Source organism: Chenopodium quinoa, unplaced genomic scaffold (genome assembly GCF_001683475.1).
Source record: "Chenopodium quinoa cultivar QQ74 unplaced genomic scaffold, ASM168347v1, whole genome shotgun sequence".
NCBI lineage: Eukaryota > Viridiplantae > Streptophyta > Magnoliopsida > Caryophyllales > Amaranthaceae > Chenopodium > Chenopodium quinoa.
This window is the reverse complement of record NW_018742616.1, coordinates 2,147,698-2,211,484: the sequence shown is the minus strand read 5'-3', so window position 1 is coordinate 2,211,484 and position 63,787 is coordinate 2,147,698. Positions and strand designations below refer to the sequence as shown.

Sequence of the window (63,787 nt, the reverse complement as noted above, 5' to 3'; positions counted from 1 at the left end):
GTGGGTGGTGGTGTGGTCGCGACTTATGCAATGGTTAAATGGTGGCGGTTTGGTGGTGAAAAGGGCAGCTAGGTTTCGGTGGTGGAATGATCGTCGGATGGTGGTAGGACATGGCTAAATGTGGTGGACGTGTTGGCTAGGAAAGAAAGGGGGGGGGGGGGAATTAATTCGAAGTCACATGACACTCATGTGATGGTTTTGGCTAGAGGTATCAATTCAGATGATCGTATTGGGCCTGATGAGGTCGGGTCGGGTCAATTTTTAAAGTTAAGTCATGGTAAATTATTATGTCCACGTGAGTTCAAATCTGAATTATCAGATATTTTCCGGGTCGCTTTCGGATCGAGTCGGGTCGAATCGGGTGTGGTTTTGACACCTCTAATTTTTGTTGGCCAGTTAATGACTAAAATATGGGTAAGGATCTTGGTCATTATTATTAATTAAAAAAAAATAATAATCATAAATGCGCCAACATAAAAGGTCATTTATTTGAGAATTAGTGTTTTGATTTGGAGAATTGCCATGAAAAAGTAGGTACATTAACTTCCACATTATTATATATATGGATACAAAATTGATTTGTAGTCTCTATTTACATTAGCCAACCATTAGATATTATTATTACAGTGTGAAGAATATAAAAACTTACAATGTACTTATGTAGGCGGTTAATCTTTTAATCCAAATCAATATATATCGAGTAATAAAGAAGACGACCTCTTCTTCTTCCTTAGCTTACATGGGTGACAATTCAAACATTCCCACATCATTTTCCAGTCCCCCCCCCTCTTAATCTTATATGATGGAGATTATTTTATGGGGTTTATGACAAGCATTATAGTTTTTTAATTTAGTTGTTTTTTTTTAACGGTTTTTTCACCAAATACCACTGAGTTTTAACATAATTCACTAAAAATTACCAACATTTTTCAAATTCACCATATACTCTTCAGTTTTATGAAAATGTCTCAACATGCCATTAATGACTAAGGACGTTAACACCGTTAGTCATTAAGGCTAATAATGTCACGTGACAACATATAATTGGTTCCCCTTTAAATTATTTCATTATAGAATAATTATTCAATTAACTATAAAAAATTAAAAAAAAAACCAACCAGCCACCCATGTCCTCCCAGCCACCCACCACCTGCCGGCTCGGAATCCAACCAGAACCCCACACCGATCCGAAATTCGGCCAATACCCCTCGCGCCACCATAATTCAACTAGATTCCCTCGCTAGTGCTGCTCCACTTCCCTTGAACCACCGTGTTCGCACCTTAAAAACCCCTTATCTCCCTCGAAAAACACTATCTAACCGCCGGCTGGCACCCAAATCCCCCTTCCCCGCGTCGGAGAACTTAATTCGTCTCTCCCGGTGCAGTCTCCACCTCACCGAACCACCACGTACGCCAAAACCCTAAAACCAAAATCTAGGGTTTCGATTTTGGTGTTTTATGTTTTCGGGTGGTGGTTTTTGGCAAGTTGGGCGGCGGTGACGTGTGGGAGAGGGTTTGGACTGACGGCGAAGGTGGCTGGAGAATTCTGCTATGGTGGTGGCTCGGGAATTGGGCTAAGGTGGTGGCTGGGGAAATTGGGAGGGAGAAGGGAATTGCTAAGGTGGTGGTTGGGATTTCGAAAGGGAGAGGTGTGGCTGAAGTCGAGATCGTCGTCGGTGAAGGAAGGGGATGGTCGCCGCTAGCTGGGAAGTGGACCAGGCGGTCAGCTGGGGTGGGGGTCGGGGCTGGGCTTGGGGCTACAGTGGTTCAGTTGGTGGTGTTTTATTTTTTATTTTTTTTTTATTTTTTTAATAATTTTTCTAAAGTTAATTAATTAAATGAATAATATTAATAAGAACCAATTACAAGCTGTCACGTGGCACAATTAACGTTAATGACTAACTAAGTTAATGAAAAGGGCATGTTGTGACATTTTCATAAAACTGAATGTTATATGGTGAATTTGAAAAATGTTGGTGGTATTTGGTGAATTATGTTAAAACTTAGTGGTATTTGATGAAAAAACTGGTTTTTTTTTTTTAAAAGATACATTAAAAAAAAAAGAAAAGAAAATATATATACTACTATATACATAAATAACCAATGGTTTCCTAAAAAAAAAATAAAAAAAAAAAATAAAAAAACAATGGTGATGAAAAAATCCATACAACTTTTTTCTAAAAAAAATTAATATTAAGATGGTAAAAAGTAGACAATAGAGACATTAAATAAAAATCACAAATACTTATTAACCCATCAAATGACTAGCTCATTTAGGGCGTGTTTGGCGCCAGCTTTTAGTGGTTTGACCTACTTAACAAAAAATGTAAGTGTTTAGCAAAGTAGTGGTTAGGGTAACTTTTAGTGGTGGAGGTAGCTTTTATGAAAAGTTAGAAATATTGGCTTTTGAAGTTAGAGGTAGCTGTTAAAAATGTAATCTATAGTTTTTTTTTTAAGAAAAAATGAATTTTATATGTAACAATTAGTTAACCGTTACTTTACCAAACACTCATACCTAAATTATCTATCTTCACAGCTAACAGCTTGTGACAACTAACAATTACCTACATAGCTAACAACTATCTTCATAGCTAACGGCTACCTTTACAGCTATATTTTGCCGAACATACTCTTAATTTTAATCATTTATACTGTATATCCTTGTTAAATTCCATGATACCTCCGTACATACTACGTATGTGCTCTTAATAACTCATCAACACAATGCCATTGCAAAGCCAAGTTCAAATTCATTACATACGGAATAGATAAAATATCTTACATTCTAGCAATAATTTTATTCCCCTTTTTTCATGCAAGAATACAAACCCTAATTAATAGGACCATTTAAGATTTATAATTTAATGGCTGAACTACCTTTTTCTGTTGCTGATGTTTGTCACATTATAACTACACATAAAGATGGTGCCATTGGGATGCATAATATCACTATATATAGATGAGTTTTTGGAGTGGGACCATTTACTTATGTTCATTTTGGAATTTTTGTAATAAAAAACATTCCAGAACTATTGTTTAATTAATTATTTTACATGGCACAACTAATTAATCACTTGAAATCAGTTAAACATTTATATTTCTAGTTCTTAAGATATTCTTTTTAATTTAAACTTCTAAATTAAAATCCCTTTAATTCTTGTCAAAAAAAAAAAAAATCCCTTTAATTATGTTTGGGGGTTCAATTATTTTAACTTCTATTACTACATACTCACTTTATTATTAAACATATATACCTCCTAGTGTTTTTTATAGTTAAATAATAATGTTGAATTCTTGATTATAGGGGCCTCTAACACCAATTTTGGACGGTGGGAGTAGAATATAATAAAATACCATTACTTACATATCATCATCATAAAAGTATGATCGAGTTTTCAAATTGTGTACACTTTATATTTAATGTTTAGCAACTAGGTTAATGAATTTTATTTTGCTAAAATGCATTTTGGAAATAACTATCCGCACATGTACGTGTGGGCTTACCTTTCACGACATTCGAATTATAATTAGTCGGTAAGTTTAGGTTCGGGTCATCATCAAATAATACTTCATAACATGTCCTAGTAATATCATTGCTGCGCTTCCAAATTCCACACTCCATCAAATATCAAATTGTACAACTATTAAGAGGGTGTATGAGTCTAGTCACAAGTACATGGGTTGTTGAGAAGAATTAATTGGCCTGAGAAAAGAATTTGTTTATCTGAATTTAGGTAAAAAACCCCACCTTAGCAGGTTGCAATTCTTAGCCTAGTTCATCAAAATCACGCACATATTTGGTGTTGCCCATTGAATGTGCTGAACATGACGGGTAAGTGGATCCGTGTACCACTACCCAATGAAGAACCGACACGTCGAAATTCTAACAGTTGAGTACGTTTTAAACATATATTGTGTATGATTGCACATATAGTTTAATAAGTTTTGTTTATATGTATATATATGTAGTCTAACTGTGCATAAATATAGACGCAATTTGTGGTATTTGAGGAAGGGTTTGTTGTGCTATTTTGTTACAAAATAATTGTTTGCGTTGCTAAGCGAAAGGAATGGCGTCTACTCCTGGTATTCTAACACATTGGCCATGGGAGCCTCTTGGAAACTTTAAGGTTCTTCTATCCTTCTCTCTTAGCTCCTCTTTCGTCATTTTTCGATCTATGATATGATGCCATGTTTAGCTTTGTAAGGTTATATAAGCGCGTTGTTATGGTATGTAGTTCATGTATATATGGGTGCTAGGCCACCACTTTTGAGACCACATTAGCCATGGTGGTTCACTTTGTATTTGGGCTACGACCTTTAAAGGTTAAACTATATGTTTCTCACGGTTTAAGTATTTAATCTAGTTCAACTTTTACCAAGAAAAAGTTCATGTGTATATAGTAAGCATGTTTGTTAATAGAAAGTACGCGTTCTCCTTTAGCTAGGGCACCTAACTAAGATATACCTCGACCCTTTCTCATCCAATAGTTCGATCAACTTTAAACCTCCTCATGCTAAGGATTAGGGTTAGTGCTAGATAGTCACCTGATTGAGCCTTAATAGTTTGATAGTACTTTTGTATTGCATGAGTATCATTACGTCCTTTGGATAATACTTTTTGTAAAAGATTGTTGAGTAATTTACCACGTTGTTTGCTGTATCTAAGGTGGTGAAGCCGTGAATTGAAGTAGATCAAATAATAACGGCTCTCTCTTATTATGTGGATTTTAAGATTTTATGTCTTAATTAATAAGAAAAAACAAATAGACCATTTTTCGTTGGAATGTGTTCATCGTAAGCCATTATTATTTTCTTTTCAAAAAACTGATATGTTTGAAACTTACTACTTGTTTTAGATAAAGCATAAGTAGTACTTGTTATGTTGTATATCAAATTAAAGCTAAAATTAACTAACTCTTGGATTTAGTTGGGATTTCTTCTCTCTCACAATTTTAACTTGATTTAAAACTTTATACAAATTTCAATTCATTTTTTCCATATAAATTTTTACTCGTATCTCTTAGATATGAAAAATTGCTATTATTTTTTTGGTTAAAGGAAGCTTAAAACTTCTCGCATGAGATTGAGAAAATCTTGTACACAAACCTTTCCCTTTAGGGTAAGAAATTAAAGCTCTACCCAAGGCTTTGAGAAACTCCAAAACCGTCACCTTCAAGAAGCGTGAAATGAATTTATCGATGATCATTACAAATTAATTTTATGCATTTGTACTTCGATATTTAAAAGCTGTAATCCTTGCTTAGTTGCTTACATAATTAAGTCACTCCATATTATATGGAGTAATATGTGAAGGAAATAATAATGGAGATGTAACATGGATGTACAAATATGAAATGGACGTTAATTTTGTTCTATATTAAGCTTTTTCTTAGTTACCCATATCACATGAAATGAACATATAATTATCAATTATTCAAGAGGACAAAATAATAGGGGCCGGTTTATTTTTTGGAATTAATTTTAAAAAATAAAAATCAATTTGCAGTTTAATTGGTTGAAAGGGAGGGCGTTGTATCATATGCTTGTACTATACAATGGTTTTAGGTAATTTTTTCGTAGAAGTAAATATTGGCCTTTAAATATTTTCAGAGCCAACGAACAATTACAGACTTACAGTGCATGTGCATGTACATGTATGACCAATGTAACATGAATAACAAGCGTAATTAATTACGAGCTCTAAAATGGAAAGGTTGGCATAGTCTACTTAGGTTATCTGCAATCTGCATATGCTGCAGGACCAAATTTGGATGTAATAATTCTCATTAAAGATGTTAAAACTGACTCGTACTTTCTATAAATACACAATTATACTCTGTACTAAAAATAAAAGAAATCAGATCTAGTGATGAGTAGTCTAGTACTGGCATAATTGATTTCTTCACAACCAATTCAACTAGGTAAACTAGTAATAATGGATCATATATATGTCAAGTTATTATTATACTATTTTGGTGAATACAGTTGCTACTAATTTTTAAACACCGAAATTTCCATTTTTTTAAAAACATATGGATTGCGTTAAAGGCAAACCCACTCGATATTTTGACTGCTTATGTTGCATATCATGTGTTGAGTAAATGCGTTAGTTGTTTCTTTATCTGAGTAACATGTTAACTACGTATAGTAATACATATGTAGAAATTAAATGAAAGAAAATTCGCAAAAACTTCCCGTGAGACATGTAAAATATTGATGTAATTTGTTTTATCACTTTCCTAATGACACATTATATTGATGTTCACACATTAAGACCCTGTTTACTTCACTTTAAAATGATAATATTCAGCAAAAATACTCTCAGTTTAGTTTTAGTTGAAATAATTTCAGTTTAGTAAAAATAATTTCAATTCAGCAAAAATAAGGTGAAATGAACCGGGCCTAATACAGTATAAATATTAATGTGATATTATTTCAGTTTTATGTTGTATGTTACACTAAGTTAATTAATAACTAATTTGTGCATTTTTTTTTATGTTGTTTGGGTGCAGTATATTTTAGTAGCACCTTTTGCAGTCCACAGCTTATACTTGTTTGCTGTTGGAGCTGAGGACTGGAATCTTACCTATCTATTGATATTCCCATTTATGCTATGGAGGATGCTTCACAACCAACTATGGATCAGTTTTTCTCGGTATCGAACCGCCAAAGGCAACAATCTCATTGTTGATAAAAGTATCGATTTTGAGCAAGTTGATAGGGAAAGAAATTGGTATATATACATCCTAACCCTTGTTTCTTGATCATTTTTTTTTTTCCAACTTTTGTCAATTAGTTGTGTCGTGTGATCGTGTCTAATTATTAGTTAGTATGCAACATATATACACATACTAGTATTTTAATTTCTTCAAAACGCCTTGCTTGTAGAATATGTAAGGGCTTGTTCGTGATGGTTTTAAAATAACGTGGATATTCTATGTTTGAATTATGTAGGGATGATCAGATAATGTTAATGGGTATCTTATTCTATGCTGTCTATTGGGGGGTAGACATCGTAGCTAAGATCCCCTTCTGGAGAGCTGATGGTTTGCTCTTGACATTCCTAATTCACAGTGGTCCTGTGGAGTTTCTCTACTACTGGTTCCATCGCGCTTTGCATCATCACTACCTCTACTCGCGTTACCACTCTCATCACCATTCTTCGATTGTGACCGAGCCAATTACTTGTAAGTCATCACTACATGTACCACATTCTTATATTAGTATGTACATATTTGTGATTTTTCTCAAATTTTGTGTTCATTGATAATTGTTGTGTGTAGCGGTGATTCATCCATTTGGTGAGCACATTGTATACTTCATTCTCTTTGCCATACCAATGGTAACAACTGCTCTAATTACTCGAACGGGCTCTATAGTTTCCGTGTCCATCTATATCTCCTACATTGACTTGATGAACAACATGGGTCACTGCAATTTCGAGGTCATTCCTAAATGGGCGTTCACCATATTTCCTCCACTCAAGTATCTCATGTACACTCCTTCGTAAGTCTTTCTCAACTCTAATACTAATCTATAAATCTATAATCTATAAATAATACTAAAGGAACAACCGCTGATGTTCATCATTGTCTCCGTGTCACTTTTTTATCAAATTTTTTCCTGCCTAAATGCAAAGATAATGTAATATTTTTTTCCCCTTTTTTGATCTACTCTATTTAACATGGCTTTGAAAATTATATTCCAAGCTTCTATAGTACGAATACACCTTATCATCTTATCCTAGGAAATTGAAACAATTTTGACTGTTACATTAACAAATGACCTCCTACTCCCATCTCTTTAATTTTTACTCTGTATTTTTTTTCTTTTTTATTTTTTTTACAGGATTTTACTCTGTATTTCAAATCTACTCAATTTCTCAATTCTTAGCCATAATTTTGTTTTTTCATTTTCCTTTAACGTACTGTATTTTGATTATGATTTTATAATTTAAGTTTTAATTGTTTAATATTTCTCTTGCACTGGTATATCTTCTTCTTTCTTTATCTTCTTTATAATTATTCTTAGATTGTTTATTGTGATGTCATTTTAGAATTAAATGTAACAATGGTTTTCAATTATTTGGGTTTTGTGTGTGAAATTTGTTTGGTTTTTCCCCTTTAATCAAGTGTGTTAAAATTTGATTTGATTATATTTCTCCATTTTTTTTATCGATTTCGTCTTTTTTAATTTATTTATTGAAAGATGATTTCTTCTTCTTTTCTAGATATTTTTTCTTCTTCTTATACTATTTTAAAAATGTTACACAACTTTTTTTATTTCACTATACGATCGTCGATTGAGTGTGATATGGTAATTTGATTGTGTTCTTATGTATTTTTTTACAAAAGTGTTTTAATGTAATTTGATTGTTTGTTGATTGCTTAATTTTGTGGGAATTTATTTGATTTTTCCTTTTTTAACAGGGTTTTAAATAGTGGGTTTTCTATGCATATTATAATTTTTGCGAGTAGTTGTTAAAAGCAGTTAATAACTAGATTAATCTCGTGCGATGCACAATTTCGACAACTAAATTTGTTATATTGTCACACTTACAAAGTTATTAGACTAAATTTGGATATTACTTAATCAACTAAATTTTCAAACATTGAAATAGATGACCAAAAATTTTAACTAAAAAAATATAAAATAAAGTGATGACATCACATATATATTTTAGTCGGAAAAATTTTCTACCGCAACTTGACATGTGTACAGTTAGGAGAAGGGATGATGTCAGTGGTTGCTATTTTAGCAATAGTTATAGATATATTTTGATTGATTTTTCCTAATTAAATATGAAAATGATGGATTTGGAAATTTTGTTTTCATATTTAATTATTAAGTAATTAGGAAAACGGAGGAAGTAGTTGTTTTATTTCAATATATGCTAAAAAGCTATAATTCATTTTTTATGTTAAAACCGTGCATCGAACGGGATTAAACTATTACTAAAATAACAACCGCTAACATCATCACTTTTTTCAAATTGTACACTACGTGTCAGCTTCTCCTTCATTCTTTTCCCGCCTAAACTTTTTTTCCCCTTTCATATTATTTTTAAAAAATCTAAATACTAATTCTAAAGTAGTTTAATACAGTACATTAAACTTTTTAGTTTTCATTACTTTTTTTTTTTAAAAAAATCTTAAAGAAAACAAATATCAACCTTTTATATATGTGATTACTCCATCTAATTACAAAGTTCTCTAAATTTAATTATAGACGTGAATTTTCTTTTGTTTATATTATTTTAATTTTGTAGTTTGGTTAGTTTATGTTAATAATATCATATGTAATACGTACAAAGATTTTATATATTTTGACTGATATGTCTTTAAAGTTTACACAATTATAAATTCTTTTATTATATCCGTACATCGATAATTATAAATTCTTTTATTATATTCGTGCATCGCACGGGAATTAATCTAGTAATACTAATAATAAACATATTTCCTCCACTCAAATATCTCATGTACACTCCTTCGTAAGTCTTTCTCAACTCTAATACTAATAATAATACGAATTCAGTACGCCTTAGACATTTTTCATTCTAGTTGTCACATTCCTAATTAAGCTATTACATTACTAGTTTAAAATTTAAATTGCACTATTAACGTGACAAATTGACAATTATTTAAGTGTCATTTTACTTCTATCAACAGCCTCATACTAGAATCAGTTTGATCATAGCCTTTTTGTGTGGGGACAGGTTTCATTCTCTGCATCACACTCAATTTAGGACAAACTACTCACTCTTCATGCCATTCTATGACTACATTTATGGAACTATGGACAAGTCGACGGATACTCTGTACGAAACTTCTCTTAAGAAGCCAGAGGATGTGCCAGAAGCTGTTCATCTTACTCATCTGACAACACCAGAATCAGTCTACCACCTTAGGCTAGGATTTGCTGGTCTTGCCTCGAACCCCCTGACATCCAAATGGTATCTGTGGCTCATGTGGCCTGTTACATTATGCTCCATGATATCGGCATGGATATATGGTCGTACATTCATCATCGAAAGAAATACCTTTAAGAAGATCAAGGCACAATCATGGGCTGTACCTCGATACAGGATACATGTAAGTAGTTTTATGTATTCATAGAAATTAAGTTCTTGTCAAAAAAAAAAATTCATTTTTGTCAAAGATGAAAAAGGTTGAAATTGGTTGTATTTGTTGGGCTGTAGTATCGTTTACAATGGCAGCGGGAGGCTATCAACAAGTTGATCGAAGAAGCCATACTCGAGGCAGAGGAGAAAGGGATCAAAGTAGTGAGCTTAGGACTTTTGAATCAGGCAAGTTAACATATGATTCTTTTATCTTCTGTTATGTTAAACAGTGCATATATAGCTAATAAATACTTATCTTCTGATCACTGTTATTTCAGGGGGAGCATTTCAATAGAAACGGCGAAATCTACTTGGAAAGGCACCCTAAGCTCAAAGTGAAAGTGGTAGATGGTAGTAGCTTAGCAGTCACGGTAGTGCTTAATAGTATCCCAGTGGGAACTTCTCAGGTTCTGTTTAGAGGTCGTCTCTCAAAGGTTGCTTATTCAGTTGTCTCCGCGCTTTGTCACAAGGGCATCCAGGTAACTACACTGATCTTACATGATAAATTCCAGTGAAAATGTATCATATTACTGTATAACATATGCTTTTCATTTCATACTCAGGTTACTACCATCAAAAAGGCTGAATTTGAAAAACTTAAAAAGGCTCTGAATACTGAAGATGGCAATAATCTGGCCCTTTCAACAAAAGGCTACAATCAGAAGGTAGTTTTTTTTAAAGCTTATTTAGTAATCAGTAACATATTAGATTGATTTTTTCATAATATAGCGAAAAACAACAACTTCTAAAGATAAATTAGCTAGCCAATTGATATGGTTTAAAGCTCTTGTAATGGGCTAAAGGGGTTGAATTCTGTTTTTCTTATTAAGAGATGAAGGGAGTAATTTTTTTGGTGAATGCAGGTATGGTTAGTAGGAGAAGATTTGACAGAAATCGAGCAGTCTAAGGCGTCGAAGGGAACTATAATAATCCCTTTCTCTCAATTCCCTCCCAAGAAAACAAGGAAAGACTGCTTCTATCTCAACACACCATCATTAGTTGCTCCTAAATCTTTTGGAAACTTGCATTCTTGTGAGGTTTGTACATTATTTTCACATCTCCTCCAATTGAATTTGACATACTAATTGAAGTCCATTTTAATCAAAATTAGTCCATGTTTTTACTTGTGTAAGCAGAATTGGCTGCCAAGAAGGGTGATTAGCGCGTGGCGTGTGGCCGGAATTGTACATGCCCTAGAAGGATGGAATGTACATGAATGTGGTGATAGGGTCTTCGACGTTGACAAAATATGGGAAGCTTCCCTTCAACATGGATTTCGCCCTTCCAGCTTGATCCCTGCTTAGTGCTTAGTTGGTTTAGTTGTGATAAAATGCAACTAGTGTTTTATGCATATGAATTTTAATTAAGATGAACAAGCTCAGGAGGTCCATTTCCTGTCTTTCAATTCAGATCGAACTTGTCAAGGTTTGATATGTATCTATGTTGCGAGTTGTGATGAATTTTAATTACTAGTAAGATCTTTGCTAGGGTAATTTAATTTCTCTATGGTTGATCGTAGTAAGTAGTAATTAAGAAGGGTTTTATGTTCCTAGTTGTGTTGGTTGTGCAATCGATCAACTAGGAAAATCGTCAACGTGTAAGGCTTTGTTTGGTTGGACAGAAAATGTGTTTTTTTAGAGAATGCAATTTATGATTAATTGTTCTTTGTTTTGTTCAGTAGAATTCACATGTCAAAAAAAGTGATTTAAATTTTATACAAAGGATGGTCTCCTTGTAGTTTTCATACTTCACATTATTGGTCCTGTCGAGTTCCTCTACTATTGGTTGCATCGCGTTCTACACCATCACTTCCTTTACTCTCGCTACCACTCTCATCACCATTCTTCTATTGTGTCTCAACCCCATACTGGTAAGTCAAAGGCAATTATAATGATCAAACATCTTGGAATATATGAATCAAAATAACATTACACAATCACACAAGTTAATCATCATATCGTCCTCCTCATGTTATTTAATCTAGGACAATATTTTTTGGTTGCAGCTGTGGTTCATCCATTTGCTGAACTCATAGCATATCATGTTATCCTTGCATTACCATTGCTGGTAACAACATTCACGCGAACTATCTCTATAGCTACTTTGGCTTTGTATGTCACTTACATCGACTTGATGAACAGCATGGGTCATTGCTACTTTGAGGTCATTCCGAAATGGGTGTTTGATATGATTCCTCCTCTCAAATATCTCATGTACACTCCCTCGTAAGTAACTTACATGTACAATACAGTTCGTTCTCTATTTTAAAATGCACAAAACTAATAAGGCTCTAGCTATTTTGTTCAGCTTATTTTTAGACTAAATAAGTACAATTAAGTTCAGACAAATAAGTCGAATATAACAAATCTGTTTCAGGACAAATTACTGTTTACTATTTTTTGCTTTGACAGGTATCACTCTATGCATCACACCCGTTTCAGGACAAATTACTCTCTTTTCATGCCATTCTATGATTACATCTATGGAACAATGGATGATACCACAGATATAGTATATGAAACTTCTCTGAAAAAACCGGAAGATGTTTCGGATGTGGCTCACCTTACGCATTTGACAACTCTGCAGTCTGTCTACCATCTCCGGCTTGGGTTTGCCTCCCTCGCCTCGAATCCCCTCAACTCCAAATGGTACATGTGGCTCATCTGGCCTCTCTCATGTTGGTCCGCGTTCATAACTTGGGCCTGTGGTAGGACATTCATCGTCGAAAGAAACACATTAAGAAGCTTAAGGCACAATTATGGGTTGTACCACGCTTTAAGAATGAAGTAACTTTCACTAAGCCATATTACATAACTTTCACTGAGCCATATTACATATCTATATATGATCGAGTATATATGACATATTTATAATATTGGAACTTACATATTTTTTGCAAATTTTGGTGTAGTATCTCTTACAAACGAAGCGAGAGGCAATAAACAAGTTGATTGAAGAAGCCATAGTAGAGGCAGCGGAGAAAGGAATCAAAGTAGTGAGCCTAGGACTTTTTATTCAGGCAAGTTACGTTATGATTCTTTTATTTTATGCTATGTTATTAAACCAATGAAATATAGCTAACATTTATCTTCTGGTCACTAACTTTTCAGGGGGAAGATTTCAATAGAAACGGCGAAATTTACTTGGAAAGGCACCCTAAGTTCAATGTGAAAGTGGTAGATGGTAGTAGCTTAGCAGTCGCGGTGGTGCTTAATAGCATTCCAGTGGGAACTTCCGAGGTTATGTTTAGGGGTAGGCTGTCGAAGGTTGCTTATTCCATTGTTTCGGCGCTATGTCACATGGGCATCCAGGTAGTAAATGTGTGCTTTTTATGGCATGTAGTACTATAGTAAAACTCCAATAATATCCACATTGATGTGATGAATTTATTTAGTAAATATGTACAATTAGTTAAGTACGTTACATGATATTAACCTATGCTTTTATATCATATTTCGGTTACTACCATAAGAAAAGTTGAGTATGAGAAGCTTAAAAAGTCTTTGACAAAAGAAGATGGCTCCAATCTTGCTCTTATAACAAATGGCTTTAATCAAAAGGTATGCTTTTGCTCTTTTAATTTTCTAATGTGTAATCATAAGGTAGCATGCAGCCTCCAAATATGTTACCGAACACATATGCAATAGCTACGAACCAATAAATATATACGAAGTAAAACTTATGGCCCGACCTGATTAAAAAATTATAGTGGCTACTAAATTCTTGTAACCATTGTACCTAAAATTATTGTATTCTAGTAGTCTCGGAGATGATATTTTTTCTCTTCGATGCAGGTATGGTTAGTCGGAGATGATTTAACTAAAGACGAGCAGTCTATGGCATCGAAGGGAACTATATTCGTTCCTTTCTCTCAGTTCCCTCCCAAGAAAACAAGAAATGACTGCTTCTATCTCAACACACCATCATTGGTGGCTCCTAAATCATTCGGAAACTTGCAATCTTGTGAGGTTTGTCCATTGTTTTCCCACTTCTTACAATACATTATTTAATCACCCTAATCGATTATAATTTCCTCAATCGAAGCTCTTAAATGCTTGTTTTTGGGTGTGTACATAAGCAGAATTGGCTGCCAAGAAGTGTGATTAGCGTGTGGCGTGTGGCAGGAATTGTACATGCTTTAGAAGGATGGAATGTGATTGAATGCGGTGATGAGCTTTTCGACGTTGAAAAGATATGGGAAGCTTCCCTTCAACATGGATTTCTTCCATCCAAGACATTTGCTTAATTAGCCATATTGGCTACAACATCAAATAATAGTTAAAAAAAAAAAAAGAATCTATATATATATATATATATATATATATATATATATATATATATATATATATATATATATATATATATATATATATATATATATATATATATATATATATATATATATATATATATATATATATACACTTCGTATGTTGTATGCAAATGAATAAGAGTTACTTGAATTGTACTCCGTATAACATAAGCAAGCTCAGGAGTTTAGTATATTGATGTATATGGTGACTTATTAGTCCGTGAATTGAATATTTGGTATGTATGGTGCAAACTTCAAATGTCTTTGTAGAAATTTGAGGGATGGAGATGGAGTTGTAATAACTCATGATATTAAATTTATAACATACTTTGTATTTATATATTCGTTAGTTGCTAAGAGAGCAGTCCTCGTCTTAAGAATATACAGTAGAAGATGAAATTCTTGTGGGACAAAAACATATTGAGTGAACGAAAAAACTTAGTAGCTAATAGATTGGGTAGGGTAGCCCAATAATAATAGGGTTAGGGTTAAGCTTAAAAGATCCTTAATGGACAAGGCCCTTATTGGGTAGGGTCGATATAGGGCCAAAGTGTTTATCCAATTTAATATATAAAGAAAATAGATAAGGTAAAAAAATTACATAGATATTTTTGTATTCATATATATATATATAATAATGATTTTGTCCAATATAAACGAAGTATTTATCAAAACTAGTTTATTGGCCTGCCCATTATCAACCCACTATTAACCCACGACTCACATTGACCCGACCCGCAATTAACCCGCACTAACCCTGACCCGACCCATAACTTGATCGACTTGATGAACGTACATCAGATCACGGGCCTAAAACTTTCATAGAAATTCCTTACTATTAGTAGTCACCTGCATTGATAGTATATTGCCATCTAGTTAAACGCAATCCATGTGTCCAAATTACTTGCTATTAGTAGGGATGTCAATTCGGGTAAACAATTCAGGTTTGGGTTGGGATTATCAGTTTCGGGTTATAACAAGTTGAAATGATTAGCGGATCAATTTGGGTCGGTTTTGAAAATCATCGGGTCAGTTCGGTTTGGTTTCTTTTTTATTGCGGTTTCTATTTGGGTCGGGTCCTAATCGGGTCGTGTTATAGTTGATTCGGGTCATAATCAGTTTGGGTTGAACCAAGTCGGTTTGAAAACGGGTTTAGTCAGTTTAAAGTGGGTTTCGGTTTAAAATAGTTCGGGTTCTAATCGGGTCGGGTTCTAATCGGTTCGGGTCATAATCAGTTTGGGTTAAGCCGGGTCGGTTTGAAAATGGGTTTTGATTCAAAACAGATCGGGTGAAATCGGGAATCCGGTCATTATCGGTTCAGGTCATAATCGGTTTGGATTGAACTTGGTCGGTTTGAAAACGGGTTTACCCAATTTAAAGCGGGTTTCAGTCCAAATTATATTGGGTTAAAATCGAGTCGGATCATTGTCGAGTCGAGTTAGTCAGATATTGGGTAGGAACGAGTCTGTTATAATCAAGTTAAGTCATAAATAAGTTGTGTTTATCGAGCAGTGGGTTGAAACGCATCAGATCATAGACATATTGGGTTACGCGTTGTAAATGACTCAGTTATAACGGGTTACCGGTTGTAAACGGTTCGATCTCAACGGGTTACGGGTCGTAAACAGTTCGGTCTCAACGGGTTACTGGTTTGAGACGATTCGGTCATAATGGGTTACGGGTTATAAATGGTTCGGTCACAACGGATCGGATTACGGGTTGGACCGGTTCAGGTTTATCGGATTTTTGCCGGGTTTAAACGGTTTTTGGTTTAAAATGGGCCGGGTTACTATCGGGTTTAGACGTAATCGGTTCAGGTTGTTTTCAGTTTCGGGTTGTTACGGTTTGGTTTGATAACGGGTCGGGTTAGTAAAGGTTCACACAAATTTTGTTTAGTTCAGTTTCGGATTAGGAAAAATTGGGTTGAGTCGGTTTTCGGTTTCCAAAAAACGGGTTTTTTACGATTCAGTTCCTTTTCGGATCGGTTCAAAACAGTCGGGTTTAACGGTTCGGGTTAGAAACTGACAGTTCTAACTATTAGTAGTCACGTTGATAGTATAATCTAAAAGTAATAACTTGAACAGAGGTAGTATTGACGACTGTTGTTGGTCTTATTAGACATTCTAATTAACCTTAACTATGTACTAATCCGATCTATGCTCTTAACCTATAGGTTTTTACCATAGAGAAGGATGAACATGAGAAGCTTAAGAAAAAACGTGCGAACGAAGATAGCATCAATTTGATCCATTCAGAAATGAGTTACAATCATTATATGGTAATTTGTTCGGAATTAGATTAAATCGATTGCTAGCTAGCTAGTGATCAAATGGAAGAACTAATATAACCAAGAACAACATTGCACCTTTTATACAGGTATGGTTAGTTGGGGAAGATTTGACGAAAGGTGAGCAATCCATGGCATCGAAAGGAACACTATTTATTCTCATTTCGCAGTTCCCTCCAAAGAAAACTAGGAAGGATTGTTTCTATCTGACTGCTCCAGCTATGCTAGCTCCTAAATCTTTTGAGAACTTGCATTCTTGTGAGGTTTGTTACTCAACATCTATCGCGAATTTTGTTTAATTATTATTGAAGTACGCCCTCTGCTAGCTACTTTCTTTAACTAATTTAACCCTTTCTTTGTATGTATCAGAATTGGTTGACAAGAAGGGTGATGAGTGCTCCACGGGTGGCCGGAATTGTGCACGCCTTGGAAGGGTGGAACGCCAATGATTGTGGAGATAAGACCTTCGACATAGACAAAGTTTGGGAAGCTTCCCTTCGACATGGATTTCGCCCATTCTTGACACTTTCCTAATAGATTAATTAGCTTAAAATTTGATTATGTCGTGTTTTAATCATTTAATTTATGCCTACTCATCTTAGTTAATTATATGTAGTTATGTAGAATATGTACTCTTATAGTCTTATGTCGTGTTTTAAAATTTGAATATGTCAGTGTTTTAATCATTTATGCCTACTCATCTTAATTAATTATAGAATTTAGCTGTCGTGGTTTTTTTGTTTTTGATCTAAGATTTTGTGAGTTAGACACTTGAAAACCAAATTTGATACATCGAAGTGGTACAAACAACTTTTATGTTATGTATGGACAACGTAGTTACATATATATGTACAAGTGGACAATGAAATATGTAGTATCTACTCCGTATCTAAATACCCATATATATTTAAGGGGGCCCAATTGGCCCCTTGCCAGCCCAGAAAAAGTCTGTCATTGGACTTAGAGCCTTAGAGGTACACCTCATTCAAATTAAATAGACCAAATGTGTCCCTAACAATTCATTTTTGTGGGGTTTATGATAGTAAATCTTCAACTTGAAGAATATAGCGACGTAGTCATGAAATTATGTGCGTCAAATTTGCAACATGGATGTATTACTGGATTTGGGAAAGCAGAATTATTACTGGATTTGAAAATATTAATATTCCCCTCCTCTCTTTCCCTAAACTAAACCTTTTTGGTTCATGCAATTAATCCTCTAACAAAGGCACATGATTTGTTTTAACCCTAAACAATTGCCTGACTGCAAATTAAAGGCAATATGGTTTGGGTCGGTTAAACAATAATGGCTCGATTGACTTAAAATCAATATTTGATATTTATATCATTTGCAACCTCAATGTCAATTTTGAACAAACTTACACCTAAAATCTTGGCACTACTACCGCCTTCCTAAAGGACATTCAAAGGACTATAACCAAATTTCAAATATCATCATTGAAGGTGACAATCTCGTAGTTATCAACGCAGGAAAATGTCTTGAACCCCCAACAAAAAATTACAACTTGTCATTATCAATAGATCAATAGAACAGTTGATTGGATAGCAATTAAATTTATAAGACCTTATATCCAATCTTCTATGTACATATATAGATCATGTAATAGCCAACTACTCGTCGATTATTAATAGTGACCAAATGCATCGGGTAATCCATTCAAGAGAAGGGCCTCCTTAAGTAAATGTATTTTCTTATCTATCATTACTACCACCAAAAAAAAATAAAAATAAAAAATGGTTATATCATTTGTAGATATTAATACATGTACAAGTACAACATAAAGTCTAAGAAAATGGAAGGTGAGGATTAGGTCCCAATCAAATTAAATAGTTACCCTTTATGAATTTATGTTACTGCTTATTATAATTATTATTGCCTTTTATATATATCACCTAACTATCTACGTGGGGTTACAATGCATGGCCAGCTATGAAGACAATAAATTATCATGCAGTAGTACGTACTAGTCAATAACTTTAATGTATTGTTATTTACCCAATGCCAAAAAAAAAGAAAAAAAAAAACACTTTTCGTTAAAGTTTGCTTATGTAATTTGTAAAACATTTACATTAGAATGACTTACTGAGCCAAACATGGAAGCTAATTACATTCTAATATATGTAGTACGTACTAGTCAACATATATTAGAATGTAATTTGTTTAATGAGCCAAAATTTTAGACTTATTAGCTTCCATGTATGGCTCAGTAAGTCATTTTGATCATCGATAAGATAGCTTGGCTAAGTTATGCTTGTTTGTTTGTATTTTGTTTCAAACTCGTTCAATTATAAAAAAAAAAAACCCGAACTTCCATTCTTCATTCACAATGATTTTTCCAATATCACTTATACGATGTTGTATGTACATGATATTGTACATGTATGCTTCATCGATCTGAACTCGATCTAACCCAAACTTAATACGTTGAAACCAAAAATATGCAAAGTACTACAAAATATCTAACAAGCTCATCTCTAACAAGAAATCTATTAGGTACGGCCAAATTAAATATATATAGGTGATGATAATCTGATAAACATATCATATCCTCTGCTAGTTTCATGCACGTGTCAAAATAATCTAATTAAGAGTCAATTAGCTGTTTGTTTACAGTTTGTGATTTATTTCAAGTATAATTACTTGTAGTAATTTCATAGTTTGTGGTAGTTATCTTTCTTATCAATCATAACAAATATCGTACAAGTAGACATATACTTATATACAAGTGTACACTGTCTAATAACACTATGTTGTGGTCCAAAATATCCGTGGATAGCAACTACAACATCCTGTATTAATATTTTACCTGTTTTTATTAAATTTTTGCCTTGAAGATATCCTTTTTATCATTTATTTTCGATCATTTAGTTTTAATTGTACTCAATTACTATAGATACAATTATCGGATCTAAATATCAGATCTAAGTGCGATAGTTGGAAGCAATAATCGGACTTTCCATGTGGGATATTTATATCCTTTTAAAGAAAAAGACAAAGGTTTGTTTAAGAGTTTAATTTGCATGGTTACGTATAGAGGACAAAACAAGAAACAAAAGTGCTCCCTCCGTTTGTTTTTGTTTGAGATATTTTATGGCAAATCAAAACAATTAGTATAAATCAAATTAAAACATAGTTTTAGGAGATCTCGTTAAATTTGTGTTTTCAAATACGTAATTTTTTTTAATATATAGTTTGATATTTTTTATAATATTGTATTAAATATTGATAACTATGCAAAAAGAAAATATAAAAAAAATCAAATAGAATAGTATAAGTAGAATATAGTGAAAGTCGTTAAATTTGTGTTTTCAAATATGTAATTTTTTTTTTCAATATATATTTTGAAATATTTGTATTAATTATAATATTGTATTGAATATTGATAATTATGCAAAAAGCAAATATATATATAAAAAATCAATTAGAATAGTATAAGTCGAATATAGTGAAAGAGGGTAACATGTTAAAAATCTTGGAATTTTTTTTATTAGTGCTCAAGTATTTTGTTTTTAATTTGATATTATCCTAAATTCAATACAAAAGCCAATGAAAAAAAAAAACATATATAAGTATTTTTAAACTAAAGCAAGTATAATAAGTACATAACTCAAAGCTTAACTAATTTCTATTGTACAAAGAAACCAAGTCATTGGCCTAAATGGGAAGTTTAAATCATAACTTCACTTGATTTTTACTTATCTAAACTTATTTGATCTTATTTGAACTAATTAGACTTAATTAAAACTTATTTTAGTTGTAATTTAAACTTGGGTACTCCTTATCAGTATTACTTAACCTATTGACTTATTATAACTTTAATAAGTAAAAATAATAAGGTGAACAAAACAGACTCTTAGAACCCGATTTTCTAATAGCAAAAGATTTTTTAAGGACCAAATATCAGAGCGGAATTTATCATTCAGTCCGGTCCGAACAAAATTTTGCACACCCTTACCTGCCCAATTAATTCACATGCATGAAGTCTGATCTAAAGGGCAAGAAGTGAACGTACAACCCAACCTTTACAGCTTTGCTTCTCTCTATATATAGCTAGTACGCTAGTATCATCTATACATCGTGCCTTATTATTGTTAATAACGACTAACATTGTCGTCTAGAGAAATTTAGCGTTTATTTTATTGAGAGAAAAATAGTATGGCTTATACTCCTGGTTTTCTTACGCACTGGCCATGGGAGCCTCTTGGCAACTTCAAGGTTTCTCTCTTTAATTAGTTTCTTCCTCCATTCTAATTGTAAATTAAACACTTAATTAATTACATTAATATGGCATATATATTTTGTATCACTTGTATATATATGTCAAGTAGCTAGGGTTATCTTGCATGAATTTGCATGCATGCTACTGTTGAAACAATAAGAATGTGTGTCATTATGAAAAAATTACTTGTTGCGTGCTTGTATTGTTTATAGATGTAATAGAGGCTAGGCCAAGTCGAGGTAATAAAAAGTTAACGATGGAGATTGATGAGGCACGATGTAGTGGCTTCATTTTCAAAAAAAACTTTTTATGTTTTCAAGTCTTGTCAATTTGTTGATAAAGGTTATCCGTAAAGAGAACTTTTGATCTCTTCATTAACGTAAACTTTAACCTAATGCGACATATTTATTTTAGTGACAAAGGGAGTATATCTTTAATTTGGGTGAAAATGACCCCTCCTATTCTTAGACTCATTTTTTTCTTGTACATTAACGAATGATAAGTATCTTTCTAATGTGGTCTAATTTAGCCTTAACCAGATATAATTATGTTGTTGGTTACTAACACATTATGCTGGTTATGTTGTTTGTGTGTGATGAAGTATATATTAGTGGCACCAGGTGTGATTCACAGCATATACTTGTACGTAGTAAAATCAGAGAATAGAAGCCTCTTTTACCTTATCATCTTCCCATTTATGCTATGGAGGATGCTTCACAATCAGATATGGATCAGTTTGTCACGCTATCGAACAGCTAAAGGCAAGAACCTGATTATCGATAGGAGCCTCGACTTTGAACAAGTAGACAGGGAAAGGAATTGGTACGTATTATTACAACATTGAGTTTGTCCATGGCCGGGCTAGTTCCATCCATCGAAATCTTTCAAAAGATTGCATCAATCTCTTATGGTACAACAATGTTATTAGTTGCTAAAAAGCTAATTATATTAGTTTGGTTAATTGGTTATGTTGCACCCTAATCAGCCCGTATACACTTCAATCTACTTTCGACATTGAGTGCTTATTTTATTAGATTAAGTTTGTAAAACTAATGAAATAAAACGAGTAGAACATTTAGACGTAGAAAATGGAATATATATTTATGTTCATACAAATGATGAAATCATTACCAACCATACATAATGCTCACTATTAAATAACACCTCCATACATTAATTAGCTAATCTTGAATGATGAAATTGTTCAATTTATCAGGGATGACCAAATTCTGTTAAATTGGATCATATTTTACGTAGCATTTTGGAGTTGGGATGCGGTAAAGCAACCGCCCTTCTGGAGAATGGATGGCCTCATCCAAATGTTCTTACTTCATACCGGTCCTGTGGAATTCCTCTACTACTGGCTACACCGAGCATTGCACCATCACTTCCTCTACTCGCGCTACCACTCCCATCACCATTCTTCCGTCGTGACTGAGCCCATTACATGTAAGTTACATATGCAAATACTATACTATAACTTGAATAATTAACATGCTATAATGTGCCATTTCTCTGTCGATGTTATGTACAAGTATGTTACATCTATTATATGATACCTTTAATGATTTGTTTCTATTTATTGTATTGTTTTATAGCGGTCATTCATCCCTTTGCTGAGCACATAGCATACTTCACTCTTTTCTCCATACCATTGTTAGCGGCATCACTCACTCGTACTCACTCTATGGTTGCCGCGGCTGTCTATATTACTTACATCGATGTCATGAACAACTTGGGTCATTGCAACTTCGAGATCATTCCTAAATCGGTGTTTACCATATTTCCTCCTCTCAAATATCTCATGTACACGCCCTCGTAAGTACGGTGTTTATCTAAACTCTATCGATATAGCTTCTCGATGAGTGGTCTATCTAATCTTAAACATTGCTCAATTTCACTTAAATTACATTTATACACGTAATCTTCATCTCGAGATCTTCTAATTAAATTAAATTCTAATTTTTTGATGATTGCAATAGGTATCACTCTTTGCATCACACCCATTTTAAGACGAATTTCTCTCTTTTTATGCCATTGTATGACTACCTCTACGGAACAATGGACGAGTCCACGAATTCTGTTTACGAAACGTCTCTTAATAAGCCGGAAGATGTTCCTAATGTTGTCCACCTTACACACCTAACAACGTTGCAATCAGTTTACCAATTAGGGCTAGGATTTGCCTCTGTTGCATCAAGGCCACTTAACTCAAATTGGTACTTGTGGCTCATGTGGCCTGTCACATTGTGGTCCTTATTTGTCACAAGGGTTCACGGCCAGACATTTATCGTTGAAAGAAACACCTTCCAAGATCTCAAGTTACAGTCCTGGGCTGTACCGCGGTACAAAAAACAAGTAAGTTTTTAGGAATATAAACTCCAAACACCTATTTGATATAATCCATATAATTATAATAGAGTATATAAATCAATCATGTAATGCAGGACTCGCAACCATTAGGTTAAACTTTTGGTTGAGTTGGTCTTTTAACAATTTTTTTTAACTAACATACTTAGTGTATGTATTAGTATCAATTACAATGGAAACGAGAAGCAATAAACAATTTGATCGAAGAAGCCATACTAGAAGCCAATAATAAGGGAATCAAAGTAGTGAGCCTTGGACTTTTAAACCAAGTAAGTCATGATTATAATCTAAGTTAGTCCTTGTTATGTACTATCTCTTCTAAATTAATTACTTCGTACTAAATCAATTCGGTCGAGCTAATTTTTACTTCCCGTTTCTTCAGGCAGAGTTCTTAAATAAAAGCGGTGAACTATACTTGGAAAGGAACCCTAAGCTTAAAGTGAAAGTGGTAGACGGTAGCAGCTTAGCTGTCACGGTGGTGCTTAATAGCATACCTAAGGGAACTTCCAAGGTTCTCTTTAGAGGTAGCCTCTCTAAGGTTGCTTATTACATTGTATCCGCGCTATGTGACAAGGGCATCCAGGTAATATTCCGATCTGACCGGCTTGTCTAGGATCTTCTTAGCTTTATTTCCCCTATGTTAGGCTTTTACAGCCATGCTTCTTACATCTTATATTCAGGTAGCCACCATAAGGAAGGATGAACATGAGAAGCTTAAGGTGAAGTTTGATCTACAAAATGAAGATGACACCAATTTGATCTTTTCATCAAAGAGTTGCAATAGTTATAAGGTAGATATTGACTCTTAGATTCTATTGTATGTATACTTTGTACATTTAATTTGTCACATAAAAATTGCAATATGGAGAGTTTTATGCTTTCCAACACAAAATTATTACCATTGATATCAAAATTAATACGAGTAATTAAACCAAGATTTAGAAATTATATAGAGACAGATTCACATTATTCCTTTTCCTAGTAGAGTATAAATCAAATGTTAAAATATTTATGAAATGGGGAAAGAATTAATTTGATAAACTTGGTTATTAAACATTGCAAACCCAATGAATAAGGGGTTAGCTAAGGATTAATTTTAATAGTCTTTTATATATATTAGAAAAGGCTTTAATGAACAAGGTCGCTATGGACCGAGTTAAATTGGGCCACAAAAATACTCCCTCCGTTCTTGAAAGTTCGACTCACTTTGCAATTGCGCGGTCTTCAATGAACAACTTTGACCATGAATAACCCGGCTATGTATAAGTGAAAATTGTAAAAAGTTAATATATAGATTATTTACAATAAGGGGAATCTTATGAGATCTCACATACTAATTTATTTATATTGTATAGTTCATAAAATGTGGTCAAAGTTATTTTATTTTGACCACATGAATAATAAGTGAGTCGAACTTTCAGAAACGGAGTTAGTATTATAGATTATAGAAAATAACATACGTATATGGTTTGTACTCATTTATCTTGTTGTTTCTTTCATTTTCATCTTTCTTTGCCAGTATAATTATTAGTCCATTATTATTCTGCAATTGATGACCAGCAATCAACTTTGCCCCGACCTATTTTGACCTTTTAAAAAATGACCCTCTTACAACCCGACCAATTAATAACACTGACACTGACTCGACCCTTCCAAAAACCAGGTCCGATCCAGCTATTAGCCTATTACATCATATGATTAGAAGATATATGTTAGTTAGTTGTGAATCCTTGTGACATGACCAAACATTCATAACTGATGTTAACTTGACAGCACTACCCTTAATTGAGAAAGAGTAATTCTAATTGGAAGAATGTATTAATTGCACCTTTTTTAATACAGGTATGGTTAGTTGGAGAAGATTTGAGTAAAAGTGAGCAATCCATGGCATCGAAAGGAACACTATTTATTCCCTTCTCCCAATTTCCACCCAAGAAAACTAGGAAGGATTGTTTCTATTTGACTGCTCCGGCTATGTTGGCTCCCAAATCTTTTGGTAACTTGCATTCTTGTGAGGTTCGTTGCTCAAAATGTATCGCGATTTTTTGTTAAATTATTGATTTACATCCGCTACATGGTCTCTAAAAACCCTTTCTTTGTGTGTGTTAGAATTGGTTGCCAAGAAGGGTGATGAGTGCATCGCGAGTAGCCGGAATAGTACATGCTTTAGAAGGGTGGAACACTAGCGAATGTGGTGATAAAATTTTCGACCTAGACGAAGTTTGGGAAGCATCCCTTCGACATGGATTTCGACCTTTTCTAAGTTGTAATTAGTTAGTTAAGCTCGTACAAACAACGGTACAATGTTAAACGGTTCTTCAATTCATATATGTTACAATTTTTTTTTTTGGGAAAGTTTTAAAATACTATGTATTTGCAACATTACTTTATTTATTTAATTGGTCTCTCTATTGCTCTGCTGATAAGTCGTGTTTTGTGCGTATTTATTAGCTTATTTTTAGTTGATTTTATAAGCTTAGTCGAGTGTTTTAGTCCATTTTGGTGTAATTTGGTTTAGTTTCGATGATTCGATACTTTTATGGGTAGTTTCGTTGTTTTTGATGTATTTCAGGATTAACGGTGCTAATTGAGTGAAAATGAAGCAAAACGTTGATGAAATACTTGACAAATATGACACCTGTTCACTATTATGCTCATAAATTTTGATATACAAATGATAATGGAGTGATTCAAATTGCATTGGAAAGTAGACTTGAAGACCTTTCCAACGGTATATTACACGCCTCAAACGAAGCTCTGGATATGAAGTTATGACTGATTTATGATGAGTGATACGCGCAGCAGAGGAGACACGTCCGTGCCCCATTGAAGCACGTCCGTGCCTCATCGCGAAAGAATTAATCCAAAGTTTCTGCCATAGAGGCACGTCCGTGCCTATTGAGGAGCACGTCCGTGCCTCCTGGGAGGATTATGCGCCAAGCAACTTACTTATCTTATTATCTTTCTAGGGCTATATATATATTAAGTAGTGTTTTATTTCTTGATTAAGTTTTATTCTAGCCTTTTATTTTTACGTTATTAAGAACTAGTTCTCTCTATTTTATTTTCTTTACTTTTGTAATTCAAGATTCAAGATTTACACTTTTCGCCTTCAATTCAATTCAAGATTCGGTATTTTCTTTTAATCTCTTGTTTCTTAATTATGTTTTCTTCAATTATTATTGTTATTGTTTATTTAATTATGAGTGAGTAGATTCCCTATTCCAAGATCTAGGGTAGCCCAATTATGATTGATGCATGAATTAAATCTTTAAATTCTCTAATGACTTTTGCAATTGCTATGCTAAATTGATTGTGATTATGCCAATACTAGGTTAGACGTAATCTTAGTATTGTGATTATTCCATTGTTTCTATCACAACGAGAGTTGGGTTTAAACGGATTTGAGTAGATCAATTTAGGGTTTGATTTTCAACACGAGAGTAGTTGGGTTTGATAATTGGGAAGTGAGAGTAATGTGTTTAATGTCTCTAATATGCATGATACCATGAGAATAGGCTTGATTGTATGTTAGGGAAGCCATTGATACTCGAGAGAGGTCTTTGGTATTTATTAGGGTTTACTTTTCCCCGTTCAATTGGAATTGTATGTTAGGGGTAGAAATATAATTGCATCGATCGTAATTGTGGTGATACTTGATCTTGGATGTTTTAATTACTTGATTTCTTCATATTCTTTAGTTTATTTTCGAATTTTCCATACATTAGTTCCTTAGTTATTCGATCACTATTGATTCTTGCTTAGTAGGAATTTGAGTCCATTTAATTATTTTTGAACCTTAGTCTCTTGGGATTCGACCCTTGCTTGCCAGTCTACATAGTAGTTGTTTCGGGGTTTTCTGATGTCCTGCGGGAGAGTTACAATTCCGAGACTGGAACCGGACGCCTGTACCTGCAAAACAACGGAGACTCCTGGTGGTGGGAGCTCCGCCTCCAACGGTCAAGTTAGTACTTGATTAAGGAGTAATTAATGCGGAAATGAAAGTGATTGGGTCTCTCTAGGTGAGAGTGTTTAATGTAGGTAATCTGCTTTGTTAGCGTGATCAGCCTGTTATCTCTGTAATCCCCCCTTAATGAGGATTAAGGGAGGTATTTATAACCTTGGGAAACGTGCCAATCCTAGGTTTAGGTTAACCTAGGGCTGATTGGGCTTCCCTCGGAAGTTGGGCCTGGGTGGCCGGTTTCTCCATTAGGCATGGAGTATGCCACGTGTCATGACATAATAGGTCCAAGGTGGACGAATAAGCGCGTGCCACGTGGCAAGCCCTGACAGTTCCAACTGGGGGACACTTGGCAGGACCTGGTTGGCCCACGTGGCGCATTCCGATTGGTGGGAGCAAAATCCCCTAATCAGTAGTGGTTAGTTAGGTTATATTTTTGTTAGGTACGCGACACGCCTATCATCTGCTCATCACAAATATATATATATATTTTTTGAAACAAATTAATTCATTAATAAAAAATCATATGGCATCTACAGATGAACTAAATCAACAAATATATAAAATTGAATCAAATAAAGGTTTCCTTCATCGAGGCTACGATCGTTGAATAGATCTTAGAATGAGTACATCTCTCGCATACATCGCTAGAATATACCGCCTTTTCGGAGATACGGTCTGACGAATAGGCGTAGTTGTAAGGATGATTTTCATCTGATTCATTTGAACGCTTTTAAAGATTTGACAATCGTTACGATCCTAGATAACAATTTACCTACGAACTAATAATAGGGCAAAAGACGATTACCTTTTTAATAAACCCTAACACACAAAAGAAAAAAAAAACCTAAACAAAAACAAACAACTAAACTAACAAAAACTAACGACTCCACCATAGGGAGACACTTCACCATAAGGAGACAGACGAACATCTACACTACTCGTGTAGATTTATTGAAATCTAAATTGCAAAACTAAAAAAATTAAGGGAAAAAGGGTTGGAATTGAAATTAAATACAAACGTTACACATATGAAGAGTTTTAAGGTGATGAGTGATGACGCATAACACTCATGTGACACCAAATCATATGGGAGGAACGGTTACACGTTGTGGTAACATGTAACTTTAAATTTTAATTTAATAATATTATGTAATTATAAATATAGTCGAAAATCAATTGTACTAGGAGATCATACATTCATACCAAAACAAAATATGTTAAATTTAATCCACCATAATTAAACTCGAAAGACAGACGTATGCAATATAGTCTTGGGCTTAACCGCCAGATTTTGGTCATTGGTAGTTGCCTAGTTGGTAAGCATGCATGTTGCACCACAATTTGTGATAGTGGGATTGGTTTTTTAGAACTTTAGAAGCTTACAACCCCCTTAATTTAATTTAACGTCAGCATACTAAGAAATTAAGTCATATGTTTTAGTCCAAATTTATGTAACATAACAAATCTTTCTAAAACTAGTAAGATCAAAATGTGATTAATAAATCAAAGCGGTAGGAATTCTATAGTTTAATACTCTTTGTACCTTTTAAAACTTGCTTTTAATCATCAATATCTTTAATTATGTACTTTCTCTATTCCACAAATATTGTAACAAGGATCAAATTACGCATCTTAAATCACATTTTATAGGTTAAATATCTATAATTATTTAAGAGTAAAAATTGTAAAAGGCTGATATTGTGAAAGTATATTACGAGACGAATCTAACAAGACCCCATATGACTATATTTTACTTTACGTATAAATAATAATTTGTGGTCAAACAAGCATGATGAATAGTACAAAAGTTCAGTTGTTGCAATATTACTAGAACGGAGGAAGTATCATGTAGTGATTTTCAAAAGATGATGAGTTAAAAAATGAAAAAAATTGTTGATTATGGCAAGTGTAACGCTTCAAAATTTGGAGGGAGTAATAATTGCACGTATTTAGATTTGGTTAGCTGAGGTTTACGCATCATGTTAAAGTAGGATTGAAAAATCAGTTCAAAGTAAATTTTGTTTTGAATACAGTTAGATGATACGAGCATGTAAATTGGCAATTGGCGATTAACGTTAACGGCCAGCAACATCAGATTAGATAGATAGAGACCCTCTTATTGAAATGTACTTGTGTATAATACTGCGAAGTATATGTATATCGTGATTAGATCAATCTCTAAGCTTTGCCCTCCAATTGACAATAATTGACAAAGTATCCGACTAATCAGAACCACAAGGCTGAGAGAAGTAAGAACTACGAACTAACTCTAAGGGACGGTCGTGAACCCGTTACACCATGTCACATTGTTGCTGCCACTAGCCCACGGCACCAACTAACATTGATAAATAATGCTCTAACAATCTCTTGCACAAGAGTTAACTAGATAATTTCTAAGCCATACTCGATTTTTAAAATTAATGGTAATTGAAATAGAAGTTTCAAAAAAAATACAATAATAACTCAAAAATCAATCATAACAATAAATAATAAAATGATAAATTTCTAAGCAAATTAATTAATAATGTTGCAAAATCTAGAAGAAACAAAAAAAGTAAAGTAAAGTTTAGGAGGGAAAATTCCCTCCAAAAAAACTCTGATTTAGTATAGGTATATAGACTAGGTGACGATTCATTGTATGTTCATGTTTTAGATCTCTAATATTATTGAAATTTCCTCCAAAAAAAACTCTGTTTTAGTATAGTTATATAGATTGGGTAATGATTTATTGTATATATGACTATATGTTCATGTCTTATTTCTCTAATGCTATTGAATATTGATATGAGTAAGATTTTGTGGTGATTGAGTGAAATTTTTTATGTAGTTGAACAAGCATAGTCAAATTAAATTAAATAAATCATGATTACAAAATATCATTCAAGGATAGGGGAAGTATTTTCTGTAAAACTATTATTTTATCATTATGTATAAAATTAAACCATTTGCAAGCAAACCAATTGTTTCAGGTGAAAGCAATGGGTCCTTTGTCTGGACCTTTCTTGTGGGCTGAAGACTGGACTCGACCCAAGTGATGACTGGGACGAGGGTTTCCTGCATAGCAAACACATGTAAACTGGCCTCGAGGGTTATGCCGAGGAAGGCCTCTGATGCCGAAGTTAGTATAGTGTTTCTAGAGAGAGAAAATTATGCAAGAGAATTAATTGCTTGAGGCTTGAATTGAATGAATGTAAGGAGAGGGAAGTGAAGACTTTTATACCTTACTCAATAGATCAATGGGCCTTAAAGTCAAATGGGTTTGCCATGTTGACTGGGCCTTTGACTGACTTGACATGCTTTGAGGGGAGTTGAACCTCCTTTGGGCTTTGTAATTGAATCATTTGTGGACTTGGCCCAATTGGAATAAATTGGACCCAAACAACTTGCCCCCCAAACTCGATTCGAAAGTTTGAGGAGTTGGGTTTTGACTTGCAAAATGGAGGGAAGCAAATGATTAATTAACATTTGAAATTTGTGGTTATTGAGGCAATAACGGCTGTTGTAGTTATTAGGGAATATTTAGGGTTTAGTGGGCGGTTAATTAGAGGAAGATGAATGGATGAAGCAATGAAGTGGAGTTAGTGGGATTTTTCATGGCACGACCTTCGAGCATTCTCGAATTTGCAAGTTAAAGACCACATGTCCCTTTCTCTCTCTGTACTTCAATTTTCGCTAATCCTTTTATGTTTTCGCTAATTTCCCAGTTAAACTCTTTCCCCTTTTTGCTCGAATCTTGCAATTCGATGCCAATAATTGAAATTCGTTGCTCCGAACGTATGGATCGGCGAATTCCGTATTCGAACAAGGTAATTTTCTTTGAAATTCGTTCATTTTTTCTTGCTTTTCAAGTACCCCCACTTTTTCCCTCTTTCGCGCAACCACCTTTGAAAATGACCGACGACCGTGAAAAGAAAAAGGTAGAGGCTGAGCCGAGTGTTAAGGAAGAAGAAGAGGTTCTGCAGTTGACTTTGCGGCGGAACCGTACCGTCCCTTGGCGATGATGCCACTCTTCAGCGACCAAAACCCTAGGGCTAGGACAGGTGTTGTCGCCGCTCCCAGCGGCTCTGCAATTAGGGCTCTCCCATTGACCACCTTACCGCCCAGGGCCTCAGGAGAAGCCCGTACTTCTCGCCGAAGTGCGGCTTCGGAATCAAGGCCACTGCCTCCTGAGGAAAGGGAATGGCTGTTTGAGTGTGAAAACGTCGGCATTATGTCATCTCCGCCCTATAAATGGTGGATTGAAAACGACGCCGAGTTCTACTTTGCCGAGCAAATTGATATTTGCTACAGAACTATGGATGCAGCAACGACAGGAGGAAACTCAGCGGATGATGCACTAGTAGTAAAAGACACTTTTAACAACCATCAAACAACGACGACACTAAATTAATTATGGTTAAAAGTGTTAAAATAAAAAATTGAATAAAAGGCGGGCTTGCTTCAAAATTTAAACAAAAATGTACCGATTTCTTTTTTTTTTTAAAAAAAAAAAACTTCATTATCGTTAATGGTAAATGCATTTTATTAAAATTTACCTAACCCTCTTCTAAAATTAGATACTCCATAAATAAATAAAAAATAAAAAAAAAACCCTTCTCAAAAAGCTTGCCCTACTTCTTAAACCTCCGCCTGACTGCCATCGCAGCACCGTACCACTGCTGCTACCTCCATTGTCGTCAGCCCAAGTGAAGCCCTACTGTAGACACCAGATTGTGTCTCCCCAAAAACCAAACCCAGTGATGAGTACCTTTCACGTCTTTGATTATCGAGTTAGGTGAAGAGTCTCGTGAATTTCCTAAGTCTTGACCATTTCTAACCTTTCTTTAAATGTTGTTAGCCAAAATTATTTTATTTCGTGCCTTTAAACCCAAAATAATTCATTTCGTGTCCCTTAAAATCATTCTTTTCGTGTCTTCTTTTTAAAAACTCCAAACCAATTTATTTTGGTCCATAGTCTGGGTCTAATAATTGTATAGTTGGATGGGGCTTGAAAAGAGCTTTCCATATAAGCCCAAATCCGAGTTATAATGAGGAAATTATGGCCAAAATACTAAACTGAGCCCAAACCGAGCCTTACCTATGGACCCAATGATCATGTGGAGGGTCCATTAACTTTAAACATTATTCCAAAACCCTTAGGATTTATTATTAGCTTCTAGAGTCCTCTAGAAGGTTCTAATTTATCCTCTTTTTGAAAGGATAAAGACTAAGAATTTTATGTCGGATAAAACATGTATTTTTAATAGATTTAATTTTGATAAAATAAGGATAATTACAGATATTCGACTAACCCAATTTGATCAAAAGTCGAATTCCGTACAGATCTTATCTTCTGAAATGTATCGCACAGTGATGAAACCGTACCGTCGTTACGCGATGAAAGGCGTTTTACTCTGAGTCGGATTCTGACTCTTTTTCTGATCTTTTCCCTCGTTTTTTCCTATAAATAGGGTCGTTTTCCTCCGTTTTCATTCACCAAAAATCATCACCTAATCTCCCGTTATAAGCTATAAGCTTCTTTCTCTCCCTCTCTCTCTCTTTTTCTTAGCCTTAGCCTAAACACATCACACACCATACGACCTTTGCTAGATTTAAATACTCCTAGCCGATCTCGTAGTTGCCTTTGACCTCGACGTGAAAGGTTGATATTTCTGAGGGTTTGGTCCCAAATCTATATTTCAATTATTCTTATTTAATTTATTTGATTTATATCTTTTTTGAAGTTACTAACACGTGTATTGTTTTGATAGAGAGAGATACGAGGCATCAAAGTGAGTAGATCTGTTATCTTTATTCCTTGCTTTTGATATAGAAATCATGCTTATAATATTATTTTGATTTCTAGTATCATGTTAGGATGTTGATTTTGATTTCTAGTATCATGTTAGGGTGTTATTTTAATATTTCTAATATCATGTTTCTGGTATCATGTTTAGGCTAAAGATTTGATTTTTATTGTTTAGTGATATGCTAGGGTTTGTTATAATCCATTTAGTATCATGCCTAGGATCTTGCTAATGATTTTTTTTTATTATGATGATGATGATTTGTTGTGTCAATAATCATGTGTTGCTTGATTATTTATTCTTCATTGTTATTGCTTGATCACGCCCTTTCTTGCAGGTTTAAAGAGAATTTGTACTTGAATCACGTCTAATAAGATAATTAATAATTTGTTTTAGGCTAATATGATTTTAATTCAAGTGATCGTCAATAATAGATTTATTTGTGCATTAATAATCAACCAACATAGATTAAAAGGGTTTAGGGCTAACTTGTTGTATGTATGTTAGTCGGAAAGCGCACATGAATATCATAGAGTAAAATAGAGGTTGATTTAGGACGGGTTCAATCTCTTTTAGGTTGGTTTCGTACCATCATCCCCCAATATCCAGTCATGGTTCCGGACCTCTATGGAGTTAGCGATCTCCGTGATCGTGAATGTGGTGTAACCTACGAGCCCGTGAATGGTTTACAAGTTCCTAAAACTTGTTGGCGACTTTTTTGCTCTAACTTCTTTCCCTTTGAACGCCACCTTGCTTAAATGCATAATCACAGTGAGACTCAAAGTTGATGTTTAAAACATTCCCTACACCTACTACTACCACAAAAATCGTCGCATAAGCTCTATTTCTTCTCTTTCATTCTCCCCTGTTTCATTCACTCGCTTTTACACCGACCAACTGCCAAAAACCACCGTCGTCCATACCCAGCCGCCTTCTGCCATAGTCCTTCACGTGACTATCCACAGCCGCACGACAACCTTATAACTGTATGTTGCTTTCAGTTTTTGCTTTGTTTCCAATCCATTAAGGACTACTTTTTATTTATTTATGAATTTCAATTAGAGTTCCATAGATTGATGATGATGAGTTAAATATTATATCCAATTTAAATTTGGTGATCGTTAATTAACTTATTTTCTACATCAATGTGTTAAATGTTTTTGGCGATATGAAATTGGTTTAATAGTTGACAAAATTTAATATTTTTTGTGAAAATCGTCAATTGGAATGTTCATTTGTCAACAATTTATAAATTGAAATTGGTTTAATAGTTGACCAAATTTATAACTGTTGTTTGATAATTAGAGTAGTTGTCAAATACTGGAGCACATTATTTTTTAGATTCTAGTGAGTCTTCAATAAATTTTGGGTCATAATTTTAACTAGTACTTGATACTTGTAATACTAACTCATCTTTTGTCATCGTGTGAGCCTTGTTTAGAGAGTTAACTAACATTAAAGTTCGAGGACGAACTTTCATTTTAGGGGGAGTAGATGTAATACCCCAAATTTTTTAGTATATTTGGTCGACGATTTTTCTATTACGAACTTTTAAATTTATAATTATTTTTAAATTTATATGTTATAGTAATAAATTTTATAATTATTATTTTCTATTTTCGGATTTATTAAAAAAAAAAACTGATTTTGGATAATTTATTTTGAAAAAAAAAAATAATAATAAAATTTAAGCTGATCTTTTCGATAGGAACTTGCAACAGACTCAATTTGAATTGAGTCTTATCTGATCTTGAATAATCTTCTAGAATAATTGAACCTAAGAATTTTAATTTATATATACCTCTTGATAATACCGTACCTTCCTGAACTCACAAAGAATCTACCCCAAACCATTGTTTTCACCATCATCTTAATTTCATAAACTCAGCTCTATTTTGGTAAGCAATTGATAGTCCCTTCAATAGTGAGCTTAAAGTACTTTCTTGATAAAGGATTAGAGCAGTGTCGGTTGATTTAACTTGTTCAAACAATTGGACGAGATTGTCGTACCTTCGTAATCAACCGAATTTGCTCTTAGCTTGTTCCTCAAAATTTTCCTCCGTTGCTAGATATTTTACAATGAAAAATGGATTTTTCTTCCTTATCTTATACAATTATTGCGTTATTTTGCACTTACAATACAATTGTTTTCGAAAAAAAAGAAAACAAAAGAAAAGAAAAAGATTTGATGGTATAGGTTTTGTCAGTAAGTAATGATTGAATAGTTTTGGGTGGAATAGCCTTAAATTATTTTACTCGTATAAAACTCATGATCTTGGTTTAAGGATCTTGTTTTTATAAAACCAAACTTTAGTATGCAACTATTATATTTTGATTATATGGGTTTTACAGATTGCTAACTTAATAGCGAGTAGCGTACGATATTACTAACTTAGACCCCGTTTATCTATTTATTTATAGACGGAGGCTACTAGGTGAATGTTTTGGAGGTTACTTACCTTGAGATTTACGCACGATCAAGGTAATTTTCAATATCCATCATCTTTAGAATCCCGTTAGGAAATTGTTTTGAAATATTGTGTGCCAACTATATGCTTATGTAATTATATGTGATGAGTTTGTTATCGTATGATATACTGGAATCATATTTATACTAGTTTTCTATATTTTGTGCACTAGTATAAGTATTTTCGAAAATTTTATTAATTGCTATCGTATGAGTTTTTTTAAAATAATTAAAATCTTGGGAATTAGATGATTGATTATATGTAATTGGTGGTCTCCAAGGCCTATTGGGAAATGAGTGGTAATTAGTATGTCATGTAGAATGACTATATTCTAATAATACTGAAATTGAAATATTGTTACTTGGGATTAAATTGATTTGTGCAATACTTGTGTGCAATGTGATCGGACAATTTAATCTATTTAATGTACATTAAAATTAAGAAGGGAAATGAAACTCGAAAGGGTGAAGAACAAGTTGCCCACTAGTAGTTATGGTTGCTACTAGTTGGTTTAAATTAACGTGTATTGATGTTTAGTCTTCCTCCTAACCAATGAGTATTAGTGAGGGGTGTGCACACTAGGGACATTCTGTTTTAATTTATGGCCATTTGGGGTTACGCGCAACCCTCTGTAAAGTAGGTGGTGACAGGGACTGGTCCCGGCTTACTGGCATTCCTTTTCTTAACTAAAGTAATAAATTGTTATGTGACAATTTGATTTTGGCTGAGTATTATAATGTCGATGAAACTGTGTTGTTTAAAATATTTTTCGAACTGAAATTATTTATTTTACGGGATGGAGTTGGAATTACTCAGTTTATCTGATTTTGAGAGTTTTCTCTCTTTTCTTGTTTCTGATTTATTTTGCAGGTTGGTAAGAGGGTACTCAGTTACGTGTGAGGAGACGTTAGAATAATCACGTAGCTAAGACAATTTAGTTTAATTCCGAACTTATTTATTTTCCTTTTAATTAATGTTTTTAAAATAATTTGCAGTTTTGATGTAATGATATTTTATTTACCACCCCTTAGACCACTCAGTTTATTAAATTGTATTTTGTTTTGCTTTGCATTTATTTTCTACGGAAAATAAGTGTAGCAGTAACACTCCTAGGGTTTGATGGTTGGGTTTGAAAGTTTAAAAGGTTACTCTTATTGTTAAAAAAAGACTCGAATTTAGGGGGTGTTGCAATACTGGACAATTGTCAAGAGTTTTGTTTTTTTTTTTTTTTGTTTTTTTTTTTTTTTTTTTTTTTTTTTTGGTGTGTGTGTGTGTTGTTGTTGGATGTGTATATTGCAAATACGATGTTTAATTTGACAATGAATCAATTGCTTTTTTTTTTACAGAGTTGCTTGAAGATCAAGTCTATATTTGAGGGATTAAAGCTAAAAAAATTAAAAGCAAAGGTATTAGAAGATATTTTTTGTGCTTTAGTTTGTTTATCGGTGTCGAGAATATTACAAAAAATTCATACTCTTTAATTTATTTCAATCATTCATGTTTGTTTTACATACTTGTGTTCATGTCAACTTTATTAGATGAATTTTTAGTGATGGGTGGCCAAAATATATGTATATTTGGTAAATAATAATATGAAAGCATGATTAAGATGATACAAGAATAGGAAATTCAATTTACTTAGTATAATTTTCTATTTGAATATTTGTAAACAAGGATTGAAAAACAATATCAATATTGTTTAGAAGTTTTGTTCTTAATAAGATACCCTTTCCTTTATATGAAGTAGAGAAGGATTGGCTCTACAAACAATACAAATATTAAGGAACAATACATAAGACTATCTTCTACTTTTTTCAGGGAAGAAAGAGGAGTGTGATACGGTACAGGAAAAAGGAAAAGCCATGCACCTACAAAAGTATGGAGTTGGAGTCTTGGAGCAGTCTTTGAAGCAAAAGAAGATCTTGGTGGACTTATCTATTTATCAAAATTCATAATTCTACTATAAAGAAAAGAGGTCATTGATGATATATAGTATATAAGGTTTCATCAACCCATTTCGTTGATATCACTCATTGTCAAATGTAGTTAAACCATGTAGGTTTTACTTGTATAGATTAGCTCTGCGATCCTATGTATAATGTATAATTAAGGTTTCATCAGACATGGAATGTATAGTAATTATTAATTTGAAATTTATTATTTGTATGATTTTTGTTTAATTTCATTTATATGAATTTTTGTAATTTTATTGATCAAATATATATAATAGTTTCCTTGAAATTTAAGGGATTCTTGTACTATCAAAAACATTTACCATTCACGAGGAAATATTTGGTTATTAGCTTCCTTTTCTAATGTTGGAATTTTATTTTATGAGGGATAATTTGGTTGCTATTGCCTAGTAATTCATTGTTAATAGAATATCTACTAACGACGAGTTCTTTAGTTATCGTTAGTGGTTAACGACCGATTGATTTTTGTCGTCACTATCTAACGACGAACATTGTCATTAAAATCTTTAACGAGGGAGCCTATTATATCGAACAAACGACGAAAACTTTTCCGTTGTTAAAAGTATTAATGATGATATTGTGGCCTTTTAATGACAAATTATTTCGTCGTTAAAAACCCTTTTTCTAGTAGTGATGGCTGAGGAGTTCAGACAAAGGTTAGTCGCTGCCGAGGAGGAGTCGCTGAGAAGGCAAACTAGGTTGCAAGATGAAATTCAACGGCTCCAAGATGAGCTAAATGCCAAGGAGGTGGAGTCCTCCAGGTTCCAGGACGAGCTCAAGGAGGCTCAGGATTTGCTAAAGGCCTTGAAGGAGGAGGCTGCCCAGACTCAGACCGAGCTCGAGAAAGCTCAGAAGGTACTAGAAGTTCGGATCTTTACCCAAGCCGTATATGACGAGGGTTATGAGAATGGGTTCAATGTAGCTCGGCGTCTAGAGTTCCATGTCAATCCTAACATTGACTGGGATCAAGTGGAGGTCTGGGCTTCGGATGAGAAGGATGTTCACCTGGCCATTACCAGTCAAGCTGACATTGACTTTCTGACTCGCCAGGCTGAAGCTAAGGCTCGAGAAAGAGAAGAAGCTGAGAAGAAAGAGAAGGAAGCAGCTCAAAAGAAAGAGTTTGAGAAAGCTTTTACTCAGCCTGCCTCATCCTCTGCTGGTGCTGAAGCTTTATGTGGCCAAGATGCAACTGCTCCTCAGCCTGGTCCTGCGAATGCTGAAGCATAGGAACTCGGCAGTCGTCTACAGAGTCTTGCGAATTAACTTGCTCTTAATTTTAGAATATGTCGCATGTGTTTTTGCCTTTTGAACCTTTTTGCTTCAGCTTGCCTTGATGTACAAACTCTTTATTTTTGTTTTTGAGTAGTTGTACTTAGTTCGACAGCTGCTTTTATCCGTCTTGTGGACGGCTGTCGATTAGTATTTGGTTTCCTTGGAATTTTTTCAAACTTGATTTAGTGTAGCTCGGTGATTTGATGTACAAACTCTTTATTTTTGTTTTTGAGTAGTTGTACTTAGTTCGACAGCTGCTTTTATCCGTCTTGTGGACGGCTGTCGATTAGTATTTGGTTTCCTTGGAAATTTTTCAAACTTGATTTAGTGTAGCTCGGTGATTTGAGCATAATTTGCTGCTTTGAATGCATTGCCTTCTTTCCCAGCTGCTTTGCCTTTTTTACTTAGTCTTGTACTTTGCTCTCTTTGTTAATTTTGCAAAACTTTTCTGAGTGTTGAGCTTCAGCTTGGACCTATTTGGTCCCAACTTGTTAGAAAAGTAAGACTGGGCTGAGAGCTTCTTGTCCCCCCAAAAATCTGAAGTGTCAGTCTTCGGATTTCTAAGGTGTTTTCTTGGTTTCACTTGTACAGATGAAGATTTGCTTATTTCTGCCTTGTATTAAGCGAAACTTTTTGAAGTTTCTATGCCTTTTCCTTTCTCTTCTTTTTTTTTTCTCTTTTTGTTTCTTTCTTTGTTTTTTTTCTTTTTTTGAAGAATCTATGAGTTCATTGCTCAAAAGTCTTAGACTCCGAGAGCAGTATTCTCTCGATCCTTGAAATTTTTTCGAGGGAAAGACTATCCGAAGCACAATACCAGAGTATGGTCATGCTTCGGATATAATATCTCTGAAGCACAATGCCAGTGTTTGGCTATGCTTCAGATTTGTCCATGGTCTCTTTGTCCCAAGGGACCGATTTATCTGAAGTACCATGCCTTCATATGGCTATATTTCGGTTGTGAAATCATTGTTCCTTGTTGGGCGGGTTTGGCGGCAATCCGAAGTATGGTGCTGCTGTTGGGCTATACTTCGGACAGTGCTGAAGAGAAACCCTTTTCAAAACATAGAAGACAGGAAATAGGAACTTTCCAAAATTGATAAGAACGGTGGCTCGGAGGCCTTTCATTAATTTTAAAAGTTGCACTTACATAGATTGTTCTTCCCTGAAGGGTTTACACATGAAATTTTTTCAATACATCAACATTCCAGTGGTTCTTCAGCTCAGTTCCATCCAACTAACTTAGTTAGTATGTTTCAGGCTGAAGTTCATCATAAATTTCATAGGGTCCCTCCTAAGTGGCTGAAACCTTCCTATGAATGCGGCTTTTTTTGCACTGCTGCAGCATTCCGAAGAACCAAGTCCCCAATTTTAAGTGGTCTTGCATTGACCTTTTGGTTGTAGAACTTTCTGATTCTTTGTTTGTATGCAACCACTATATCTCGGGCCGAATCTCTGACCTCATCCAGAAAATCGAGGGATTCTTTCTTAGGTTGTTCATTTTCTTCGATTAGTTGAGAAGTGGTGCATCTGCAGACTTTTTGTGCCAATTTCCACTAGAAGAACGGCTTCAGATCCATACACTAGCTCAAATGGTGAATGTCCCGTATCCTCTTTTTCGGTCATCCGAAGTGACCATAGGTATTCAGGGAGTTCCTCTATTCACTTGGACTTTTGATTCTCAACCCTCTTCTTGAGTGTGTTGCGAATCTGCTTGTTTGCTGCTTCGGCTTGACCGTTACTTTGCGGATGGCAAACCGCAGAATAGGCCAACTTGATGTCGAATTGGTCAGTGTACGGCCTTAGCGGCAGATTGTCAAATTGCCTCCCATGATCGAAGACAAAGACCTTCCATATTCCGAAGCGAGTGTAATATTCTGCCAGATGAATTTTCTGACAGTTTGCTCTGTGATGTTCGAGGCAACCTCGGCCTCAATCCATTTGCTGAAATAGTCAGTGCCAACTATCAACCATCTTTTTTTGGTATGGAGCATCGAGAAATGGCCCCAAGATATCCAGACCCCATTAGGAAAACGGAAGAGGGTCAGGATCGGCTGGAAATCTCGGGCAGGCTGATGGATAACTGGTGCGAATTTTTGACATTTCTCGCATTTTCTGACCAACTCCATAGCCTCCAAGATCATGGTGGGCCAGTAGTACCCTGCCCTCAATGCCTTGTGGGCCAATATTCTCCCCCCGATGTGGTTCCCATAGATGCCGAGGTGAATCTCCCGGAGGATGTCGTCAGCATCTGTTGGTCCCACACATTTCAGTAGTGGGGCTGAGAAGGATTTTTTCAGTAGCTCTCCTCTGAAGATGGTGAACCTTGAGCTGATCTTTTTCAGCTTGGAGGCTAGGTTTCTGTCTTCGGGAATTTCTCCCCGAAGTTTGTAAGCTAGGATGGGGTCCATCCAACTCGGTTCAGGTGTTGACGCAGCAAATTTCAGGTGCTTCGTCAACACTTCTTTCTCGCCGCACCTCAACATAGACAAATCAGTTCAGCTCGATTAGAGTTAAACTTGCAAGTTTGGAGAGTGCGTCGGCTTGTGCGTTATGACCCCTTGAGATCAGCTCGACTTCAAAAGTTCTCAGCTTTGCAATTATCGTTTTGATTTTTGCAAGGTAAGCAATCATTGACCTTATACCCGCCTCGGATCTGATTTGCGACGAGCTGAGAGTCTGTCTTCAAACAGACATGTTCAGCTTCCAATGATATGCACAGTTCTAAGCCACCAATCGCTGCCTCATATTCTGCTTTGTTGTTCGAAGCTTGGAATGCAAACTTGAGTGCATACTCAAAGGACTTGCCTTCGGGCGAGGTAAGTACTACCCCGCCCCCAAACCATTTAGGGTGGAGGATTCATCCGTAAAAACGGTCCAAGTCTTCTTTTCTTCATCCAGCATTTCCTGGTAAGAGCACTCGGCCCAAAAGTCCGCCAGAGGTTGTGCCTTGATGGCTGTCCTCGGCTGGTAGCTGACGCTGAACTTAGTGAGATCGAAGGCCCCCTTTGCCAGCCTACCAGATTTTTCCACTTTTTCGAGGACTTTTTCCAATGGCTGATTAGTTAAGACCACTATTTAATGACAATCAAAATAGGGCCTCAGCTTCCGAGCGACTACCACTACTGTAGGGTTTCATAGTGACCCGACACTACGCGGAAGGAAACCCACCAAGACCCGCCCCTTAATTAAAGCAATTAAACAAGCATAATAAACTTAATCAAACAAGATTAAGAAAAAGAATTATACCTTTGACGCGTGCTTCGCTCCTAAAGAGCTCTTACTTCAAAATCCCGAAAAAGACGAGATCTTCGACGGATAGTACCCTCGACCCGACCCGAGCGTCCCAAGTCTTGAAGGTTAGTCAAGACCCGAAAAAAATAACTATGAGTTTTACGAATCAAAGGTTTACTCTTTTCAAGAGTTGCCTTTTTAATTCCACTCAAGGTTCTCTCAAATCCCAATACCAAGCTTGGTATTTATAGGGAAATGATCCCTTGATTTCCAATCTCCCATCAATGTGGGAGAGTTGGTAAAATGATAATTATTTAATTCCAAAATTAAATAATTAATCAACTCAATCACAAATCGACACTTGGCATAATTATAGAGAAAGCCAAGTGAGGACCAAGGCTTGGGGGGAACATTGCCTTGATCCCCAAGGCTATGAATTGGTCCCCACACACCATGCCCAAAACCGGGTCAAGGTGTGCCAGCTGGGGCTGCCAGCTAACGTGGCCTTGCTGCCCAGCACCCAGCCAGCCATCCAGTGCATGCTGCTGCTGGGCTGTGCTGGTGCTATTTGCTGGCGCTGGGCGCTGCTAGCACCTAGTGCTGGCACTGACCCCCAGTAGCCCCACGCACACTCGCACACTCTTCGCGCCTCATCGCTAGCACAGCCAACATGCGTGCTGCTAGCGAGCCACGCATGCTGGCCGCATTGTCCCTCGCACCATGCGCACACACGCCTCGTAGCTTCCTTCGCACTACCCACGCATCATGCAGCAGTCTTGATGGCTGGCATGCGCACACAGCACCAGGGCCTGCGATGGCTGGCATGCGCACACAAGCACCCTTGCTAGCATGTTGCTAGCTTGCGATGGGCTGCTAGGGCGCGCCTAGGCTGCGATGGTGCCTAGCACACCATGGTGTGCCTAGCACACACATGGTGCACCCAGGCTTGTGATGAGCTAGCCTAGCCTAGCTACGGCTACGCTCATACTTGTCGATTGTGATTTTGCGACGTTCGGTCTCGAGGCCCTAGGCTCGATTTCCGACGTCTGTACTCATAAAACTCTGTCGACTTATTGAATCCTTTCGGATTAATTCGTCGTCTCGGATCGGTGATTCGATTGGGTTCGACCCGAAGGGTTCAGTTAAGATTAAGCTGTAATATCAATTGTACCTCGATATTACTGATCGGAAGCGGCCTTCACCTAGGCATTCTGATCACTTAACCTTACTGAAGAATTAGCTCTGTAATAATTCTGAACCCTATATCGGAAGAATACACTTGTTGGAAGGACATCATTCCTTTCAATCTCCCATTTGTCCTTCCGGACAAGTGTGCATATTGTGTATAGCTCATTTCCTATGTCACTTAATGTTTCTTCGTGAACTATAAGGTAAGATTCTTTGTCATCCTTATTACGTTCAGAAGTGTTTCTCGATCTCCAAGTTCGACTGTCAATAAGCAGATGATTTCTAAAATCCATCTGAGCACGGCCATGCATTTTCACAGTCTCACTCTTCGAGCGGCCTTTTAAACAACAAAACATTTTCCCTATTGTTAGTAGGGGGACAATCCCAGTCTTGTATTGTAAGTTCTTCTTACTAAGAGGGCATAGTCTCCCGAGTGTTCCCGTTATGATCCCCAGTTACGGCAGACGTTTGGAAACATCAAAGAGCCTAGTACTCAAACAAGAAAACTTCACAGTACTCATGGTCGGAGGAAATAAGTTCCGATAGCCATAATGAGAAATGTACTTATGACAAAATTTTAATTTTTCTTAAATTACTCTCATAGGTCTTATCCAGTATAGTTCTAAACTGTACCTGTGCAAATGATTTATGACTGTCACGTCCTCGCAGCACAAGAAACGGTGCTGTAAATCATACTACACACTAATCTATGGCGGTCATCAATCGTCCATCTGTTAGATGACCTCGATTAGGGATACTTTTCGATTTAATATTCAATGTTCACTTAACAGGTGTTTCTTTATCCAAGACATGGTCTTGATACCCTGTTTTGAATATTTCCGTAAATCGAATGGACTCATTATTTAATTCTATACCACAATTAAATAGTAATGGAGTGAATGATAATTTTGCACAAAAATTAATTACTCCATTAATGAATGGTTTTAGTACAGTGTCTTACATTAAATCAACCCGTTTAATTAAAACACATGTACAGGGAATTTCAAAGCCAGTCTCCAACATGCTTGATTCCCATTGCCTCAACGTGTTTGTTGTGTTTCACTTGAGGCAAGGTTTAGTCAAAGGATCGGCTACATTATCATCCGTGTCGATCTTACAAATTCTGATTTCACCTTCGGATTTCCATTCCCTTATCATGTGAAATCGCCTTTGCACGTGTTTGACCTTCTGGTGTTCTCTCGGCTCCCTGGCCTGAGCGATAGCTCCATTATTATCACAATAGAGGTCTATTGGTCCCTTGATTGAGGGCACAACACCAAGTTCATTGATGAACTTGCGAATCCAATCAGCTTCCTTGGCAGCTTCCGAAGCGGCCAAGTACCCGGCTTCAGTTGTAGAGTTTGCGGTGGTGCTCTGCTTGGCACTCTTCCAGCTAAACGCTCCTCCATTCAGACAGAATATATATACCCCGACTGTGACTTGAAGTCGTTTCTGTCAGTTTGGAATCTAGCGTCGGTGTAACCTTCAACAACCAGTTCTTTGTGGCCTCCATACACCAGGAATTTATCCTTATTCTTTTTCAGGTACTTAAGGATGGTCTTGGCCGCAGTCCAATGCGCCTCTCCTGGGTTCGATTGGTATCAATCGTTGCACTCAGGGCATACGATACATTCGGCCTTGTACATATCATGGCATACATGATTGATCCGATTAGCGAAGCATATGGGATCTGATTCATTCTTTCTCGCTCAACAGGTGTCTGCGGACACTGTTTCTTGCTGAGAGTTATGCCATGGGACATGGGTAAATGCCCTCACTTAGCATTTTCCATGTTGAATCGAGCCAGTACCTTATCAATGTAAGTACTTTGGCTTAATCCAATCATCCTCTTAGATCTATCCCTGTAGATCTTGATGCCTAATATATACTGTGCCTCTCCTAAGTCCTTCATTGAAAAGCACTTTCCCAACCAGCCCTTTACAGACTCCAATAATTTTGTGTTGTTTCCAATGAGTAGTATGTCATCGACATATAGGACTAGGAATGCAATATCACTCCCACTGACCTTCTTGTATACACAAGACTCATCTGGATTCTTGATAAAACCAAACTTGCTGATGGCTTCATCAAATCGCAGATTCCAACTTCTACTGGCTTGCTTTAGTCCATAAATGGACTTCTTCAGCTTGCAAACCTTTCCAGCGTTGCCTGGATCGACAAAAACCTTCTGGCTGTGTCATATACACAGTTTCTTCCAAAATCCCATTAAAGAAGGCGGTTTTGACATCCATTTGCCATATTTCGTAATCGTAATATGCAGCAATCGCTAGGATGATCCGGACGAACTTTAGCATTGCAACTGGTGAAAAAGTTTTGTCATAGTCAATCCCGTGGACTTGTCTATAACCTTTTGCCATCAGTCTACCTTTGTATATCGATACATTTCCATTTTTGTCTGTCTTCACTTTGAAGATCCATTTGTAACCAATGGGTGTATAACCCTCGGGCAAATTCACCAAGTCCCAGACTTGATTTTCAGACATGGAGTCCATCTCGGATTTCATGGCCTCTTGCCATTTTGCAGAGTCGGGGCTCGTCATAGCTTTCTTGTATGTCGCCGGCTCATCACCATCCATGACTAGGATGTCCTGATCATCAGTTAAGACGATACCGAGGTATCTGTCTGGTTGAGATCTTTGCCGTTGCGACCTACGTAGGGTAATCGGTTGGGCATTTACATTGTCTGTTTGACTCTGACCAAACTCCTTAGATGCTTCCAAAGTATCTAGATTGTCAGTTTTGTCAGGTTGACATTGTTGCTCGTCCTCTCGAACTTCGTCGAGTTCGATTTTCCTCCCACTTGTCATTTTGGAAAGGTGATCCTTCTCCAAAAAGACACCATCACGAGCAACAAACACTTTGTTCTCGTATTTATTGTAGAAGTAATACCCTTTGGTTTCTTTTGGATATCCCACAAAGAAACACTTATCCGATTTGGGGTGAAGTTTGTCCGAAATTAATCGCTTGACAAATGCTTCGCATCCCCAAATCTTGAGAAAAGACAACCTAGGAGGTTTCTTAGTCCATAATTCATATGGAGTCTTTTCAAAAGCTTTTGACGGAGCTCTATTCAGTGTTAGTGCTGTTGTTTGTAGCGCATGTCCCCAGAACGAGATAGGGAGTTCACTAAGACCCATCATTGATCGAACCATGTCTAACAAGGTCCGATTCCTCCGTTCCATTGAGGAGTTCCGGGAGGTGTTAACTCTGAAAGAATGTCACATTCTTTCAAGTGATCGTCGAATTCATGGCTCAAATATTCGCCACCTCGATCCGATCGAAGTGCTTTAATTTTCTTGCCAAGTTGATTTTCAACTTCTTTCTAAAATTCTTTGAACTTTTCAAAGGATTCAGATTTATTTGACATTAAGTAGATATAGCCATATCTACTATAATCGTCGGTGAAAGTGATGAAATATCGGTAACCTTGCCTTGGGGGTGTGCTCATAGGTCCACATACATCCGTGTGTATTAAACCTAATAAGTCACTTGCCTTTTCTCCCAACTTGGAGAATGGTTGTTTTATCATCTTGCCTAATAAGCATCCTTCGCAATTTTCAAACGACTCTAAGTCGAATGAGTCAAGAACACCTTCTTGAAGAAGTTTATTGATGCGTTTGATGTTAATATGGCCAAGACGACAATGCCACAAGTAGGTTTGATTCGACTCGATGGTCTTAGCTGGTGGTATCAACTTTTGTCTAATCTTATGTAAAACATGAAATTTAATTGAATATAAATTTGTAAGACAAACTTGAAACAACTATTGTCAAAAGTCTTACATTTGAAATTCCTAGGCGTCCAACGCCGTGGATCATTATATGTTCAAAGCATGATGAAGCCTTTCCCGCCACAGTAGAAGCAACGCATCTTAGCCTTAACCTTGAGATCCCTCCTTCTTGATGGTCTTTTGGTTGCCCCAAATGAGTTGGCCCGGTGAAGAAGCTCCACCACATTCTTTAAGGAATGTGTCTCCTTTGAATCAGAAATATATGCCTTTAATGCATCATATCCTGAGTGGAGTGAAGTGACAAAATATGACCAGCCATTCCATCTTCTAGTGGAATTCCGAGGAGTTCCATGTGCTTGAAGAGCCTAGTCATTCTTTCCACATGGGGTCGGAGGGGCATACCCGGTCTCAACTTAGTGTTGCAGACCGTAGACCAAAGATGGTACCTCTCTTTCGCAAGACAACCTTGATCCGATGGCTTTACATTCATGTCCGTAAGTGACCTAGTCACTTCAAACAAGAGTCCATCATTGTTGTCGTTGAAACTCTTAGAGAATCACACACCGACAACATCCCTTAGTCCTCCAAGGAACAAATCCGGGAAAGAGAATGGAAGTTTTTCTTTCCATTCTTCCGGGATGGAGTTAGCCATGAGTTGTGACACTAATTTGCAGTCTTTCGACCATGCACAATATGTTTCGTCACTCAAGAGGGTCTTGGAACAGAGAGTTGGGAGGGAAGTATTCAGAACATATTCCTTGGAACAACTCCGGAGAGTCCTCCTAAGTTCTTCTTCCCATTCATCAAGGTTTGTTAAGTTAAGCTTGATAGCTAACTTTTCGGGGAGTTCCGGGCACATTTGGTTGTTGTTTGAGTTACTTGCAGACATGATTTCTACAATTGAAAGAATTTGAAGTGAAAAACCATTCATACATCAATAAGTTGAAATTCTAAAGCGTTCATGCACACATTCAAACTTATTGAACATTTTATCCACGCATTTTAAAATCGTCCCTTATGGGCAAGAATAAAATGATTCCGAGACCCCAAAGATCAAGAAATGGTTAAGCATGATTTGGCTTGTCTTAACCATTAAATATCTTAAGGTAAGCAATCCAATTGCTAATAGCTCCAAGCTACTCTCGGTTTGATAAAATGTCGCATCTAATGCATACTTGACATTTTATCTCTTTTGCCATGACATCTAAGGACTCCTTACTGATATCGTTGAGCTTAACCAAGACAACTTGTATACCTAGTATACCTTACGTTCCAAGGGAAGTAGTGATGCCTCGCTTTGGCGTAATCCATCACGTACGCGCATTAGTTCGGTAAGTGTTGTTCTTGGAACGGCAAATTTTAGCTCAATATTATTAAGGGACCTAGGGTTTCTATGTTGGTTGATTTAAGTGAACTTAACTAATCATCGCAACATTATAGAAATCCTAGACATGCATCTAGAAATCATATATAATAACGATATATAAAAGGCATAAAATTAGATGCATTTGGAAACTAGCATGACCCCTTGAAATCTTCAATTTCCATGGGTCTTCATCTTGGCTCGTCTTCGTCGAAACGCCGTCTAGAGACATCTTGGCCAAAATAAATGAAGCTAGCTAGAACGACTAAGATTAATCTAATAGTACAAAAATACTTAACGGTTCGCAGACCGTATTTAGATTTACAAAAATACATAACGGAACGCAGCCCGTATTTTCTATCCTAGTCGGGCCCCACTAGTTTCCATTTTCAAAGAACCTGTTTTGAAAGCAATCTTTCATTCACCCGTTCACTATTTGTGAACGGCCCATGCAATTTTACGAAATACATAATTAAACACGCACAACTAGTAACTAACTTAAGTCGTTAATCCAATTAACGCGCCTAATTAAAACTAGTCAAAGTGGTTTAATCCATTATTTCTAAACGCAAAAGGCTAACGCACTTAATTAAGCTCCCACTAAATTCCGCATCCGTACTAAATTAATCCGATTAATTAAGTTGGCATAACCCGTAATTTGTCAAAACTTTGCAAAATTGAAAATCGAGGTTTTTAGCCTCGTTAAAATAATTAATCAAAATTATTAACACGGAAAAATTCGCAAAATCATAGCTCAACCTTAAGCAAAACCACTCAACAAATCCCTTGGTGGGTACGCACCATGGCTGCTAGGCAGCCCATGGTATGCTGCACTTGTTGTGCTGTGTGCCAGCATCCACGCCCAGCATGGTATGCTGCGCCAGCCAGCACTAACAGCTCGCTACGCATGCTGCGCATGCTAGCTTGCTGGCTGGTGCCTGGCAGCGTCTGGCAGGCTGGCTGGGGCTTGCTGCCTCGCTGCCCAGCAGCACACACAAGCAATTCCAGCAGCCTTGCCATGCACCTAGCACTACGGTAGCACACCTCTCCCACTGCCACACTGCTACGCACCAACGATGCACAACCATATGCGCACCACAGGCAGCCTACATGTGGGCTGCTAGGCAGCCCGGCTAGCCTTGGTGATGCTTGCGGTTTTGCATCGTTTTGCGTGCATTTTACTTAGAAATTTAATTCTGATTTGTGTGTGACAATAATCACTTCTAAATCAAATTTTAGAATTAATTTGAGGGAAAATAAAATAAAATAAAATTAAGTCTAACTTAAACAAATTTATTTTATTGGTGCACAAGCCTAAATTTATCCAAAATGTCCATTTTGAACAAAATTAGGTCAAACTTTATGCTTAAATAAAATGAGCTATGTCCAAAATTAATCTTGCCAATATGCAAATTAATAATGGATTTGACAAAAAGGAGTTGGAAAAATAAATTAACCATCCAATGATAAAATTTTCCAACTTGCATACTTGTGTAAAATACCAAGATTATATCTTCCAATATGAAGATTAATCAAATTTTACTCACAAGTAATTGAACTTAATGGATTTAATCAACCAAAACATGAAAAAAATCCAAACTTTGTTCAACATGGAATTTAGGGTTAGGGTTCCAATCATTTAAACATTTAAAGATTAGAACTTTAACATAGACTGGGAACTTAAAATACAAAATCACAACAAGTTTTCACACCTTATTGCAATCTATTTGCAAAATTTGTGAAAAACAAGTTTATGTGATAAATTGGTATATCAACTTAAGCACTAATAAACACTCCATTATTATGCTCAACGATATTTTAAAACCAGTAGATTAGTGATGCAAAAGTGCATTTAATCTAACCTTGTAATGCTTGCATTAATCAAGGCTTAAAAGAATTAAAATTTTCGTTGAAAAACGAAAAACCCCAGAAAAATTGGGTTTCTGGTTCGAATTTGGCTTCTGGACACTCTAAAAGGGTTGAAACAGTTCTAGAATGTCAATTCCACCCAAAAATCACTATTTTTGAGCCAAAATCTGGGTTCGACAGCCAAATTGAAAATAAAATCGAGTTTTAAAAAAAATTAATTAAAACGAGCATCTAATCTAATTAGATGAACATGAACCAGAAAAATTAAATTCTTTAAAACACCTTAATTAAACAATAATTGCAAAAATTAAAAGGAGCGTGGCTCCGATACCGCTGTAGGGTTTCGTAGTGACCCGACACTACGCGGAAGGAAACCCACCAAGACCCGCCCCTTAATTAAAGCAATTAAACAAGCATAATAAACTTAATCAAACAAGATTAAGAACAAGAATTATACCTTTGACGCGTGCTTCGCTCCTAAAGAGCTCTTACTTCAAAATCTCGAAAAGACGAGATCTCCGACGGATCGTACCCTCGACCCGACCCGAGCGTCCCAAGTCTTGAAGGTTAGTCAAGACCCGGACAAAATAACTATGAGTTTTACGAATCAAAGGTTTACTCTTTTCAAGAGTTGCCTTTTTAATTCCACTCAAGGTTCTCTCAAATCCCAATACCAAGCTTGGTATTTATAGGGAAATGATCCCTTGATTTTCAATCTCCCATCAATGTGGGAGAGTTGGTAAAATGATAATTATTTAATTCCAAAATTAAGTAATTAATCAACTCAATCACAAATCGACACTTGGCATAATTATAGAGAAAGCCAAGTGAGGACCAAGGCTTGGGGGGACCATTGCCTTGATCCCCAAGTCCATGAATTGGTTCCCACATACCATGCCCAAAACCGGGTCAAGGTGTGCTAGCTGGCTGCCAGCTAGTGTGCCAACTGGGGCTGCCAGCTAGCGTGGCCTTGCTCCCAGCACCCAGCCAGCCAGCCAGTGCATGCTACTGCTGGGCTGTGCTGGTGCTACGTGTTGGCGCTGGGCGCTGCTAGCACCTAGTGCTGGCATTGGCCCCCAGTAGCCCCACGCACACTCGCACACTCTTCGCGCCTCATCGCTAGCACAGCCAGCATGCGTGCTGCTAGCGAGCCACGCATGCTGGCCGCATTGTCCCTCGCACCATGCGCACACACGCCTCGCAACTTCCTTCGCACTACCCACGCATCATGCGGCAGTCTTGATGCGTGGTGATGCTTAGCTGCTGTGCGAGGCCTAGCACCATGCTGGCGCCCAGGCCCTCGCAGGTGGTGCGTTGCTTGGTGCTGCCATGCGAAGGCTAGCATACAAGCCACCACGTACATGGTGCGCCATTGCCAGGCAGGCACCCATGCTAGCACTTGGTGCTTGCGATGGTGCTGCCATGCTAGGCACGCACGCACGCAACACCCAGTTCTTGCCATGGTGCGCCTGGTGTCTGCGATGGTGCTGCCATGCCAGGCACGCACGCACACAGCACCAGGGCCTGCGATGGCTGCCATGCGCACACAAGCACCCATGCTAGCATGTTGCTAGCTTGCGATGGGCTGCTAGGGCGCGCCTAGGCTGCGATGGTGCCTAGCACACCATTGTGCGCCTAGCACACACATGGTGCGCCCAGGCTTGCGATGAGCTAGCTTAGCCTAGCTACGTCTACGCTCATACTTGTCGATTGTGATTTTGCGACGTTCGGTCTCGAGGCCCTAGGCTCGATTTCCGACGTCTGTACTCGTAAAACTCTGTCGACTTATTGAATCCTTTCGGATTAATTCGTCGTCTCGGATCGGTGATTCGATTGGGTTCGACCCGAAGGGTTCAGTTAAGATTAAGTTGTAATATCAATTGTACCTCGATATTACTCACCGGAAGCGGCCTCCACCTAGGCATTCCGATCACTTAACCTTACGGAAGAATTAGCTCTGTAATAATTCTGAACCCTCTATTGGAAGAATACACTTGTTGGAAGGACACCATTCCTTTCAACTACTGCATATGCAACTTTTTCGAGTAATGGGTATCGGGTCACAGCATCCTCCTTCAGCAGAACCGCACTTATAGTGGCAGGGCTAACTGTCACGTATAAGTATAAGGTTTCTCCTTCGGCTGGGCTCGCCAGAGTTGGGAGTTGAGCCAGGTGCTCACGGAGCTGCTTAAAGGCTTCTTTTTGCTCATCCTCCCAGATAAGCTCCTTTATTTTTGGCAGTTTCAGCGCTTTGAAGAAGGGTAGCCCCTTCTCCGAAGCTCTGGAGATGAACCTGGACAGGGCTGCCATTTTCCCGGTGAGGAGCTGAACATCCCTCTTTGTTTTTGGCTCGGGAAGATCGAGTGCTGCTTGTACTTTGGCGGGATTGGCATCAATCCCCCTCTTGCTAACCGTGAAGCCTAGGAACTTGTCTGACTTCGCGCAGAAGACACACTTCTTCGGGTTTAGCTTCATTTGGTGCTTTCTTAAGGTGATGAAGGTTTCGGCCAAGTCCGAAACATGGTCTTTGTCTTCTTTGCTTTTGACGATGGAATCGTCAACATAAACTTCCATTTTACGGCCTTTCTGCTCGGCGAAGACCTGATTAACCAGCCTTTGATATGTTTCCACGACATTTTTCAATCCGAAGGGCATCATTTTGTAATCATACACCTCGGCGTTCGTAACGAATGTCGTTTTTGCTCGGTCGTTGGGGTGCATGAAGATCTGATGATACCCCGAGAATGCGCCCATGAAATTAAGCGGAGCATTCCCACTTGTCGAGTCGATTAGCTGATCGATTCTCGGCAAGGGATAGAAGTCCTTCGGACAAACCCTATTTAGGTCGTGAAGTCAACGCACATTCTCCAAGTGTCATTTGCCTTCTGAACCATCACCACGTTGGCCAGCCATTCCGGATACTGACAGGGTTCAATGAAGCTTGCATCCAGAAGTATTTTGACTTCGGCTGCGATGTCTCGGTTCTTATTAGCGGAGTAATTCCACTTCTTTTGCTTAATAGGTCGACAAGTGGGGTCAATGTTTAGCTTGTGGGAGTTGAGGTTTGGGTCAATCCCAGGCATGTCTGTTGCCGAGAAAGTGAACACATCTTTGTTGTCCCGAAGAAGTTGGATAAGTTCAACTCGGATGTTCGGATGAAGTTCGAGCCCGATGCTGACACATTTTTCTAGGTCTCCTTCGGTTAACTCAATTGACTCAGTCTACTGGTCCAGGTCCATTGCTTTGGTGTTGGATAATTTAGAGTGTTGTAGTGGAGAGATCGCTCCACTTGTTAGCGCGCTTGTGAAAGACAAGCGCGACAAAATCGCGCTGAGTTTCTGGAAAATCTGTAAAGCTTAGGAGGCGTGCCCGTGCCATGGTTTGGCGCGACCCGCGCCTAAACCGCGACAAAATCGTGTCAGGTTTCTGGAAAAGTTGGAATTTTGGAAGAACGAGGAGGAGTGCCCGCGCGAGCAAGTGGCGCGCCCGTGCGCAGGTGTGGCGCGCCTGCGCTGCTGTGGTGGCGCGCCCGCGCCTCCTCGCCCGTCTTTGGTTTTTGCAGTTATTTCCTTTATATCGTTTTCGATGTTTGGTTTTGATATACATAACATAATATTCCTCTCTGAAAAACTCTCTCTTCTCTCTACAATTTTATTGAAGAATCTTGCAAACACTTCTTTTATTTCTCCATCATTAAGTTTATTGATTGAGAATTTATTGTATCTCAAAGTGAGTTTCCGGTTTCAACCCAAGCACCGTGGTGGGGGAAATTATCACTTTAGGAAAGTGTATACACGCCTTAGTCAAGTATCCGGTAAAGAAGACTCACGTGGTCATTGTTTTCTCATGATTCTTGGTGGATATCGGCTTGGAGAGAGGCAAGTAAAGAACCATTCACATTAGTGTTATTTTTGTTGTAATTTCTGAATTATATTGTTAATTTAGTGCTTGGTTTGTGATAATACTATAAGTATTTGATGTTGTGTATTTAATTGAATTTTATACACATTCTAGGGTTTGTCCACCATTTTTTTTTATTCTAGTTGTGTAGAATCGAAGTAATAAACCCTAACATTTGGAACCAGACTCTTCACAATCTGGCATGCTGTCAATATCAGCAGGCGTCCTAGACTTCGGATGGCTTTCCGAATCTTTTGCTTCGGATAAGGAGCCAGCCTTTCCTTTATTTCCCTTTTAATTTTTCTTGGGCAGGGGTCCCTTGGGCCGAAGCACTTAAGCCTTTCTGCTTCTTGGTGCTTCGGTTTTCCTCTTTTTCATTCTCCTCATCATCCTTGTCATCGTGACGAGCTTTGGATGGCTTGAGGTAGTTGCATTCACGGGCAGCCTGTTAGCTCCCTTTAATTCTTTCGAAGTGGCCTTCATCTGAGACATAGATCATCATTTGATGGTACGTGGAGACCACTCCTTAAATCTGATGAATCATGGGTCTCCCCATGATCACTTTGTAGATAGATGGAACGTCTATGATCGAAAATTCGGCCATCACATTCCGATCTGCTCGGTCTCTGCTAATGGTGACGGGATGGGTGATCTTCCCATCTAGATATGTTGCAGACCCATTGAATCCAGATGCGGGTAGGGTACCGGACTCAGGTCCTTGGTCTACAACTTCAGCTAATCGTAGACATCCCGAAATAGGATGTTTGCCCCACTACCACCATCGACGAGGGTTCGCCAGACGTTGTGGTTTGCTATCCCTGTGATGATTACAAGCGAGTCATCATGGGGGTATGCCACCCCCCAGTAGTCTTCGGCTGTGAACGTAATGTTCGGGACTGGATACTGAGGACCTCGGATGAAGGCATGGTTGACTTGATGGGTCAGACCCCTCAAGTGGCGTTTCCGAGCGTTACGGGAGCTCGTCTCCTCGGAAATGATAAGGATGCCAAGATTCTCTTTGTCCTGCGGCTTCTTTTTCTTCCGGTTGAAGTCCAGTTGCAGCCGAGAGTCTTGCTCGGCTTTTTTCTCCTCGCGATGATCCGCGAGATATTTTTTCTGATAGCCTTTTAGGACCATATCCTCGATCTGATCTCTCAGCTGGATACAGTCCTCAGTGTGATGTTCAGGAGACTCGTGGAACTCACACCATCGGTCTTTATTTTTGTTTTGATGCCAGGATGGAAGTGGCATTGGCTTCTTCCACTTCTCTTCATTCTTCGTTATGCTGTAAATTTAGCACTCGAAAGAGTGAGAGGAGTGTAGGATTCGTATTTCCCTACGAATGGGGTTTTTTCTTTCTTCAGCTCAGCTGCCGAGGATGGTTCTGAGGCTTTCGTCTTCCCTTTCCTCTGGCCTTGGCCTTCGGACTGTTGTCCTTTTGCCTTACCAGCCCCAGTTTGAGAATGGGACTTGGTGTTATTCCATTCCTCGGCTCGGATGTACTTATCCGAAGCATCGAGGGCTTATTCCAAGGTCTGCGGGATGTGCATGACCATGAAGTCAAGGAACTTTCCAGCCTGTAGCCCGTTCCGCAACACGAAGACGGCTAGCCCTTGGTCTAGACTTGTAATTCTAGACGACTTGTTGCTGAAGCGAGTCAGATAATCCCGGAGGCTTTCGTCCTCCCCTTGTTGCAGACTCATGAGCTCTGCAGTTGTTTTCTCTTGGCGATTTGCCATTGAAAACTTGCTCTTGAACTTGTTGGAAAGGTCTTTCCAACTGGTTACCGAGCCTTCCTTTACTCCCTTGGTGATTCACGCTTGTGCAACACCTTCTAGAGTGGTTGGGGAATATTTGCACCAAGTCGCTTCGGACCTGGGGTTCAGGTACATGTGCCCCTCGTAAGAGGCAATATGGTTCTTCGGATCCGAAGTACCATCATACGTGATATGTGCTGGGATTTTCACCGTCGACACATGCTCTTCTAGAATCCAGCTCTGGAATGGGGAATTGGAGGGAACCATCACGGCTTTTTCCTTGTTCCCAACCGTTGGGAACTCACTCCCCCTTCTCAGAGAGATAGAAGTGGCTTTTGTCCTCAGCTGGGACGATGTAGGGTAAGGTGCAGTCCCTTCGGGGTAGGTGAGGCGACTATGCATGCTCCCCTCCCTCAGGTCGATACGTTTGCGAGTGTTTCGGCGGGAAGTCTCTTGCTGCGTGGATGCGGTGTTGCTGCTTTTAGTACTTCGGGGATCAGAATCACCTAAGAACTGTGGGTTTCTTTTTCTTTCCCATTTTGTTCTCCAAGTATCCCCGTCCCAATATTCGAGCTCCTTAAAAGATGGAACTCGCTCTCCTTCCTCTTGCCCTGTTCTCCTTCTCAAGTGCCTCGACAACTCTATGGTGTCAGCGCGCACCGAGGGAGCAGGAGGTGGGAGATGTTGATTCGTTTAAGCCTTCATGAAGTCCATGAAGATAGCGAGGGCTCTTGCCATCTCCTCCGTAGTGGGACCCGTTTGGGGCGTGCCCATTGGCGAGATTGGGAATAACGGCTAGGAGTTGGATTTCTAGCATTTGATCGGCTCGGCCGCCAAGAGTTGGACGGTTGACCTGTGTTGTGAGGTGATCTGTCCGAGACAGCATTCCCTGACGAGGTAGCCTCGGAAGATGATGAAGAAGGTGGACCCTTCTTCGAGGGTGAAGATGGAATTGGGCCTTTATTCGAGGAAAAAGGGCCATTCTTATTGGCGCTCTTGGCGCTTTTTACACTCTTAGTCATGTTTGCTAAGATTATGGGGTTTTGGCTTGTTTTTTAATGTCTTCCCCACAGACGGCGCCAAATTGTTTTGGGTGAAAATAATGGGTCTCTCGTCTGGACCTTTCTTGTGGGCTGAAGACTGGTCTCGGCCCAAGTGATCACTGGAACGAGGGTTTCCTACACATCAAACACACGTACACTGGCCTCGGGGGGTTGTGCCAAGGAAGGCCCCTCTGATGCCGAAGTCAATACAGTGTTTCTAGAGAGAGAAAGTTATGCAAGAGAATTAACTGCTTGAGGCTTGAAGTGAATGAATGTAAGGAGAGGGAAGTGAAGGTTTTTATACCTTACTCAAATAGATCAATGGGCCTTGAAGTCAAATGGGCTTGCCATACTGGGCCTTTGATTGACTTGACATGCTTTGAGGGAAGTTGAACCTCCTTTGGGCTTTGTAATTGAATCATTTGTGAAATTGGCTCAATTGGAGTAAATTGGACCCAAACACCAATGATGTTATTTCTATTTAAATTAGAAATAAAAATTAAATAAATTCTCTGTTTCATTAATTACTATGATGAGTACCATTTAATTTAGACTAACAAATCATGTCCAAAAATTGGTCTAATTGAAACCTAGCCATGAAAATTGATTTCTACAACATATATCAATGGCCCATATGTCTTACTATATAATGTTTGTATACATGATTTTCAAAAGGAAATAAATAGTTTGTATATATGTGTCTCATTGCCTTTCACGCCTTCTTCAAAGTTTGGTCCCCCTTTTCTCCACATAAAAAAATTATCAACTTCGGATTTAATTTTACTTTATAATAATGGTAATCTAGTTTTTTTTTTTCTTTTTTTTTTTTCATCTATCATTTTTTCATTCATTTGGCAATAAAAAGAAGATAAAAGGAAGTACTTACATCTTGGTCATCTTCCCTCTATTTAAAAAATTACTTCTTACTTTCTATTTAAGTTTGTTTGATAAAGTAAGTTTCTCGCTTTATAAGGAATAATTTGAGTACACTCGGTAAAAAGACCATAATAAATTCGACCAACCTTATAAATTTAGAAATTTTCAAATGAAAAAACCTTATAAATTTAGGAAATTTCAAATGAAAAAACCTTATAAATTTAGAATGCTGGTATTTCATAAAACTGGGCGATAAATATTAATATCATGAAGTACGTTATATCGTAGTCGCAAGACTCAAAAGTCACAAGTCTCACATCTCCTACATTCATGATGATCACATGTACTATAAAAGGTGGATCATTTAGTGTGTGGTAATGCATTAGTACATCATTCATAAATCATAATGTAAATAATTCAATATAGAATGATTTGAAAGTATGTATACCTTAAAAGAGAGTCTAACGAATACTCCCTCTCTTTTTAAATACTTGTTTCATTTTTCCATGCGTGGAGTTTTAAGATAAATTAATAAAATAGTTGAGAGAATTGGAGGAGAGAGAATATGAAATTAATAAAATATGATTTATGTTGAGTCCACTAGTTGAGAAAAATAAATTAAATATTGTAAAAGCTTTTAAAATAAGGAAATGAAGCAAGTATTTAAAAACGGCCGAAAATGATAAGTGGAGCAAATATTTAAAAACGGAGGGAGTATAATGGTATTAGAGGAAAAAAAAATGTCAGCAAATTTAATGCTTGTTTGGTTCAACATGGGAAATAAATTCCCATGTAAAATCATATACCATGGGAAATTATTTCCCTTGCTAATTGCATAAAAATTCTATAAAAGTGTTTGGTTGACATCGTGGGAATTAGTATTTCCTAGGAAATAACTTCCTATGCATTATAGGAATTCACTCACCTAGGGTGGGCTTGGTGAATTATTTCCTATGCTATGTGGGAATTTACATTTCCATTGGAAATTTTATTTCCTAGAAAATTTCTAACCAAACACAACATATTTTAACTATTGCCTAGGAATTTCCATTTCCAAGAGAAATATCTTTCAACCAAACAAGCACTGTGATTGTGAATTTTTGAAGCAATATAATTAATACATATAACTAAATTTGTCAGGAATTATTAAAGAGCCGTAAATTCCTAGGTGATGAAAGGTCAAAGAGCCTTAGCCAATTGATGAGAAAGGATGGAGACATTTTGATGTTTACTAACAAGATCTACCATCAGTACTAATACACGAATGAAGTATTCATACGTATTTAAATAGTACGATGTGATGATGAGTTAGTTTATGGTGATCTAAAACTGCAACATATATAGTCCATTGCATGATTATATTTTCAGTAAGAAGTAAATTTGACAGCGAATTGAAGAGAAAGTTCGTTTGTCAATTATCAAATTTTTCGTAATTTTAAACCAAAGTATCATCATAGTAACAACTGATAATCACTCTATTACATACTTCCATTACCAAATAATTTTATAGGCTTTTCTTTAAAAAAATAAAAAAATTCGATAGCATTTTACAAGAAACAGTACTGGACAATAAATATCGCAAAACTAAATTTTCTAAATCAATTTATGGCCATTCCTTTCTAGGGCTAAAAATAAATACGTACTGTAATTGTGCTCTTGAGCAGTACTACTAGCAAGCCAAGAACTTAATTAGGTCAAAACTCGTAAGTATATGGACATGATAAAATCAAGCTCCTTAAGTATAGTAATTGAGTCGAAATTGAACACCTTCATATCTTGCTTGCTTGAATTTGTACAGTATGCATTTGTTCATGTTCATTTTTGTATGTAAGCTCCTTCTCATTTATTTATAAATCATTCGAAAATCAAACTAAAAAAGAAGCTCAATCTAGCTAGCTAGCATATTCTAAACCATAAAAGTAATGTACCAAAACAAAACATAAAAATCACTAGCTAGGCCACCTCATTTAATTTATCAAACTTGATTCGAATTCAACTCGAATTTGAGCTCAAACAAATAAATGAGCAAATGGTCCTGACCACGATTTGAATTTGTTATGTGTGACTCGTATCTACTCAAAGATTTATTAGCGCGTCCGAGTTTACCTGATCCTGCGCAACCGTGCAAAAAAGTCATAGAAATGTCATTTCAAAGGGGAGGTAGTAGCATTTACGGGGACGCCCAAATTAAAGGGGAGCGTCTGCACAAAGGGGAAGCAAAGCCTTGTGTCCCCTTTATGCATCCGCGCAAGTTCAAGGTGCCCGTCCGCGCTCTGCCCCTTGTTCTCTGCCGTTTGATGTTTTGCTAAGACCCGTTATTGTCTCGACGACTACTTGTACTTTGCCTTGGGGAGTAATAGAAGGGTTTTTAGTTTATGTTATTGAAAAACATTGAGTTTTAGGTTTCATTAGGCCAATTAAGCCATTTTAGTCTCCTTGTAAATTCCTCTTGTTGCCTCCATTAAAGTGAAGAAAAACTCTTGAATCCCCCACATGTGATGTATGTCTAATTGGCCAAACCACCTAATCCTTGTGTGTTTTTATTTATCTTCTTAGTTGCTTTAATTTTCTCATATTTTATTATTCATTGTTTTTATTCCGCACAAATCAAACCTTATTGCCTATTTCATAACAAAACCTAAACAAGAAATCTAAGGTTAACAATATATTTATTTCCTTTCAACCAAAAAAATAAAAAATAAAAAATAAAAAAAAACAATATATTTATTTGAGTGGTCTCTGGGTTTTTAATTTTAGAGTTGTGCAATTTACAACAAGCATTTACTTCACATTTAAAGTTAAGACATTACAACGAGTCTGAAAACGAATAAAATGTATTCATATTAAGCTTACAAATGATTGTTTTCGATCGATGATATCCTTTACAAAACCTTCTTAAGGAATTCAATTTATTAGCTATCTGCATTTTCAATACAGATAATTAAATTTTCATTAAAATCAACCCTAAAACTTAAATAACGCATTCAATCTCTACGTAATTTTGAGTTCCTCAAAAAGAATTACAAGTTCTTAATTAAGGGACGGAAGGAGTATTAACCCTAGTCAAATTTTTTATGACATGGTGCAATCTCTAGTTGATAATCTAATTCATTAGTCAGCTACTTGCATATTAGTTGGCATTATTGTCTCGAATTGTTGATTTAGAGTCCACTGAAACAGCTTACTTATTAATTGGTATTGCAATTGAATTGTGAACATATCATTAAATTGAATAAAGAGGGCTAAGCTGCTATCTGCTAGGCTAGCTGCTGGCCTGGTTGTTTGTAGTTGCTTACCATTAATACTGCTGTTTTTCTCCCGGTTACTACCTTTTTTATAGGTAAGATATATAGTCATGCATATACCAAGTACAATTGTGATCTAGTGGTCCACAATGTATACAAGTGCTAGCTATAATAAACACTACTCCGTATTATTTTCGCCTTTTGATATCTCACCTTTGCCGTTAATTTATCTATCTATATTAAAGTACGCCCTCTATGTCTTTTTATCTTCCGTATAAAAGTGGTGGATAAAGTTAAAATGATCAAGAATAATGACAAGTAGATGTAAGAATAATGATGTACTAATGTACTATAGATAAAGTAAATGATAATGAGTGGAAAAAATTAATTATCTATTCTTTCCATTTTAATTTTAGCTTCTTATATACAGTACTAATTTTTCCTAAAATTAATTATTATCAGGTACTCGAATGAGACCAAACAATATAGTCATAAAAAATAAAAAAATAAAAAAAAAGCACTTATAGAATTAAGAATTTAAGAGTAGATGAAAAGGAAAAACATCACTAGGCAGAAAATAAGTTGAGCAAAAAAAATAAGGTGAATTAGTCATAAAATATAAATATATAATCTAAGAGTATGATGAGTAACATGCATGTATTATAAAATCAATTTGACACATATAAATTCGACTGCAATAAAATAATTTGAAAAATGTCATCATTATAATTTCAGAGTATTATAAATTTTGTACTCGTATAGATTAAGCTACATACAATTTAAATCAATCAATTATTTAAAAACGAGTTCATTAATTTCTAGTCCTTTTTCAAAACAGAAATATCAAATTATTATAATTATGGATAACATAGGAACGTAAATTAAATTCTATTCTCATACATAAGTCAAAACCTACATGTCAGTTATCAGTTTGTCACACGTTAGTCGTTCTCATCACTCGCCCTTGTGGCCCTCTAAACACCATTAAAAAATAAAAAAATAAAAAAATAAACCTACATAAGTACATTAATTTGAAAATAATGTTGATTGATAAAGTTTCCGGTCACTTTTTGTTGTAAGGTTTTATCTTTCACGTTTGTCAATATACTTTAATTAATTTAATATCTAACTATAGATAGTTGGAAATTATACTTGGTAACAATTTAAATTGTTATAAAAATAAATATACAATGAGATAAATCTAATAAAATCTCACATAAATAAATTTTGCCGTATGTACTATTCATTGGAGATGCTCAAATAAATATACATGAATAGTATCAAATTTCATACGTTGTCATCAAAAGTAACCTGAGGACCTATTAATATATTGTTATAATTAATTAGGCAAATCCGATCCATGGCTTATATATATAGTGCTCTTGCGTTAGCAAGTTTTATAGAGTTAGTTGTCTTAAGTCTCATTACTTATTAGAGAGAGAAAGATAGATAGAGCGAATTATGGCGTATACTCCTGGTGTTCTTACACACTGGCCATGGGAGCCTCTTGGTAGCTTTAAGGTTTCTCTCTCTCTCTCACACACACATCTTTTTTTTATTATATTTGCATGGATTTTCATCATTATGAGCTAATTACAACACCCTGAATTTTTCATTCTTATTATAAACTATACGTTAATATATTATATATACTAACTCTGTTTCATATTATTTGCAATGATTAGACATTTTCTACTCACAATTTATGTCAAATCATTGCAAATAGTATGAAATGGAGGTAATACACTATAATACATATGGTGTATTGATGGTTTTTTTACAAGTTTCAATTATTATACAAAGTAATTTTTACCTTTTTTTTCCATTCTTGTTTTAGAAAGAAAAAACTTGCATTATTGATCATACTTTTTTAAAAAATGCTTGACTAAAGGTCATCAAGTAACATTGTTATGTAGTGTTAATGTATTAAACAATAATTTTATTATGTAATATCGTCGTTTTGTGAATATCATTTATACAATATGCATTGTTTCGAAGGTGGAAACTATATTAATTGGGTTTTCCTTGATTTAGTTTTCATGGAATTTGGTTTAATTTTTTTTAATAATGCTTGACTAATGTATAATTAGTGCATCTTTCGTATAAATAGTGAAAAAATGGATCCACTAACAGTGATTGTGTTTCAAAATAAATGTAGTACCTAGTACTTCAGAGAATTTATTAAGCGTACCTCTATCATATATCTTGTCTATTATTTTTTGGGAAAAAAAAGGTAGGTTGATTATCTTCAATTGAGTCTCCATTCAAAGTAATTCCTGTTTGTCATCTAAATAAGGGTATTATTCAAAAAGAAAAAAAATAATATAAATAAGGGTAGTTTTGGAAGGAAAATACTTTAGATCTTAGAGTAAAGGGGCTAATGCTCCTCGATCAAGAAGGCAAAAATGCTCTTATAATTTGAGTCATGAATAAACTAAGTAATTTTTTTTATTTTATTTTTTTTTTTTTTTTTTTTTTTTTTTTTTGTATGTGTGTGTGTGTGTTTTTTTTTTTTTTTTTTTTTTTGACATAGAATAAGTAAACTTTAATATTTTTTTTTTGTGTTTTTTTACATAGAATAAGTTAACTTTTATGTCTAATTTTGGTGCTCACAAAATGGTGCATCTTTCTTTATTATTGGCAAAAGTATATTGTAGTGGCACCTTTTATGGTACACAGCATATACTTGTATGTAGTAGGAGCAGAAGAAAGAGATCTAACGTACCTTGCTATACTTCCATTCATGCTATGGAGGATGCTTCACA

The 63,787-nt window shown here is 36.4% G+C and overlaps 4 protein-coding genes, 1 long non-coding RNA gene and 1 pseudogene across 7 annotated transcripts in view; all 6 read left to right on the top strand.

Moving 5' to 3' along the window:
- The first annotated feature begins 3,712 nt into the window (after positions 1–3,712).
- Positions 3,713–11,809, top strand: LOC110721594 (protein ECERIFERUM 1-like). 3 transcript variants are annotated; one of them, XM_021900775.1, is made up of 10 exons: positions 3,713–4,130; positions 6,516–6,736; positions 7,078–7,190; positions 7,287–7,509; positions 9,722–10,097; positions 10,205–10,312; positions 10,405–10,605; positions 10,690–10,791; positions 10,990–11,163; positions 11,263–11,809. In XM_021900775.1, the coding sequence occupies exons 1-10, from the start codon at positions 4,071–4,073 to the stop codon at positions 11,428–11,430; spliced, it is 1,746 nt and encodes a 581-aa protein (XP_021756467.1). In that variant the 5' UTR covers positions 3,713–4,070; the 3' UTR covers positions 11,431–11,809. The 3 variants fall into 3 exon arrangements, with proteins under 3 accessions (XP_021756467.1, XP_021756466.1, XP_021756468.1); XM_021900774.1 differs by having other exon boundaries at positions 6,958–7,190; XM_021900776.1 differs by lacking the exons at positions 3,713–4,130; positions 6,516–6,736; positions 7,078–7,190; positions 7,287–7,509 and adding an exon at positions 9,483–9,496.
- On the top strand, positions 11,495–14,372 carry LOC110721295 (annotated as a pseudogene).
- A 1,842-nt stretch (positions 14,373–16,214) lies between these two features.
- LOC110721294 (protein ECERIFERUM 1-like) lies at positions 16,215–17,270 on the top strand. The gene is made up of 3 exons (XM_021900433.1): positions 16,215–16,255; positions 16,775–16,988; positions 17,095–17,270. The coding sequence occupies exons 1-3, from the start codon at positions 16,215–16,217 to the stop codon at positions 17,257–17,259; spliced, it is 420 nt and encodes a 139-aa protein (XP_021756125.1). The 3' UTR covers positions 17,260–17,270.
- Positions 17,271–20,805: 3,535 nt separating this feature from the next.
- Positions 20,806–25,762, top strand: LOC110721593 (protein ECERIFERUM 1-like). Its single transcript, XM_021900773.1, has 10 exons — positions 20,806–20,962; positions 21,568–21,788; positions 22,183–22,415; positions 22,565–22,784; positions 22,949–23,324; positions 23,498–23,605; positions 23,719–23,919; positions 24,017–24,127; positions 25,179–25,352; positions 25,446–25,762. Exons 1-10 carry the CDS (start codon positions 20,903–20,905, stop codon positions 25,608–25,610), a joined length of 1,869 nt encoding a protein of 622 aa, XP_021756465.1. The 5' UTR covers positions 20,806–20,902; the 3' UTR covers positions 25,611–25,762.
- Positions 25,763–33,786: 8,024 nt separating this feature from the next.
- Positions 33,787–37,767, top strand: LOC110721592. Its single transcript, XR_002511433.1, has 4 exons — positions 33,787–34,072; positions 35,508–35,568; positions 36,901–36,960; positions 37,373–37,767. It is a non-coding gene; the product is annotated as an uncharacterized LOC110721592 (long non-coding RNA).
- A 24,621-nt stretch (positions 37,768–62,388) lies between these two features.
- The window catches only part of LOC110721591 (protein ECERIFERUM 1-like), a 6,158-nt gene continuing 4,759 nt past the window's right edge, over positions 62,389–63,787 (top strand). Inside the window, exons 1-2 of the mRNA XM_021900772.1 lie at positions 62,389–62,543; positions 63,670–63,787. The exon at positions 63,670–63,787 is cut by the window's right edge and continues 103 nt beyond it. Of these exons, the coding sequence (XP_021756464.1) occupies positions 62,484–62,543; positions 63,670–63,787 (178 nt within the window). The 5' untranslated portion in view covers positions 62,389–62,483. The remainder of the gene's footprint in view (positions 62,544–63,669) is intronic.

Excerpts from the sequence above, each read along its gene's own strand:
- LOC110721593 (XM_021900773.1), top strand. The coding sequence starts at position 20,903 with ATGGCTTATACTCCTGGTTTTCTTACGCACTGGCCATGGGAGCCTCTT. Across the intron at positions 22,785-22,948 it reads TATCTCATGTACACGCCCTC|GTATCACTCTTTGCATCACA; the intron begins GTAAGTACGGTG and ends TGATTGCAATAG. Across the intron at positions 25,353-25,445 it reads GTAACTTGCATTCTTGTGAG|AATTGGTTGCCAAGAAGGGT; the intron begins GTTCGTTGCTCA and ends TGTGTGTGTTAG.
- LOC110721594 (XM_021900774.1), top strand. The coding sequence starts at position 4,071 with ATGGCGTCTACTCCTGGTATTCTAACACATTGGCCATGGGAGCCTCTT. Across the intron at positions 6,737-6,957 it reads GTTGATAGGGAAAGAAATTG|GGATGATCAGATAATGTTAA; the intron begins GTATATATACAT and ends TGAATTATGTAG. Across the intron at positions 7,510-9,721 it reads TATCTCATGTACACTCCTTC|GTTTCATTCTCTGCATCACA; the intron begins GTAAGTCTTTCT and ends GTGTGGGGACAG.
- LOC110721294 (XM_021900433.1), top strand. The coding sequence starts at position 16,215 with ATGGGCCGGGTTACTATCGGGTTTAGACGTAATCGGTTCAG. Across the intron at positions 16,256-16,774 it reads TTTAGACGTAATCGGTTCAG|AACTAATATAACCAAGAACA; the intron begins GTTGTTTTCAGT and ends ATCAAATGGAAG. Across the intron at positions 16,989-17,094 it reads AGAACTTGCATTCTTGTGAG|AATTGGTTGACAAGAAGGGT; the intron begins GTTTGTTACTCA and ends TGTATGTATCAG.